This window comes from Capsicum annuum, chromosome 3 (assembly GCF_002878395.1).
Source record: "Capsicum annuum cultivar UCD-10X-F1 chromosome 3, UCD10Xv1.1, whole genome shotgun sequence".
Taxonomy (NCBI): domain Eukaryota; kingdom Viridiplantae; phylum Streptophyta; class Magnoliopsida; order Solanales; family Solanaceae; genus Capsicum; species Capsicum annuum.
This window is the reverse complement of record NC_061113.1, coordinates 154,091,612-154,163,700: the sequence shown is the minus strand read 5'-3', so window position 1 is coordinate 154,163,700 and position 72,089 is coordinate 154,091,612. Positions and strand designations below refer to the sequence as shown.

Genomic DNA, 72,089 nt, shown 5'->3' with positions numbered 1-72,089 from the left:
CAACGTAGGTTGAGACATCAACCTGCCAGTTGAGGGTTGATAAGGTAATCTACCTGTCAGTTGAGGGTACTACCATTCTCATTCAGAGCACCTTCTAGATGAGCTCTAGTTAAACTTTCCATCTAATATAAATTTCTTTTCCATTTATAGAATATATCTCTAAAAAGGACTAAAGAAAGAGGAACGGGAGACCAGCCAGAATCCCAACCCGTCCAGCTAGATTCTCTGGACGAAGACGTCTCTCACACTGAATTCAGAGCAACTTTCGCCACCCTATATCATTCTATGGAAGCCCAGAATAAATGTCCAGCTATTGTTTTAACCAATCCAGTAGTCAATACTATTTCTACCAAGATTTGGGATTTCACCCGAATTAACTCTCCATCTTTTACTAGGTCTAAGTCAGATGAGGACCCTCAGGTGTTTCTCGATTAGGTGTAAAAATTTACTGATAATAAAGGGGTGAATACTATTGAGAGAACTAAGTTGGCTACATATCAGTTATAGGATGTGGCCTACTTATGGTTAAAATAGTGGAAAGTAGAAAGGGCTGCAGATGCAGGGCCTATAGAATGGGAGGAGTTTGCCACTGCTTTTTTTGGATAGGTTCTTCCCATTGGAGTTAAGGGAAGCAAAAGTTTTGGAGTTTATAAATTTAAAGTAGGGCAATATAACAGTACAAGAGAATTCTCTCAAGTTTACTCAGTTAGCCAGATATGCCCCGCATGAGTGGTCAAAGAGTGTAGGACCACGATGTTTATTAAGGAGATGGAAATATCTAGGCTCATGTCCATGATCAACAGATAGAGAAGGCTAAGAATAGAGAGAAGGATAGGGAGAACAAGAGAGCGAGAATAAGTAGTTTCAATTTTTCTTAGCCTAAGTTAGAGGGTGGGAATCGATCTCAATTCTTCCCAAAATCCTCAATTCCAGTTTCATCCTCATCCAAAGCTCCAGTGACAATTTAGAGATGGCAACAGAGATAGGGCACTAGACCCTAAACCCTAGGGTAGTATGAGAAGCGCCCGATCCAATCCCTTTTGTCAGAAATATGGTAGAAACCACTAGGGTGCCTGAAGAGTGGGCAACGATGTGTGTTTCAGGTGTGGAAATCCAGGACACATAGTCAAAGATTCTCCCCAATTAGGTTCTCAGGGTTAGTATAACCATCCCCCAACTCAGTCTAATCGCCTAAATCAGTAGGGTGTTGCTTTAGTGCCACCAGTGGGCAATGCCTAAATAGAATCGATGCTCTTCAGTCCCAATAGGATTAAGAAAGTTTTCCTAATGTGGTCACTGATACATTACAAGTTTTTCATTTACATGCTTATGCTTTGTTAGATCCAGGAGCTTCGTTGTCCTTTGTTACTCCATATATAATCGTTAATTTTGGAGTCAGTCCCAAAATTCTGACAGAGCCTTTCTCAATATCTACCCAAGTCGGAAAATCTATTATAGCTTAGTGGGTATACAGGAATTGTCCAGTTATTATATCTCAGAAAGTTACTTCAGCAGTCTTAGTCGAATTAAAGATAACTGATTTTGATGTCATTCTTGGAATGGATTAGCTTTATTCCATCTATACCTCAGCCGACTATAGAAACAAAATTGTCCAGTTTTAGTTTTCGAATGAATCCATCCTTAAGTGGAGGGGTAGTACTTCAGCACTTAGGGTTCAGCTTATTTCTTACTTTTGGGCAAGCAAAATGATATCTAAGGGATGTGTCTACTAACTCGTTTGATTCCAGGACTCTAGTTCAAAAACCCCTACTCTTAAATCAGTGTCAGTATCATGTGAATTCCCAAATATGTTACTCAAAGATCTTCCTAGAGTTCCTTCTGAAAGGGAAATCAAATTCAGAATAGACCTTCTCCCAGATACTCAACCTATATCTATTCCGCCATACAGAATGGCACCCTTAAAACTAAGAGAATTAAAAGAATAGTTAAAGAATCTCCTAGATAAGGGAATTATCAGACCCAATGTGTCCCCGTGGGGTGCACCAATTTTATTCGTGCATAAGAAAGATAGTTCTCTCAGAATGTGTATTGATTACCGTCATCTAAATAAAGTCATGGTAAAAAAAAGTACCCTCTTCCCATAATTGATAACTTGTTTGACCAACTTCAGAGTGCCAGTTACTTCTCCAAGATATACCTCAGATCAAGCTATACCAACGGACTTACCAATGCCCTAGCAGCCTTCATGGACTTGATGAACTACGTGTTCAAGCAGTACTTGGAAATTTTTGTCATAGTCTTCAAAGGTGACATTCTTGTCTACTCCCACAGTGAGCATGATCATGCAGACCATCTCAGAAACCATCAACTATTCACCAAATTCAGCTAGTGTGAATTTTGGCTAAGGTCAATAGACTTTCTTGGCCATATCTTTTCCATTTATGGCATTAGAGTTGATCCCTAAAAGACTAAAGTAGTGAGAAACTAGCCTATACCTATATGTCCATTAGATATCAGGAGTTTCTTGGACTTGGCATGCTATTATTGATGGTTTGTTGAGGGATTTTCATATATGCATCCCTTATGTCTAGATTGACTTAGAAGAAAGTTAAATTCCATTTGTCAGATTCTTGTGAGAAGAGTTTTCAGGAGTTGAAGACTCAACTCACTATAGCTTCTATTTTGACCCTACCAGATGGTTCAGATAGGTTTATTGTGTATTGTGATGTCTCCAGAGTTAGTTTGGGGTGTGTTTTGATGCAGAGAGTAAGATCATAACCTACACCTTTTGATAGCTTAAGCCCTATAAAAAAACAATCCTACTCATGATCTTGAATTAGCAACAATAGTTTTTGCCTTAAATAGTTGGAGGCACCATTTGTATGGTATGCACATTGATGTGTCCACAGAACTTAAGAGACCATAGTATATGTTCTCTTATACATATTTAAACCTCCATTAGAGAAGGTGGTTGGAGTTTTTGAAAGACTACGACATGAGTTTCCTGTATCATCCGGGTAAATCTAATGTATTGGCTGATGCTCTTAGTAGGATGTCTATGGGTAGTGTTGCTCATGTGGAGGATGGTAAGAAGAAGTTTGCTCAAGAAGTTCATCAGCTTGTCCGACTAGGTGTTCGCTTAGTCGATTCAGAAGAATGTAGTGTTTGGGTGCAGAGTAGTTCAAAATCATCCCTAGTTTCCAAGGTTAAGAAAAAGTAGGATAAAGATCCCTGTCTAATGATGTTGAAGGAATCAGTTAGAAATTAGAAGGTAAAGGTTTTATCCTAAAGGGTAGATGGTGTGTTGTGCTGTCAGGATTGGCTATGTGTGCCAGGTGTAGATAAATTGAGGCAGCGAATTCTTGTAAAAGCGCATGGTGCATGGTGCTCTATTCATCCAGGGGCTATTAAGATGTATCATGATTTACAGGAGATCTATTGGTGGAGTGGGATAAAGAGAGACATTGCAGAGTTTGTGGCTAAGTGCTCAACAAGTCATCAGGTTAAGATTGAGCATCAGAAGCCTAGTAGGTCTATGCAAGAGTTCAGCATTCCCTCTTGGAAATGGGAAGAAGTGAACATGGACTTTATGATGAGTTTGCCTCGTACTCATCTCCAGCATGATTTAGTTTGGGTCATTATAGATAGGATGACCACATCGGCTCATTTCCTACCAGTCCATACCTCTTATTCATTCAAGGATTATGCTAAACTCTATATAAGGGAGTTGATCAGATTGCACGGTGTTTCGTTGTCCATTATCTTAGATAGAGGTACCCAATTCACCTCTTATTTTTGGAAGGCATTCCAAAAAGGTCTTGGTACCCGTGTTCACCTTAGTATAACCTGTCATCCTCAGATAGATGGTCAAGTAGAAATGACCATTCAGACCTTAGAATATATGTTGTGAGCGTATGCAATAGAATTTAAAGGTGGTTGGGATGACCACTTGCCGTTGATTGAATTCACATATAACAATAGCTATCATTCCAGCATTTAGATGGCTCCATTTTAGGTACTTTATGGTAGGAGATGCAGGTCTCCCATTGGTTGGTTTAAAGTGGGTGAGGATGCAGTGGTAGGGACTGACTTAGTATTTGATACCATAGAGAAAGTTTAGTTGATCAGGGAAAGGCTTAAGAAAGCTCAGAGCCGATAGAAATCGTACGCAGATGTATGTAAAAAGGATCTCGAGTTTGATATTTGAGATTTTGTGTATTTGAAAATCTCTCTTATGAAATGAGTGAAGGTATTTACCAAGAAGGTAAAACTCAATCCCCGATATGTCGGTCTTTACTAAATTCTCAATCAGTTTGGAAAGGTAGCTTATGAGCTTGAGTTGCCTTTAGACTTAGCTTCAGTGCATCCAGTATTCCATGTCTCATTTCTTAAGAAATTCATAGGTGACCTAGAAGTTGTAGTCCCTATAGAGGTCATAGATGTTCAGAACAGACCTTCTTATGAAGAGATTCCAGTCAAAATCGTTGATTATCAGATTTGCCGACTGAGGAAGAAAAACGTCCCTCTAGTCAAAGTTCTTTGATAGAATCAGTCTGTTGAGGGAGATACTTGGGAAATGGAAGAAGACATACGGACCAAGTATCCTTACCTCTTCCCTACAAATTAAGATTCAGCCTAAGGTAACAGATTTTTTTTTTCTTTACTCAGTCACTTGTTCAGATATAGCTACCAACTTGGTATTAATTAGCATTACATACTCAGTCATGCATTCACAAATTAGTTCAGTCATTTACCCGTGCATCAAATATGCATGTTCAGTATATAAACTCAGCTTATCAGTAATCCTAGTCATGCATTAATGAATCATGCTCAACTATGTACTTATGTATCAGATATTCATGTTTAGTATGATAATATAGTATATTTGTAATTTCAGTCATGGAATCATGCTTTAGTTGTGCATTTCCAGTGTCTAAATTCAGTCTATCAGTAATCTCAATTTAATTAGTCTCATTCGAGGATGAATATTCCCAAGGGAAAGATATTGTAAGATCCTACAAAATCCTAAGCTTAACTCAGTCTTTTAAGCTTGCTAAGGGGTCCCAGACTTAGAAAATTTTAGCTGAGTATTTAAACTTAGAGTTATTTTGGTCTTTGTAAGTTGGGAACTCTATTTCACGACCTCTATGATCTTAAAATATCAGTCTTTAGGTTAATTCATGATCAGGAATGTCAGTAGGTGTTCCCAGATGAGTTTCATATTTTTTGGACTTCGTTTGAACCATGTTTGGGAATCTAAAATAGTGTATCGACACACAGCGCGGTGGCCATCGCATCGATCAATATTTTCTTTATCTCCCAATGGTAATTTTTAGTGAACCGGCGCAGACTCTACATAGCGCGTTGGCTATCGCATCAATGCCAACGACGCGATACGTCGGTCTACGCGTCGATGGTTCAATTTTCGTTCATTAAAAAGTCGCATCTTTGGGGGTAATTTCGTCTTTTTTACACATCTTTCAGCCCCCATAACACGAGATTTAGCCCTCAATTAGCAAACTATATTCATTCTTTCTCAAAACACTCAATAAAAAAATCCTAGGAGATTAAATTTCAAGATCCAAGACTAAAGGTTTCCACAATTATTCTTCAAGAATTCGCCAACTAAGGTATACGAAGTGTTCATCCAAGGGTTCCTTCCACCCTTGGAGTCCAAGAAACTCTTTAAAACTTCAAGTATTTAGAATTTATGACTTCCATGATTGGTATTAAAGTGTATTCATGATTACTATTTGAATTAGATTTCTATTTCATGATTTATTATACGTTTCATGTGGAATTGGTTATTATTTTTGTAGATTCATATGAATCCATGTTAAATCCCTTGAAATTATGAAATTTGAAGCGAATCATGATGCCCTCTTATTATGTACATATATTATGCTCACCAAGTGCTTGATGAATTGTTCATGTGAACTAATAAGGGAAAGAAATCATGTTATGCAAGTTATACCATGCAAGTGTTTGATAAAATGTCTCTATAGATATATTATGAACAAGTGTGCATTTTATGCTTTGCAAGATCATGCGATACTTTACTTTTCATGCTATCAAGTCCTGAGGGTATTTAATACCCAACAATTTAGCTGATTACCTGAGCCATGGTCAGTCTTAGGATAGTATCATTCATGTCATGATCAGTTGTACTGTCAGTTAGTTACAATACTTAGGAAGTAATCAGTAGACTCAATATAAGACCAGTCCAATTTAGTATTCAGTTCAGACCTCAGTTTAACAGAATTCAGTAGTATTCCATCAGTCTACGGAATTCAGTGAACTTAGTTTAGTTTATTTAAATTATATAATCAGTAACAGTTCAGTCCAACTTAGAACAATTTAGAAATAAGTCCAGGTTCTATTCAATTGGGAGTAGGATTCAACACTAAGTGAACCCAAGAATGGGGACTCACCTGCCAGTAGAGGGTATGAGCCTTAGAAGAAGTCCTTGTGTTCTACACCTACATAGATAGTGTAGGTTGAGACATCAACCTTCTAGTTGAGGGTTGATGAGGTGATTTACTTGCCAGTTGAGGGAACCATCGTTCTCATTCAAAGCACCTGCCCGATGAGGGTGACTCAGCTTGTCTTTACTAGTGGCATAGTACTGACACCCCTCCAACTGGGGTTACAGGTTGGACCCCAATCTATTTAGAAAGGGTCATGTTGTTTAGACAATTACCTCCCACAGTGTCAATTTCAGATTCAGTCTCAGTATAAAATTTAGTTTAGTTCTACAGATTTCGGACTATCACAGACGGTCACTCAGTTCAATATGAAACTTAGTATAGTTCCACAGAATTAAGATTGTCAGATACAATCATTCAATTATTAGTATACTTAGATATCAGTTAATCAATATTCAAACTCAGTATTCAGTGTTATCACGATCTCAATTACAGTAACGTATTCATGCATGTACTCTCATCCAGTTATAATCATGTCATTCAGTCAGCATTATTTATGCATATGAACCCATGTATTTCAGCCTACCTTACTTAGCATACCAGTACATTCAAAGTACTGACACATATTTTTCTCTTGTGCTATGATGTTTTATATCATAGGTTCAGATGCATGGGTTCCCAAGGACCCATAGAAATTCAGATCTTCAGCAGTTAGAGTTAGTGGTGAGTCCTTATAGTTTGAGGACATGATTATTATTTCAGCATTTCAGTTTAATTCAGTATTTGGAGTTAGTTGGGGACTTGTCTTATCAACTCCACATTTTAGACAATTTAGAGGCTTTTTAGACAGATGTTTCAGTTTCTGTATTATTATACCATATTCAGTTTTACTACAGTATTGAACCTTATGGCATGTTTTTTGCCTAATTTTTGCATATTACAGTATTATCATTTAGTTAATCCAATAGGTACCAATCATGGGTTAGCTTGTGATCCTTTGGGATTATGAGCACTGTGTAGCATCTGAGGTTTAGACTCGGGGTATTACACTATAGCCCATTAGTGCCTGGGTAGGTGGTCACTTTTAGCTTTTCATTTTGTTTTCTTTGGATTAGCTTCCAACACTTAGTTTTTTGCAAAATCACTCAAAAACACATCAAATTCAATAAAATAGCCTTAAGTACAAGCAAGTTTAAGCATCGTAAGTACAATCAAAACCATGGCACATCAACCACCACCACCCCTAATACCTATATCTATTATAGCATCACCACGAACCTCAGCATGAGGCTCAACAAGAACAAACTGACCTTTCCTAGCTTCTTCTCTTTGATGGCTCTTGCTCTAACCCATTATTTCTTTAGTAAGTCCATCTTTGGGTCTGGTTTTGTTTAAAAAATTTCTAGAATAAAAAAAGGCATCTCCAACTCTTGCTAAGTAGGTACAAGCCAGGGATGTAACCTATAAATAAAAATAGATATATTAAAATCAAATAATAATTTACAAAGCATTTCTAACAGATAAGTCATCTTTCCAATAGAATACCTATTTGTTTTAATAGATGACTCATCTGTAGCATTAGTTTGTAGTCGATTTGGGTAATATATTAACATAGAGAACCTATTGTAACATCCCATATTTTTGGACAAGAATTTAAACCGTTGTTCCTATGTTTATAAAACCAAACTAGATGATTTCTATGTCAATATAAGTTTGATGACCAATTCTATAGTGTGGTATCAACTTTGGAGATAAATTGATGTCATAAAATCATGTAATTTAAAGTATAGTTTAGAACATTTCTCTCGATTGAGTTTTAGAAGACGTTCATACTTGGGTCAACTTCTAATGTCTATTACTCCTAGAATATATAGAGTTAGGTGTCCTATTATATACCAAATGAAATATCTCTTAGCCTTCTTTCCAATGCATCTAATTTTCCTTAATTTGATATCGGAGTAGAAAATTATACTCATTTTAGCTAAATGTGTCTGTCTGCTAGAGGTTGACGATCGATTTAATGAGCCATCAACTAGTTGACAAGCTATCAACCCTGTTTAACCAGTGAAGAAAAAAAGTGGCTGGAGGTTGATGACCAAGTTGATAAGTCATCAATAAGTTGATGAGCCATCAATGAGTTGACAAGCTATCCACTCCATCATTAACTGAGAAATTCCTACAATCTTTTTTGATTTCTTTAGGGTATTTCTCTCTTTTCCTCACCTCAAACCCTACCCCTCGACTTAAATCACTCTTTAAACAAAACTAAGGTTTTTTTCTCAAAGTTCAAATTCCAAGGCTTTAAATTCAAGTTCTTCTCAAATTTCTTCCATAAAAATGGAATGTTGTACACTACCTACCTTATATATTACTATATTTTGTCGATTTACTTGATAATTATATATTCTTTATTGGTTGTTTGAAACTAGGGTTGGGGGTTTGTTGTAAAAGCTTTACATAGGTTTTCTCTTGATTTAATAGTTTTTCTATTCATGATTAAAGGGTTTTGAAACCTGAATTGGTTATATGAAAATAGTGAACTTTGCAATATGGATCACAACTTTTAGAGGATTTTGTGTGATGGAAATACGACCCTCAACCCCTTTCAAAACTTGATATTTCATGGAAATTATAAATTTTACTTTGTTTTTTTAATAATATGTGGTAATTATTGAAAAGATTTAAATTACTTTTGAAAGCCCTTGGGGGATGTGGTTATGCATTGGTAAATATAGAAAGTGGTTTACATTGGAATTTCAAATTAGAACTTGGAGTTTAAAAGATAAATGGATACCGTATGAGATAATATAAATGGCCTACAAGTTTTGGAATAATGGTAACAATAAGTTAATGACTTAATGAAAGGCACCATGGTTATCGATATGTGAAAACTATTTTAATTGGGCTTAAAGAAAATTGTATATCTCATCGAGAAGGTGTTATCCTGGGGGACCAACATTGGCAACCATAGTTGACGATGTTGGGGGTCTATGACCACTATGTCTACTTTACAAAATATATTTTTGGGAAGCTAGTTGACTATGGGTGACTTGAGCCTTATTTCTTTAGTCCAGGTAACTAATATAGACTGGGCCCTTTTGACTAGAGGATCCAAACCCATATAGCTCGTAGGTGACTTTAGGCCAGTATGATCTACACAGTTTAGGACTAGATTTTTAAATAGTAATGTCTCATGTTCCTCGACCCTATTCCTATATCCTATTACATATATAATTATTGTGCATGTGATTTATGTGTAACAACCTAAATTTGATGTTACATTTGAAATATGTGTTTTTGAATGATCTTACTATTTTACCCCTCTCATAATTTTATTGTGGTATTTATAGGGTGTGTGGGGTGATTAAAGTGGTTCCCAATGCATTTTGCTGCCTTTGATGTGATATTGTGGCTTTTAGAGGCTTTGAGGGACTTATTATGGACTTATGTGGTTATCTCTTGATCCATTGTAGGATGGCTAAACGAACTATGCCAGTAGACTCAAAACATCAATTTTATTATGGTAACATGTTTGTTGTGGTTTTATGGCTTTAAAATCTCATTTTGAACCTCTATTTGGAAAAACGTGATTTTGAGTTTCGAGGGTCAATTTTGTGAAAATGACATTGTTTCAAAAATCTAATGTAGCCATTAGGTCCAAAGCATTAAATTTACTTTGGTTACATAGTTCATTTATGTGTATCAGATTTTGAATAAATCCCGAGGCCTTGGCAGAAACTTAGAAGAATTTCCAAGTTCAGCTTGTTTCTGGTGCATTTATAATCGCACCACTTGAGTTCCGATCACACTAGTGTGTAGGGAGGATAGTGCTAATGAACTAAGGGTGTTGGTGATTTCCACACCTCATCCGGCTACCATGGTGTGCAATTGCACACCTAGGAGTACAATTGCAACATCTAATTACCTAGAAGGGGTACAAATAGATCCCTTAGGTCGCGAATCAACTCATTATTCACCTTACCTCTTATGAGAAAAACCTTAAAATAGTGTGAGATCCTAAAATTTAAGCTTTTGGGTTCATGGGAAGCTAGATTAACATTCCTTTCTTGATTCTCTTATGGATTTAAGGTAAGAATACACCCTTTTCTTAGTTGAACTTCTTGATTAATTTCTCAAAACCCCAAAAACCATAGGGCTTGATTTTAAACCCCAATTTCACTCCTTTTCACTTGAATAATGTTCCTAATCCTATAATTACTAGTTTTTCCTCAATTTAACCTTCATAACAACTTCAATTCTTTATTATAAAAAAGGTTTTAAAGGTTTTACATGGTAAAGTTTAAAAATACCTTTTCTTTAATTTGAACCTCATTTTTAACTTGATTTGACTTGGGTTTGTAACAACAGGTTCCTAAAGGTATGGGGAACATATTTTTTGTATAAAGTTATGATTTTGCCCTTATTTTTCAAAAAACCCATTTCGAGGGTCAGTTTTGACCCTGAACCAATAGTAGACAATATAGGTATATTTTGCTTTGTTTTGATAAGTTGATCCTATATTTCTTGGTTTTAGTTTATTTTGGGACCATCCATGAGAAGTAAGGTCATGGGTTCTAGTGTTGCAGATCATTTTTCGTACTTGAGGTAGGTTATGGCTAACTCTTTCAGACTGGGCTGTGTAGTTAAATTGTTTACAAAAAACATGTTAAGGGGATAGGAATTAATTATGAAATTGGGTATCTTAATGTGTTGTGCCCGTGTGGGGTCCTATATGTGGTATAATTATTGGTTTCGAGACATTATGTGGTATGTATGATTGTGTGGGGTCATGTATGATATTGAAGCCTAAAATACATGTGATAATTATACTTTATGGTTGAAATGACTATTATGCTACCATTGTTGAATTGTGTTTTATTCATACTTTATATGGCATATGAATCATGTGGAATTTTATGTATGGTGAAAATAATGAGTGGATATTAGCTCACATGGTTGTGGAATATATCATTGTGGATGGTTGTGGAAATATATTATTGTGGTTGTTTGTGGAAATACTAACTGTGATTAGTTATGAGCATTACATCCTCATATCATACTCATTCATGAAACATCAGTACTACCGTGGCAATATTTGAGAAACATTGGTAAAACCTTTTTAAAACCCTTTACAAGGGATGTGTTAGGAAGGAGATATTGTGACATCTCAGAAAACCATCCCCAAAAGATGTACCAAGGAGAATATATGATAGATATATTGCATATGGGTTTTTGAATCTCTCATGGGTCTTATATCGAGAGGCTTTTCTCCATAGGTGTATACAGAGGTTGTGCGGCAACTTTGTGCATCATCATCGTCATCATTATATTATACATTGCACTTACCTTATTATGTTTATGTTGTGTTTGAATTGCCATATTGACTTATTGTACCTTTATTTATGTTATCTTCCATTAATTGTACTTAACAATTATGTATATACATGTTTTTCCTTATTCCTTCTTGTACATGATACAATGATACGTGTGTTCTGTCTAGTTGTGTTGTTATAATATATGTGATATATATATTAGAATGGTTATTGAAAGTGGTGCGGGCTACAGTTGTGAGAAATTTTCTGATTACAGGTGACGTGCCCTTAGTATGTATTCTGTATGTCTTATTTTCTAGTTTACTCGCTCAGCCTAGATACCTACTGAGTACAACTGGATTGATCTCACTACAACTGTACCCTTTTTGTGTTGATTCGGGTTTACATGCGCCCCATGTTTCTTGACTTGGGTGATTATTTGTAATTCCCCAAGACTGCACCCTAGGCATCACACGGTGCTTACAATCTGAAAGACCACAAGCTAACTCATGATTGGTACCTGTTGTGAGCACTAAATAAAAATAATACTAAAAATATATATTGAATTTAGGCTAAAATTGCCATAAGGTTCACAAACTGAAAACAAATATAGAATATTGATAATATTACTGAAAAATGAATATCTGTCTGAAATAGTCTAGTTTGAAAGCCTCTAACTGTCTGAATCTGGAGTTGATAGGATAAGCCCTTAGCTAACTCCAACTACAGAACATACTGAACTACTGAAATACTAAAACAATAACTTTGTCCTCGAAAAATGAGGACTAACCACTATGACTATTGCTGATAACCTGAGCTGCTAAGTACGGTCAGGAGCCCATGCATTTGAACCTATGATATGAGACATCATAGAATAAAAGAAAAAGTATGCATCAGTACTTTGAATGTACTAGTATACTAAGTGAGGTAGGATGATATATATGGGTTCATATGCATGAGATTATAACTGACTGAATAAACATCATGAAATAACTGAATAAGAGTACATGCAAAACTGTAACTACTAATCATGCTGACTATGCAATACTGTGCAAATAACCCCTTTCTGAATTAGACTAAAACTGAAGTACTGAGTTCTGATGACTAAGTAACTGATAACTGATAACCATGGTTCTGTAGAACTATCTGAGTTCTCTACTGAGTTCTGAGACTAAATACTAATTACTGAGTACTAAATACTGAAACTATAATTATAGAAGTGTTTATCTAACCGACATACCCTGATTATAAATTGAGTTGGGGTCCAACCTATGACCCCAGTTGGAAGGGTGTTAGCACCGTTCCATGGGCACTAACAATGAATATGTGGATCTACTAAAAAATCACCCTCATCTCGCAGATGAGATATGTGTTACCCTCAACTAGCAGGTGAACACTTTATCAACCCTTAACTGGTGGTTGATATATTTAACCTGCGCTGGCTACGTTGTTTTAGAACTAAGGGAATGCTACTAAAGATCATACCCTCAACTGGCAGGTGAGCCCCCATCCCTAGATTCACTCAGTGCAGAATCCTACTCCCAAATAAATAGACACTAAATTGATCACTAAACTGTACTAGGCTTGACTGAACTGTTATTGCTCGTATTAACTGACTTAACTGGACTGAGTTTACTGAGTTCTGTAATTGACTAAGCACTAGTATTTATGATACTATTAAGACTATTCTGTAGCTACTGTAATCCTAGGTAAACAACTAGATTTTTGGGTATTGAATACCCCCAGGATTTTTGGGTATTGAATACCCCCAGGACTCGATAGCATCAATAGTAAAACATGGCAAAATCCTGAAAGCATTACATTAATTACCTATTCACCATGCCTTCATTTAGACATTTTGTCAAACACTTGAGAGGCATGAACTTGTACATGAATGGGACCACATAATAACATGTCATGAATTTAATACTCAATTAACATAGGCATTCTATCAAACACCTAGGGAGCATTATTAATGCACATGGAATTTATCAAGATATAAACATCATGGATACAACATTCAACTTACAATTCAAGGGTTTAACATGAGGATCACATAATTCTACATACTTGCTAATTGATTTACTTTAAACTAGTATGAATCTTGATTTGAAAACCATACAACAATACATACATGAACACAATCCAATTCAAACATGTAAATCATGAAATCAATAAACTTCTAGTTTTAAAACAAAGGGTTCTTGAACTCAATGGGTGGAAGGAAAATCTATGGATGAACACCTAACATACCTTGATTGTTGATTTCTTGAAGATTGTAGGGAATTTCTTAGAACTTAATCTTGAGTTTGATGGACTAGGGTTTGGTTCTTGAGAGGATTTTATGAATAATGAGTATAATTATCCCTTTTGAGAGTTTAATTTCGTGTTTTGGCTCAATTGGGTGAGGAGAAAATGATTTAATTACCCTTGGAAAGTTGGAATTAAATGAGAAAAAATATTCCTAATGATGCATTCGGTGATGCACCGACACGATGGCAAAAATGATGCATTGTGATCGTATTAGATCATTGAAAATTGCACTGAAGGATTTACTTTATCCCGTGATGCTGTACCCAAAGTGTCGCATTGATGGAGTCAACGCGATGGCCGGCACACTGCATCAATGGTGACGTGAGGATCGCTGGCCACTGGTGATGGTGAATGCGATGGATGATGCACCGCATTGAGTTCGTGTCGACCCACTATTTTGGACATCCAAATATGCTTCCAATGATGTCTAAAAAATTCAAAAGTCACCTAAGGAGACCTATTGGCATCTTTTATCATGAATCAATTTAAAAATTCACATTTTAAGGCCGTACGGATCGAAAATAAGATTGTCCAAATTACGTAGGTTAAAATTATTCTAAGTATTAACACTTCACTGAAATTTTTTTCCTAAGTCTAGGACCCCCTTATTACAAACTACATGGGACTGAATTGAGCTAGAATTTTATAGGGTCTTACATTATTGGAGCTTTCAAGGTAGTGGATGATATTTAAGCATCTGGATGCTTTCTACTATATTTCTCTACCATTAGACTATGTCTTTAATTATTTTTGGAGATAATGTTGTATATATTAGATTTCTTATATATTTTATTTGGAATCGAGTTGTACTCGGGTTTTATTCTTTCTCCATTTATTATTCTTATATAGTTCAGCTTTATTTTAGAAGCATTACCATTGGGGTATTTCTATCTTTTCCTCTTTGTGTATCAGTTGGGTGATAGGCTTGCTAATGTCCGTCACAATAAGTTCTATCATGACCCTTAAATTTTGGGTCTTGATAAAATGGTATCAGAGCATCTAGGTTCATTGGTCTCAATAGAGTAAGAATAGAATATCTAATAGAGTCTTACAAATCAACATGTATCTATCTTTTAGAGGCTATAGGATCTTCTTAGGAAACTTCCCTTATTTTATTCCTTATTGTGTGAATTCTTGTTACCTTGTGTTCTAAGTTGTGTTTCACTCTTTATTTATAGATGGTATTGATAATGAGGTCAGAGATTTAGTGCCTTCTTCCAGAGGGCAAGCCTTAAGTTTTGGATAGAATCAACGTTGTGTTCGAGCTCGTGGATCAGACCTATCTAGGATGAGTCTTAGCAGTCTCTCCCCTAAGACTAATTTTTAGCAGGTTGGGGTATAGGTTTAGCTCCAATTTCTTAAAGTTTATCTACCCTAATTTTAGGGGAGTTGTTGGTGTTTTTACTGACCCACTTAGTGGGTTATCCTTTTGTAATACTGGGTGTTCCTCTAGATCCTAGTATGGATCCTCTTGTGGCAACTACTTTTATTTTTGGTACTCCTCAGATACCAAGTATTATTCCTCTATCAGTGTCAACATTTGAGTTTATTGTGCTGAGATCAGGAGTTCAACCTTCATATATGTTACCTCTTTAGATAGGATCTCAACTTTCCAGATTCACTATGCTTCTTCTTTTTACAAGTACTGTTATATCATCTGAGGATCAAAAGAGGTTTGAGAGATTTACTCATTTGGGTCCTCCTAGATTTAGTGGTGTTATGGAAGAGGATTCTTACGAGTTCATGAATAATTATTGAGAGAAGTTGCATAATTTGGGTTTGCTCGAGTTGCATGAGGTTCCCTTTACTACCAATTAGTTAGGAGATTCAGCTAGAGATTGGTGGAGGTCACTATTGATTTTAGACTTCTTGATGCTTTTGAGATGACTTGGGATCAGTTTACTGATGCCTTTATGGAGAAATTTATGCCTTACAGTCTAAGAGATTAGATTCAAAATGAGTTTGATCACTTGAAGTTGGGATCCATGACTTAGTTGAGTATGAGGCACATTTTCATGCCTTGTATAGATATTCTTATACTAGTATTTCCACTGAATCTGAGAAGATTCAAAAGTTTATGAAGGGTTTGGATATTTTCCTTCAGTTGGCTATATCTCAAATAGTTGTATTTGAAGCATCCTTTTGGAATATAGTGGATCATGCTAAGATGACTGAGGGCATTCTGTGAGCATCTCAAGGAGTCTCCAAGAAGGTGTACCATTTTGTGAGTTTAGAAATTAAGATCCTCATTGTAGAGATTTTAAAGGTTCTTATGGATATCAGGGCAGGCCAGTATAGGCGGCCTTAAAGAGTTCAGGTGGTGGATCTTTTGATTTAGAAGTTTAGGGTGACTGTCTGAGCTTAATTGTATATTCTCCTATTTTGGACCACAGATCTTATTTTATGTGTCATGATATTGGCCAATTGGCCAAGGACTATCCTATCGTGTTATTAGAGCTACTTCTCTTTCAATTATGAAAGGTAGGGGTACTACTAGAGGTGCGAGAGTAGAGGTTGTGAAGCCCACAGTGGTAGTCGTAGAGCTACCCAACTAGTTAGTGGTCCTAGGGCTACCCAACCAATTTGTGGTTGTGGTTAGTATTATGTTATACCCACCAGGACAAAGGTGGAGGCTTCAAATACTTTGATCACAGGTATCGTCCCTATTTATTTTAGATATACATCTATATTATTTGATCCTGCATCATCTTTCACCTAGTTGTCTACATATTTTTCTTTGGGTTTTAATTCTTTTAGTAAGACTCTTTCATTCCTATTCGTGAATCTATATTTGTAGGAGATTCTTTAGAAGTGGATCGGGTGTACCGATCTTATGTTGTACTTTTTTTGGTTGTGGGACTTATGTAGATTTTCCTGTGTTAGATATGGTTGACTTAGATATTTTTTAGGCATGGATTGGTTGGCTTCTTATCATGGATTGTTATTCTTAGACCGTGACTTTAGCTTCACTGGATGTGCCAAGGATAGCTTGGGAATGTATGCTTTATTCGGGTCCTAAGAGGATCGTATCTTATGTTCAGGCTCATAAATTGGTTGAGAGGGAATGTTTATATTATTTTGATCATATTTGTGATACTAGTATTGTTTCAACTCTTTTTTGGATTTTGTTCACGTTGTTCGTGAGTTTATAGATGTGTTCCTTATGAATTTTCCAAGTATGCCTTCATATCATGATAATGATTTTACTATAAATGTTAAGTTAGGAACCAAGCCCATTTCTATTCCTCCTTATAGGATGGCCCCAACCGAGTTAGAAGAATTGAAAGATTAGTTGTAAGAATTGTTGAATAAGGGATTTACTCAGCCTAGTGTATCGCCTTAGGGTGCGCATGTCTTGTTTGTGAAGAAGAAGGATGATTCTATGTATATATGTATTAATTATCTGCAATTGAACAATGTGACAGTTAAGAATAAGTATCTTTTTCCTCGTATTAATGATTTATTTTATTAGCTTAAAGGTGTTATAGTGTTTTTAAAGATTTATTTGAGATTTAGTTATTACTAGTTGAGCATTAGAGCTTAGAATATTCGGAAGAAAATATTTCAGACTCATTATGGGCATTATGAGTTCTTAGTCAGGTCTTTTGGGTTAACCAATGCGCCTGCCACATTCATGGAATTGATGAATCGGGTGTTTTAATCGTATCTTGACTCCTTTATTATTATATTTATAGATGATATCTTGGTCTATTCCAAGAGTGAGGCTAAGCATGAGAAGAATTTATGGATTGTACTTTAGATGTTGAGGGATGAGAAATTGTATGCCAAGTTTTCCAAGTATGAGATTTTGTTGGAGCTGTTTCTTTCTTAGGTCATATGGTGACTAAGGAAGGTATTATAGTTGATCCAGCTAAGGTTGCAATGGTTCATGGTTGGGCTACACCCACTTTAACCACCAAGATTTAGAGTTTTGTTAGTTTGACATATTATTATCGATATTTTATCGAGGGTTTTTATATCTGTTGTAGCTTCATTGACAAAGTTGACTTTGAAAAATATTTCTTTACAGTGGTCCAATGCTTATGAGGTGAGCTTTCAAAATTTTAAGGGTTTGTTGACTTCAGCTCTAATATTGACTTTGCCCAAGGAGGGCATGGGTTTTACCATCTTTTGTGATGCTTTAGGTATTGGGTTAGGTTTTGTGTTTATGCAGGAGGGTAAGGTAATTGCCTATGCTTCTCATCAGTTGAAGCCCTATGAGAGAAATTACCCTACCTATGACTTGGAGTTGTATGTGGTTGTTGTTTCCTTAAAGTTATGGAGACACAACTTGAATGGAGTCCACTGTGAGATATTCTTGGATCATCGTAGTCTTCAGCACTTCTTCAGCCAGTGAGATCTTAATATAAGGTAGCTTCATTATCTTGAGTTACTTATGGATTATGACTTGACTATTCTCTATCATCTGGGCAAGGCTAATATGGTTGTAGATTCCTTGAGCTGGAAGTTGACTAGCATGGGTAGCTTGGTGCATCTTTTGATATAGCAGATGCCTTTGGCCTTAGAGGTTCAGACTTTAGCTAACCAGATGGTTAGGCTTGATATTTTTACACCTAGGTGTGTTTTGGCATTTGTGGAGGCTAGTTCTTCTTTGATGGAGCAAATTCAAGTTCATTAGTTTAATGATGTGGGATTGAGATAAATTTTAGATAAGGTACTGAGTGATGAGGCTAAGGAAGCCTCACTTGATTCCAATGGAGTTTTGACAATAGAAGGCCAAGTATGTATGCTGAAAGTGGGCGATTAGATTAGATTTTAAGGAGGCTTATTGTTCCAGATATTCTATCTATTTGGGGTGACTAAGGTGTATCATAATTTAAGGCAACACTACTCTATAGTGGTATGAGGAAGGATGTAGGATATTTTGTAGCTTATTGCCTTTGTTGCCAGTAGTTGAAAGTCAGGTATTTGAGGCCTGGTGAACTGCTTCAGCAATTACCCATTCCAGAGTAGAAGTAGGAATAGATCACTATAGATTTCGTGATCCAGTTGCCTTGCACTTCCTATGGATATGATAGTGTTTGGGTTATCATAGATCGATTGACCAAGTCTGTGAATTTCCTTTCAGTGTAGGTCTCCTTCAATGCTAAGAGGATGGCTCGTATCTATATTTATGAGATTGTACAACTTCATGGTGTGCCAGTGTCTATTATATCAAATCGAGGCTCTATGTTCACTTCTCAATTTTGGAAGACCTTTCAGAAGAAGCTGGGTACTCGGGTTAACCTTTACACAATATTTTACTCCAGATTGATAGTCAGTCTAAGCAGACTATCCATGTTTTAGATGATATACTCTGTGTGTGTGATAGATTTTGGTGGCCAGTAGGAGAAGCACTTAGCTTTAGTGTAGTTTACTTATAATAACAAATATCATTCCAATATCAATATGTCTCCTTTTAAGGCTTTATATTGTAGGGGTTCCCTCTCATTAGTAGGCTGGTTTGATGTTTCTAAGGTTAGACCTCAAGGTACAAACTTTCTTTGTGAGTCCTTATATAGAGTCCAGATTATTTAGGATAGGCTTCATGAAGCTCAAGGTATACAAAAGTGCTATGAGGGTAATAGACTTTATGCCTTAAGATTTGGTGTTGGTAATCGAGTTTTCCTTCGAGTGTCACCCATAAAGGGTGTAATGAGGTTTGAGAGAAGGGGCAATCTTAGCCCCACGTATATAGGTCCATTTGAGATTCTTCGAACTATTGCTATGTGGCTTATGAGTTAGCTTTGCCCCCAGTTTTATCAGTTGTTCATCTAGTTTTTCATGTTTCTATGCTTCGCTACTATATTTTGATAAGTCTCATATCATTTGTTAGGAGTCGGTTTAGTAAGATGTGTAGTTGTTTTTCATTGAGGAGCGAGTTTCTATTTTGGCTAGAGATGTTAGATGCTTGCATTCTAGAGTTACTCTTGTGGTTAAGATTTAGTGGCAACATCGACCTGCAGATGATGAAACTTGGGAGGTCGAGTATCATATGTGTAATTCTTATCCCAAATCTTTTTTGATTCGGGTATTTCTTTGCCTTAGTTAGAGGATGAACTAGATTTTTAGTGATGAATGATGTAACGACCTAAATTTTGATGTTATATGTGAAATATGTGTTTTTGTATGATCTGAATATTTTGCCCCTCTCATAGTTGCATTATGGTATTTTTGGGGTCTGGTGGTGAGTGGCATAGTTCCTAATACATTTCGATGCCTTTTATGCGATATTGTGGCTTTTGGAGGCTTCGAGGGCCTTATTATGGACTTTTGTCATTATCTTTTGATCCATGTAATGAATGTCTAAACAGACTGTGCTAGCAAATCCAGAACGTCAATTTTAGGGTGGTAGTATGTTTGGTGAGGTTTTATGGCTTTTAAATCAAAATTTGACCCTTGGTTTGAAAAATTATGATTTTGGATTATGGGGGTTAACTTTGTGAAAATGATGTCTATTCAAAAATATAATGTCTCCACTAAGTCCAGAGCATTGAATTTAGTGTGGTTACATAGTTCATTTGTGTATATTAGATTTTGAATGAATTTCGAGGCCTTGGCGGAAACGTGGAATAATTTCCAAGTTTCAGCTGGTTTATGGTGCATCTGCGATTGCACCACTTGAGTGGCTATCGCACCAGTGTGTGCAGGGAGGATAGTATGATTGCACTAAGGGTGTTGGTGATCGCCACACCTTATCTTGCTGCTTGGGTGTATGATTGCACACCTGGGTGAGCGATTGCAAGATCTGATTACTTGAAAGGAGTATAAAATAGACCCCTTAGGTCGCAAATTAGCTCATTATTCACCTTTCCTCTAAATAGTTAAACCCTAAAATAGTGTGAGATCTTAAAAGTCAAGCTTGTGGGTTCTTGGGAAGCTAAATTAACATCTATTTCTTGATTCTCTTATGGATTTAATTTAAGATTTAACTCTCTTCTTAGTTGAACTTCTTGATTAATTTCTCAAAGCCCCCAAAACTTTAGAGCTTTATTTTAAACCCAAATTTTAATTATTTTCACTTAAATAGCGTTCCTAATCCTATAATACTAGTTTTTCCTCAATTTAACCTTCAAAACAACTTTGTTTCTTGATTTTAAAATAGATTTCAAAGGTTTTACCTAGTAAAGTTTAAAAATGATTTTTTCTTAGATTTGAAGCTTGTTTTAAACTAGATTTCACTTGGGTTTTTAGCTGTAAGTTCTTAATGGTATGGGGAACACATTTTTGAAATAATGTTATGACTTTTCTCTACGTTTTCAAAAAATCCATTTCAGGGGTTCGTTTTGACGTCAAACCAATAGTAGGCAATATGAGTATCGTTGGCTTTGTTTTGATGTGTCGATTGTATATTTCTTGGTTTTAGTTGATTTAAGGATCATTCGTGAGCAGTAAAATCATAGGTTGAAGTGTTTCATACTGATTTTTGGCCTTGACGTAGGTTATGGCTTAAATCTTTCAGTTTGGGTTAGGTAATTAAATTTTATACAAAATGCATATTAAAGGGATGAGAAGTAATCATAAAATTGCTTTCTTAATATGTTATGCCTGTGTAGGAGCGTATATGTGGTATAATTGTTTATTTTGAGATATTATGTGATATGTGTGATCGTGTAGGGTCCTGTGTGATGTTGATTGCCAGAAATACATGTGAAATTGTATTGTGTAGTTGAAATATCTATTGTGGTACCACTGATGTATTATGTTATATTCATCCTTTATGTGGCAAATGAATCATATGGAATTTTGTGGATGGTGGAAATTATGAGTGGATATTGGATCACGTAGTTGTGGAATATATCATCGTAGATGGTTGTGGAAATATATTATTGTGATTGGTTGTGGAAATACTAACTATGATTCATTGTGAGCATTACATCCTCATATCATACTCATTCATGAAATATTGGTACCACCTCGGCAATATCTGAGAAATACTGGCAACACCTTTTTAAAACCCTTCTTGAAGAATATGCTGAGAAGAAGATATTGTGATATCTTATAAAGCCCTCCCAAAGGGATTTTCCCGGGAGGAGATATGATATATGAATTGTATATGGGTTGACGAACCCCCTGTGGGTCCTACATCAGGAGACTTTCCTTCGCAGGTGTGTATGGAGGTTCTGTGACAACCTTGTGCATCGTAGGTGTATATGAAGGTTCTTCGACAACTTTGTGCATCATCATCATCATCATCATCTTATACATTGCACTTACCTTATTGTGTTTATGTTGTTTTTGAATTTCCATATTTACTTATCATATCATTGTTGGTGCTATCTTTCGTTAATTATACTTGACAATCATGTATGTACATGTTCTTCCTTATTCCTAATTGTATGGGATATAATGTATACTTGTGTTCTACCTGGTTTTGTTGTTGCAATATATGTGATATGTATATTAGAACTGTTAGTGCAAAGAGTGTGGGCTACCATTGTGGGATATTTTCTGATTGCAGGTGACGTTCCCTTAGTGTACGTTTTGTATGTGTTGTTTTCTACTTTTCTCGATCGTCCTATAATACCTATTGATTACAAGTGGACCATAATCACTCCTAATTTACCCTTCTAGTGCAGATTAAGGTTTGAGTGTGCCCACGTTGCTCGACTCGGATGATTATTGGAGCTTTCAAGGTAGTGGATGATCTTCAGGTGTTCGAATGTCATCTACTATATTTCTTTATCATTAGACTATGTCTTTACTAGTTTTTGGAGACAGAGTTGTATCTATTGGATTTCTTATGTATTTCATCTGGATTCGAGTTGTCTCAGATACGCTCTTATACTGTTAACATCAGGTTTTAGAAGTTATGGCTGCATTTTTGTTTATATTCTTTCTGCATTTATTATACTTATATGGTTTGAGATCATTCTAGAAGCCTTACATTAGGGGTATTTTTGTCTTTTTCCCTTTTGTATATCAGTTGGGTGGTAGGCTTACATGTCAATGTACACCACGACAAGTTCCATCAAGACCCTTGAATTTTTGGTCGTGACATTATGGGTGGGTTTTGGTAAATGTATATTTTATCCCTTTCTTTGGGTTGCATGCCAGTACTCATCGTACTGACTGTCCCCGTCAGAGGCCTTTTCTTGTGACCCTGTGCAATACTAGGTGGTTTGTTTTCTTATCGAACAACTGGTGAGAATTGGTGAGCCCTCCATCACCCAAAGATGATTGTTCATTTTTCTGATGTTCCCGTTCTATCATTTTATAGTTTTTATAGAATATTCAGAGTAATGTCCCGACTTAAGAGCATTCTTAAAGTAACGGGCTTCATAGATGGTGTTGGGTAATTGGTTTGAATTTTGTTCTTAAGATATGTATATTACTTTATTTAAATGTTGAGTTCCTTTTCTTATGGGATTACTTCCTCGCTTTAATTTTGTCTGTGCTTATGATGTGTGGTTAAAGGGTCATCTCAGGCCTTGGTTAGCTTGGGGTGCCCATCATGGCCAAAGCCCTAGTTCGGATCATGACACCTATGCAACAGATAAACCATCTATTGCATAAGCTATAATAGATGGGTAATCTATTTAGATAAGTTAAAATAGATGAACCATATGTAGCAATCTATTAAATTGAGTGAAATTATTATATTTAAAAGAAGACTTACTACATCATCAAAAGGGATAAAGAGATCAAGGGGATTCATCTTTGAGTTATTCTTGGTAGACAACCACCTAAGGATCCTTGGATGAGAAAATTAATCCAAGTAGTCCTTGACCTATTGTTGGAGGTGAGAAATGGCTTCAAATGCCTCTGCCTAAAAATATAAACATCATACAAAAAAAGTTAGAATAATTATTCAATAGCATAAATAAACGAAAGACTAAAGAAATAGTGATAAAATTTAGTATGAAATCCCAAGAAAAGTCATATAAGCTCGTTGTCTTTGGAGATAACTTTGTCAACATTAGGTCCAGCAATGGCCAACAACTCATTTAATTTTTTGTTGCCTTTGTTAGTTTTGGTAGGTGGTGGCTTAGTTAATATCTTTACTTCCTTTTATTCTAGTTTGGAGTCTTGCTTGACTTTGACTTTTTCAAGGGTGTTACTCTAAGAAGAGGTTCAAATGGATGATGGCATATCATGCCAGTCACTATGGCAAACTCTTTCATGCCAAAACAAACCGCCATATCATAGCAGTTTACCTAGATTTCATCTATCTTCTTGTCACAATCCTTCAATTCTTCATCACCACCCTTATACTTGATCTTGTGCTTGATAAGACAATAAACCATAGTCATTTGAAAGTGTGCATTATTTCCTCTGGCAGACCAAGAAAGTTTCCAAAGCAACTGGATTTAAAATAATCCTCTAGTTTTTCATCCCTCAAAATCTTCCTAAATACATCAAAATTTTTATCCATGAGATATTTAACTACAAAATCACCAGTTAAATCTGTAGGGTTATCTATATGTATCGACACTTGGAACTTGTCAATACTAAAAGTTTTGACAAGATCATACTGGGTTTTTTTTTTAATCTAAGTTCACATTCAATCCATGATGTAACAAAATCATCATCAACATCTTTATCATCTTTTTCATTTTCTTTTTCATATCTATCTTCTTCTTCATCATCTCCTTCCGCACTTTATTTTTCCTCTTCTTCCTTGCCATCTCCTTCCTGACTTTCTTTTTCCCCTTTATCTTCACCTTCATCCTTATCTCCTTTATCTTCGTCATCTATATCCTTACTATCTCTATCTTCCTCATCATTTTTATTTTCATCTTCCCCCTCTACAAACTCATCTTTATCTCCCTCAACTTCCTATTTTGCATTATCGTCTTTAGTAGATTCAACAATATTTCTATCTCTTCCCACATCTTAATTCTCTACAGATGGTACTACGTTATTCATTTTTGAAAGAGCTTGTTCAACAGGTTCTTCTAATGGTATTTATAATTTAGCCTTTTTGGTTGCTTGGTCAGAAGTTGATCCACTTTCTTTTCTTTTGGGATATATCTTTTATCAACAAACAAGAGAAAAACAAAAAGATTACAATAGATTTGTGCATCATTAAAAATGAGGTAACAAAAAATTTAATAATTACAACACATTACAAAAATATTTCCAATAGATGACCCACCTGTTGCAGTAGATGAGTCATATGTTAGAAGAAATAAAAAAAAGTTTTGCTATTGGTTTAATTTCTCTAACAGATTACCCATCTTTTGCAATAGGTGGGTCATTTGTTGGAAAAGTTGGTTTGATTTATTCAAACAAATGATCCATCTATTAAAACATATGGGTCATCTGTTGGAAAAGTTGTTTTGATTTATTCCAACAAATGCTCCATCTATGACAATAGATGGGGCATCTATTAGAATAGCTCAAGCCAGTTAAACCAACAGATATATAGTTATTTCCAACATATTATACATCTGTTGGGCTGTATTATATATCAACAAGAGCAAAAATACCATCAACAACAACACCAAGCTGTTATATCACTACACACACACACACACACTTGAACAACACTGATGTTCTCGCTAATACACCACCACAAACAACCACAATACCAACACCATCACCAATGATACCAAAAATATCAAAAAAATAAACCATACCTAGAACACAAACAAAACAAACAAAACAAACAAATAAAACCAATAGCAGCAACAAATACCAAGTGAAGTGATTCAACAATTGATGGCCTATCTATTGCAATAGGTATGTCATTTTTTGGAAGACCTATTTTGATTTATTCCAACAGATGACAAATCTATTGCAATAAATTAGTCATTTGTTGGAAAAAATCAAACTAGTAGCAGGACTTGTTTTGATTTCTTCTAGTAGATAACCCATTTGTTGCAACAGATTGGTCATTTGTTGGAATAAATCAATCCAGCTAACCAATAGAATACATATCTGTTGGGAAATATACAAACATCAACACCACTAATACCAACAATATCAATAACCTCAACAACCTCAATAACATTAACAAAACAAAATATACCAGAACACAAATAACTCCAAAAAATAAAACAAACATACAAATCCAGCAATACCCACCAACAACACCAACATTTGCCAACAACACCAAAAAATAGCAAGTGAAGTAATTCAATGCAATAACACAAATAACAAATTAAAATTGTTAATCTCCAAAAAGGTTAAAGATCAAGTTTGTGCAATTTTTACAGCAATGTTCGAGAATAAAAACAACAACAATAACAAGAAATCATATTTTACTCAGAAAAGATACATCATTTACATTCAAACCACCATATTAAGAGAATTACTACCATAAACTAGGATTTTCTCTTATTCTTCTTACTTTTTTTAGCATTAAAACTCAAATTGTTAACCCATACTTGAAGATAATACAACTAATGTTCTTTTTTTTCTTCATTAACTAAAAATTCCTAATTTTATTTGATAAAACAATAAATATAAAACTCTCTCTTACCTTTAAAGAGAGAGAAAGTGATGGCTATAAGGAAGAAAGAAGTCAAAAATGACAACAAATCTGGTAAAAAATAGGAACAAAACCAATCTGTTATGAAGGGTTTGAGAAATTTATTAGAGCAAAGATTTGAGTATTGAGAGAGAAAAAGATGAAACATTTTGAAATTTTTGAAAATTTATGGAAAATGATTGGATCCTTGTAATTTTATTATACATTAATTAGAATTGTGTGTTGATTTATATTTTTAAAAAGATTAACAAGTTTTGAAAATGTTAATTTGAACACAATTATCGTAATTAATTTTTTAAATGGGATTTTGACCCTTTCCTTTGATCAATGTCACCAATACTCAAAACAATACTTAAAAGACACCTTTTATTTAATTTTACCAAGATACTACACTGTCTTACTTTATTTGCCAATTAATTTAAGTGCAATAAATGCTAAAAGCTGATTAAATACTTCTTGGGGTCATTTCATAGTATGAAAAAGGTAATGCCCTGAATTATTTGAAATGCATCAAAAATATCCCTCGTTAGTTTTTTAGCTCAAAAATACCTCTTTGATAAATATTTGGCTCGAAAATGCCCTTTTCCCTAATAGAATTCCACCAAGCATGCCACCTGAGTAAAAATGATCACGTGGTCATGCCATGTCATTCTCCATATGTAAAATTTCCTCTTTAATTTTATCAGGCCATTTATAATCTGACCCAACACAAAAGAAAAAAACCTAATCTAAGGTCAAATAAAAAAAGGGTAAAACATGAGCCAAGAGGTAAGGATAATAATATCTATCAACACCCTTATTTTAACGCAATATATCCCAAGAAAAAAGGATTACCTTTTTGTGCTAAAAGTCGAAAGAAAATCCAATCGATCACCGAACACAACATCCCATAGTAGCTAAGGTGGGAAGTTAAGTTTAGTCTAAAATAACAGATTAATTTTTTCAAATTTCTCAATTTTTCTTTTCCTAAATACCAGTTCTTTGGTTTCTCCTTCTCCATCAGTGTTTTATGCTTAATTGATGCATTAGGGTTCTTCTAAAAAAATAATCTAGTGTTCATTTTTGAGTGGTGGTCACCTAAAATTGATGTCTTCTCTTACTTTTTAGATCCCTAACTTAAAATTTCTTTGTTTTCCTATTTCTTAAAAAATCTTTCTTTCCTCCTAAATTTTGGAGAAATTTCTGAAGGTTCAATCAATTCACTTGAAACTCATAATTCAAAAAGATGCCATTGTGGACTCAATACCTTAAATTTGATTTTAGATCCTTTTTTATTTTGGATCGATTCCGATGATAACTGGTATGATGAAATTAAAAAGGGAGTTTTACATATGGAGAATGCTGTGGCATAGCCACATGGACCTCTTTAACTAGGTGGCATGCTTGGTCAAATTATGTTAGGGGGTATTTTTGAGCTAAATATATAACGAAAAGGTATTTTTGACCCAAAAAACTAATGAGAGATATTTTTGATCCATTTCAGATAGTTCAGGGATATTTTTTATCCTATTTAGTTCATAGTACTTAAATTGTTTGATCGTTAGTTTTAAGTTTACTAAAATATAGTACGTACTATAGTTCTTGTCTCTCCAGTCATTCTTCTCACCCATATCTTTCTTAAGCTCTTAAATTAGTTCTCAATCTCTAAGTTTGTGATACACGATCATCATTATTTCTAAGTATTATATCAATACACTTGTAATTTACATGCAACCATTGCCTTTACAAGCTCCATATTCTCATGAAGTTTTTTTTTTAAAAAAAAAAAACTCCATTCTTGAGAAATCTACATGATAGAGTTCTTATTCTTTAATTATATTTTTATTAGGTTTTTAAGAGGTGTGGATAGAAATGAATATATGTTTCTTCTGAAAAGACACCAAGAGAAATGATGCGACTTGAATAGACACTTTTTTAGTTTGGATTGTCATGACCTTTTGATTGGGTTGTGAATTTTTAGAAGAGTTACACTTTGAAAGAGTTGCACCTTTATGAATAAGTTCCCCTTTTATGAACCATTCATTCTCTTCATGAAGCAACACCTTGATGGCTATAAATACCTGACCTTTTCCTCAGGTACTTACATACAATTTTGATGAAAAATACTCCTCTATCTTAACAACTCTAGTGTGATTTGCTATCATTAAACATGTTCGTAGTTTGATAAAATTTAAGGTACTGCTATTATATTGAAGTGATTCATTTTATCTTAGGAGGATATATTCCATAAACTTGGGTACTTGAGCTTAAACACCATGGAATTTGGCCCATGAAAATTTCATGATCTTTGAGCTAACTGCCCCAGGTACACCTGGAGCCCATTAGTCATAGGGTGTCTTTATGAGTCATTAGAATGAGCTGTAACCAAACCAGTAAGTTTTTGGTTTGATTTTGGTCTGAGTACGAATGACTCACAAAGACCATAATAAGATGTTATGAGTCGTTAGGTGTAATCTTACAGTATCTAGTGTATGTCTCAATTTATGTTCTATGTTGACTACCACTAGACCCTACGAGTCATAAGGTCCTATTACAATTAGTGTCATTAAGTCGTAAGGAAAATAGTATAGGATACCTTTGTGGTATTTCATTGGTTACGACTTATGATGATGAGTTGTAAGGAGGGGTTACGATTCAAGGGGTTGAGTCATAATCAAAGATGGCACTTTTCAGTTTTTTAAGTTGAGGGCATTCTAGACATTTCCACTCTTAACTAAATTGAAATCCATGAATTATAACCTTTCTTAGGGTGTCATTATCTCTCTGAAATATCTAAGTAAATCCTTAAATACTTCTAAATCCTCTAGGTCAAGAACACTTAGGGTTTTCAAAAGGATGATTATCTAGGGCTCTTAAGGGTGATTTCTCTTCGTACATCTTACTATTATAGGCATTTTACTCTTCCCTCATTGTTAATTTTGTAAAAGCATGTGATTTAAAGTATTGTTCATGAGATTATTGTGATGGATTTGAAACAAACGTTTGAAGTTTTAGAATGTTTATGAATTGAACAAAGTTTCTCATGATTTATTTATGATTTTCATGCTTTAAATATGGTTTTGAACTTATGGGTTCATCGTTATGGTGAATAAAGTAGGGAATTGTGATTTTCCCAAACTTATGGCTTCTGAAGTGGTTATAACCCAAACTCCATAATGTGAAATTAGTTTTAGTTATGATAACTGTGGGAATTTGTAAAAATTAAACTAGTCTTGAATTATTGCATGATACAAAAAGGTATTTAAAATACAATGGTATGATTAATGAACAAAGGGAGTTGTTATCCCCGAGTTAATGAGAATTGTTTTGACATGTTGTTGTTATATAACAAGTATAGTTGGTACGATGATACCACCATTTTATGCCTTAATATGAAATATGGTTAAATTAATGAGAATGTGTGATACCTGTTTTAATTTTTCTATAATAAGGGTTGTGTAGCTAAATTGTAAAAGTGGAGGTTCAAGTGACCGATAATGGAAATCGTATTTGCCTATGCGGTGGTCAAAGTGACCAGGGAGATTCGAGTATTCTTATTTTTTTTTACAATTAGGGAGGTTTGAGTTCCTCGTAAATCATTATATGATCGGGTTCTTAAGTCACCTTGGTATATGTTGGAGGGTTAAAGTCCCCCATGTGCATATATTTGAGATTATCCTCTGGTTTGTGTGACAACATGCACTGGGGACTGACCGGGGGTGAGAGTTGCGGTTCATATAGCCCATGGGTACTATTATATGACTTTTGAGCTACACAATCCAGACTAAGGTTTTGAAAAGCATGCTAAGCCTTGTTCCATATCCCAACATATGGTTTATACATATATAAATATGTTTATGCATTTGCTTATGTTCATAGATTTTGAATAATTTTAAATTATTGTTCATATCATTATTTTATCCTTATCCTCGAGTTTCATCTTAGTATTCACGTTGCTAACCATCTTTGGATGTTGTATCCCTATGTGATGCAGGAACTAGTCATACTTCTACTCCTCCTTCTTAGTGACTTGGATTTGAGATCAGTTAGCGAGTCAGATTGAAGTGGTGAGCTTTCATACTTTGGAAGACCCTATTTCATGATTATGGTTTCCTTTATATTTTGACTATCTCTTTGGATTTGGTTTTTGGCTATTGTCAGGAGCATGTCCCAACACTTTATTAATATTTATTTTTGGATCATAGTTTAGAAGAATTTATTTGGACTACTGTGGCAATTGGGTGGTATCAATCATTTAGTTGGTCGATCATTAGTGATTGGTTTTGTTAAGTACAAGGGGTGATCTCTGGTCCACATGGGACTTGAGATACCCTTCACGACCAGGCCCTGGTTTGGATCATAAAAAAGATGGTATCAAAGCCTAGGTTAAGTGTCACTGGATGTCAAACAAATCTGTGTCGAGTTAGGTGTCATTTATGGGTGTGTAGTGGGCCACACTTATAAGGGACAAACTAGGAGACATTTTGGAATGTTTCCCTTTCTTGTTGTTTTGTTTCAAGCTATAGAGTATAAGGTCTTGAGTCTCTCTAATTCCCATTTGTTCACTTTTCAGATCATGCCTCATAGATGATCTGAAGCTCATGGAAACTCCTCTATCCCACTTGAGGACAATGCTGATTAGACGTACCCTATTTATGGGGTACAGACTCGATCTAGGGGTCCAGTTCCTTATTAGCCTTCTGGAGTTCCACCAGTCCCCTCCAGTCCTCATCGAGCTCCTCAAGCTGATATGTCGAATGTAAAATTTCGTCAGTCTATTCATATGTTAGCTCAGTTGGTTGCTTCTCAATCTGAGCATGTAGCTTCTATTACTCCATTTTCTAAGGCCTCAAAGGTTATCCAATTTATGAGGTTGAGTCCTCCTATGTTCACCAATGTTAAGGTTGAGGAGGATCCTTAAGCTTTTATCGGTGAGATGGAGAAGATATTCCAGGTTATGCATTCTAATAATGCAAAAGGTGTAAAATTCATGAACTACCAATTGAAGGGTGTAGCATACCAATGGTATAAGGTATGGGAATAGCCTGGAGGACATGATGCCAAATTCATGCCGTGGGATAATTTCTCTAGTGCTTTTCTGGATCACTTTTTTCTCTGAAGATGAGGGAGGTAAAAGTGGAAGAGTTTGCTAATCTGAGGCAAGGCAGGATGACAGGTAAGGAGTATGCATTGAAATTCCATCCGTTATTACAATATACGCCTGAGTTTTTATCTATCATAAGGGCTAGAATGAAGAAATTTTCTTCTGGGTTATCCCGTATTTGATTCTAAAAATTAAGTTTACCTTCTTGAATAAGGATATAGAGATCTCCAAATAGGTTGTGTATTTATAATAGGTTGAGGAAAAGAAGAAAAAGCAGGCAAAGTTAAGGAAAGGCAGAATATGAAGTTTAGATTTTCTGATCAGGGTGGAGGTTAACAAAAGAGTGGTAGAGATGGTGGAAAGTGGTCTAAGAAGAAGTGAGGGAGTGTTGGTTCCTACTATATGGCTAGTGCACCTTATCTGAAGCCATCTGGTGATCATCATTATCAGCATGATAATGGGTTTAGGGCATAGGGTGCCAATATCAAGGCTAGTAGGGCTTAGTTCGCTCCATCATATCCTCCTTGTAGATTCTACAGGCAGGTACATCGTAGTTTTATGAAGAAAAGAGGAACAAAAGTTTTAGATATGGTTAGATTGGTCACTTGTAGAGGGATTGTCCTTCTAAGGTTTGTTCAGGGGCAAATAAGATTCCTTTTGCCACTTTATCAGCTCTTATGCCAAAGGGTTCTGTATTTACTTCTAGTACCAGCACCGGTCGAAATCACTTGTATGCCCTTGTTACCTACTAGGACTCAGAGGCACCCCCTGATGTCGTCACTGGTATGTTATGACTATTTTCTTATTCTTTGTATTGTTTGCTTGATCCAGGGTGTACTCTTTCTTATGTAACCTCATCTATGGCTGTGTATTTTGGTTTTGACCCTTAGTTTATCCCCGATCCCTTTTTTATTTCAATCCTATTGGGTGACTTTATGGTTGCTAGAAGAGTCTATAAGGGTTTTGTGTTAACTATTGGTGGTAAAGAAACTCCTATAGATTTGATAGAGTTAGACAAGGTTGATTTTGAGGTCATATTAGGGATGGATTAGTTGTATTCGTGTTATACCTCCTTAGATTGTAAAACCTATAAGGTTATGTTTAATTTCCATAATGAGCCTATCATTGAGTGGGAAGGGGGTTCTCTGGATCCTAAGGGAAGATTCTTATCATATGTTAGATCTCAGAAGTTAATTTCCAAGGGATGTCTTTATCATTTGGTTCGAGTTTAGGATTCTAACTCAGAGGGTACTTCATTGACATCTATTCCCATGGTTAATAAATACCTTGAGGTTTTTCCTGATGATCTTTCTAGTGTTCCTCCTGATACGGTGATTGATTTTGGGATTGACCTTATTCTTGAAAGAGATTAAGAAAAAGTTGAAAGAACTCCTTGATAAGGGTTTTATCCATCCTTGTGTGTCACCATAGGGTGGTTCTATTTTGTCCATATGTAATAAGGATGTTTCTCTAAGATTGATCTCAGGTCGGGTTATCATTAACTAAAGATTAGGTAGGTAGATATCCCTTAGTCGCCTTCTGAACCTGGTATGGTCATTATGAATTCTTAGTTATGTCTTTTGTTTTGACTAATGCTCGAGTGGCATTCATGGACTTGATGAATAGGTCTTTTATCATTTTTTCGATTTGTTTGTTATTGTGTTTATAGATGATATTCTAGTGTATTCCAAGAGTGAGGAAGATCATGAATATCACCTCCGCATAGCGTTGCAAACCTTGAAAGATCAGCACTTATATGCTAAGTTTTTGAAGTGCGAATTTTGGTTGAAGGCTGTTACTTTTCTGGGTCATGTCATTTCTAGTGAAGGGATACTAGTGGGTCCATAGAAAGTTGCAGTGGTTAATAAGTGACCTACCAATTCATATTCAGAGCTTCTTGGGTTTAGCAAAATACTATAGAAGATTTATGGAGAGCTTATCGCCTATAGATGCCCGTTCAGTAAGTTGACCTAGAAAAAGGTGAAGTTCTTATGGTCTAATGCTTGTGAGGGTAGTATTGAGAAGTTAAAATATTAGTTGACTTCGGCTTCGGTTTTGACTCTGCCCAAGGGTGCTAATGGGTTTTTTGTCTTTTATAATGCATCCCATATGGGACTTAGCTGTGTTTTGATGTAGAATGGTAGGGTGGTGGACTATGCTTCTAGGAAGTTGAAAGTTCATGAGAAAAATTATCCAACTCATGACATGGAGTTGTTAGATGTGGTGTTCACATTGAAGATTTGGCATTATTATTTGTATGGAGTCCATGTAGATATCTTTTATGATTATAGAAGTCTGTAATATCTGTTCACTAAGAAAGAGTTGAATCTCAGGAAGGAGTGGTGGCTTGAGTTGCTGAAAGATTATGACATGAGTCTTGAATACCACCCAGGTAAAGCTAATATGCTTGTTGATTTTCTTAGCAGGTTATCCGAAGGGAATATAGCTCATATGGATAAGGATAAGTGGGAGATGGTGAAAGATATTCACCATTTGGCTAACCTTTGAATTTGTCTCTTGGACTCTGAGGATGGTAGTATTTTTGTGCAAGAGGTAGCACAGGCATCCTTTGTTGCTGAAATAAAAGAGAAGCATGTACTGGATCCTATCTTAATGAAGATTTAAGGGAGATGTTGTTCAATAAAAAGTTGAAGCTTTTGAGATCAGTGTTGATGGTATCTTGAGGTACCAAGGCAGATTATGTATTCTTGATTATGTGCATTAAGTTGTGCTCTCTAGGTGTTTGATAAACTGTCCATGTGAAATAATTAATGAAAATCATGGCATGTTAGTATATGTATAAACTTATGCTCTACAAGTGTTTGAGAAAATGTATCTATGAATGATTATGATTTTCAAGAGTATATTATGCTTTATTTATTCATGCTATCGAATCCTGGGTGTATTTAACACCCCAAATTTAGCTATGTGCCTAGAGCCATTGTCAGTTACAAAACCTAAGTCATGTCACAATTAGTAGTACTCTCAGTCAATTACATAACTCAGTAGAACTCATTCAGTTACCAAACTCAGTAAAACTCAGTAAGCTCAGTATCAGTTCAGTACAGTTAGTATACTCAGTTCAGTGTCTTTCAGTTAGAAGTAGGATTCGGCATCGAGTAAACCCAAAGATGAGGACTCACCTACTAGTAGAGGGTGTGATCTCTAGAAGCAATACTTTCATTCTAGAACTACGTATCCAGTGTAGGTTAAGATATCAAACCTTCCAGATGAGGGTTGATGAGGTGTTTTGACCTGACAGATAAGGGTTCCACAATTCTCATTAGAGTACCTACCAGATGAGGGTAACTCTTCAGTGTCTTTACCCATGGCACGGTACTGACACTCTTCCGATTGAGATCACTAGTTGGACCCCAACTCAGTTATCTTATCTTATTTAGGGCATGTCAGTTAGATGATTACCTCCCACAGTCTCAGTCCCAGTCTTTAGAATAAAACTCAGTTCAATTTTACAGAATTAGGACTGTCAGATACAGTCAATCAGTAACTCAGTTATCTTATTTGGGGTATGTTGGTTAGATGATTACCTCTCATAGTCTCAGTTTTAGTTCTCAGAATAGAACTCAGTTTAGTTCTATAGAATCAAGACTGTCAGATACAGTCAAGCTAGTATCAGTAAATAAGTTTTTAGTAACTTCAGATATCAGTTATTCAGTATCCAAATTCAGGACTTAGCTTCAGACAAGCTTAGTCATTGTATTTATTTATATGCACATTAGTGCACACTCAATATTTACAATAGTATCAGTTATATATGTACTCTTATGTTCAGTTACTTTATATCATACAGTTAGTTATTGTTCATGTATATGAACCTTTGCATTCAGCCTTACCCCATCTAGCATACCAGTATATTCCACGTATTGACGCATACTATTTATTGCGCTATGATGTCTTATATCATAGGTACGGACACTCAGGCTCCTGACAGCGATAGATAGATTCAGATTCAGCCAGTAGTAGTTAATTAGTAGTGATTCCTCATTATTTGAGGATATTCTTTTATTTCATTATTTCAGTAGAATCAGCATTTCAGTAGATGGAGTTAGTTGGGGGATTGTCCCATCAACACCACATTCAGAAAGTTCAATATAGAGGTTTTTCAGACAATATTCAGTTTTACTGATTTTTATTACAATTTACTATTTTTTATAGTATTTTAGGTATATAAACCTTATGGCATTTCAACCTATTTTTCAAATTTATTTTAGTATATTATTCAGTGCTTATAGCTGATATCATTCATGGGTTAGATTGTGGCCCTTCGAGGTCATAAGCACCGTGTACTATCTGTGGCACAGAATCGAGGCATTACAAACTTGGAATCAGAGCCTAAGGTTCAATAGTGTCCTAGGAAGTCTGAAAGACGCATCTAGTTGAGTCTTGTGCATGGGTATGTAGCGTGCCACACTTATGGAAATAAGGCTATGAGATATTTTAGGAAATAATTTCCCTTCTTTTAGTATTCATGTCGTGTGAGTGAGCATGAGCTCAATTTAAACTCTCAGTCTAATACATTTCCTCCTTTTCATTTACAAAACATGCCTCTTAAAAATACTAACAAAAGGAGAACCAGAAATCAATCAGCACTCAGCCCGTTCAGGCAGATCCACTGGACGAGCATGCCTCCCATGCAGAATTCAGAACTGCATTCACTATTCTAGCCAATTTTGTTGCTACACAGAATGAATGGGCACCTGCTGTTCAAGCTAACCCAGTGGAAAATACTGTTGTAGCCAGGATTTGGGTCTTCACCCGAATGAATCCTTCCCTATTCTCAGGATATAATTCAGAAGAGCATCAACAGGAGTTCCTCGATCAGGTTCAGAAAGTGACAGACATTATAGGAGTGACTTCTAGACTCAGCAGTTGAATAAATCCTCTCTGTCAGATATGTGGAAAAAACCATAAGGTGTGCGCAGAGCTAGCAGTGATATTTTTTCAGGTGTGGCAAGTTAGGCCACAGAGTCAGAGATTGTGCTTAATTAGGTTCTCAGGGTCAGTATAATCATCCTTTAGCTCATTCAGGTCACTTGAATCAACAGGGTGCCGCTTCTAGTACCACCAGTGGGCAACGCCCAAACAGGCTTTATGCACTTCATCCAGACAAGATCAAAAAAATTCTCCTGATATGGTCACTGATACATTATAGGTCTTCCATTTATAAGTTTATGCCTCATTAGATCCAGGAGCTTCTCTATCTTTTGTAACTCCTTACATGGCAGTCAACTTTAAGTTAGACTAAAAAATCTTAACAGGACCTTTCTTAATGCTTACCTCAGTAGATAAATCCGTTCCAGCCATACGAGTATACAGAAATTGCTCAGTTATAGTATTTTAGAAAAGCCCCTCATCTAATTCCAATAATAGACTCGTTTTATTGCAGTTTCCTCATGGACCAAGCATTGAATGAAGGGTTAGTATCTCATTTTCAATTGATCTATGTTTAAATCTCTAGATTGAACTAGTAGAAAGAGAAGTTGAGAATCCTAAGTTAGTTAGTGTTGAGGTTGCTATATGATGATTTTTGGGACAACAAAAAGCTAGGAATCATTTATCAAAAGGAAGTATTAGTAGTGGACCTTACATCATCATGAGTAGTCCTTTAGAATATGTTTAGTCTTAAAAAGTATTTTCATATCTCAAACTCTAGAGTAAAGTAGTTTCAGTTCGATTTAGAGTTTATTAAGTGTCTCACAATCTTAGAATAACAACTTTAAGCTATGGACAAATAGTAGCACAGGTAACCAAGTGAGGCATTCAGATTTTAGTAGTAATGTTAGTATGTGTAGAAAAGTAGAGGGAGAGATTGATACCCAACCCGTCCTTACCTCAGTGCAAAGTTTTCCACTTCAGCTATAATGATATAGATATCTACTCACACAGTACATGTCAGCACTATGATCCAAGCCCATATTTGTGGACATCAACGAATATCATGTATGCTTATAGTTCCTATTATAAGGAGTTCCATTTCACTCAGTATTTTGAATCATGTTCTGTAAAAATAGAAACTCCAAACTTAGGTCATGCAGCTCATGACTCATGTACTCATACTTTACAGTGTGTCCAGTTCGACATTCAATTCTAGACTTAGTCCAGTTTCAATTTTTCTTGACTAATGCGTATAGTAATTAGTTAATCAGTTGTCAGTATCTCAGTATTTCAGAATCATGTCATGCTCTTAGTCTTGCATTCCTAGATAATACCATTTCCATGAATTCATGCTCAATTACTTCATGTTCTTCAGTCAGTCCTTACCTCAGATGCATAGTGCTCTATAGTTTCATTCCAGTTATTCAAGATAAGTATAGTTTAATCTTACATGACCAGCATCTAGCTATCAGTCATCCAGTTAATCAAATAAGTTAGTATGTTTACGCATTCATTCTTAGTGACGATGTGAATATTTTTAGTAGCCACAAGTAACGTGCGGTGTTGAAGTAGAAATTACAATTTAGGAAATAGCTGAGAAATATGGCTACGATGGTAAGCTAGTAGTTCAGTGCATAAGGCATAGTAACTTTGTCTTAGATGACATTTCATAGGCCTCACCCTATATTACAGAATTATAGCCATGACGTGATTTGTTATCCAGATGTCATATTCAGACCATGCTACAGTTTTCTTTTTCCCTAAAGTCAGTAGAACTTTATGCAAGGAGTGTTACGAAATGTTCCAGTTGAGTATAAATTTTTAGCATGAGATAGTTCGTACAGCCAGCAATTCAGTTTAGGAGTCAGGCGGACAAGTTTGTGTGTTTTCCCATCTTTCCATCTAGTCATACAATCCGAAGTCTTATGAATGTAACCATTCCAAGATAGAGCAACCAGGTAATTGCATATTCAGCCCAGTTCATATATCATGCCTCAGTTTTAGATCATAGATATTCAGCCACAAATCGATTCATAAGCTCCCAGTGTATCGTCTTAGTTTTTCTTCAAAATCCCAGTCAAGTCAGCATTCTCTAGGGGACATGAAGTCCTAAGGAAGAGATGCACTATAAATCCCCAAGTTTTCATAACCTAAATATCCCATGTTATTTTTACATGATAAATCTAGTTTGGAGTAGTGGGTATTCCCAAGTTAACCCTTAAGTCCCAATCTCAACCGTAAACAATGTATTCAAGGGCCAGTTCAGGTCATGATATTCAGTTTATGCATCACATTTTAGGCTCTGTTCCATTCTCATGTTCCCATTCATGCATGTTCCATAAAGGATCTCGAGTTGAGATCGGTGATTTAGTATTCTTGAAAATCTCTCCCATGAAAAGAGTGAAGAGGTTCGACAATAAGGGAAAACTCATCCCCGATACATCGATCCTTACTGAATTCTCATTCATTTTAGAAAGGTATCTTACGAGCTTGAGTTGCCTACAGATCTAGCTTCAGTACACCTAGTATTCCACATCTTCTTGCTAAATAAATGCATTAGTGACCCAACAGTCATAGTTTCTTTAGGAGGATGTAAATATTTAAAATGATCTTTTTTTAGAAGAAGTTCCAGTTCAGATCCTCGATCATCAGATTTGCAGACTGAGGAATTAAAAATTTCACTTAGTCAAAGTTCTTTCGTGGAATCAATTAATTAAGGGAGCTACTTGGGAAACACAAGCAGATATGCAGACCATGTATCCTTACCTCTTCTCCGCAACCTCAGATCCAGCTTAAGGTAACAGTCTTCCTTAACTTTACCTAGTTCCATGTTTAGCTATAATTATAACTTGGACTCTATTATCGTTGCATGTTCAGTCATGCATTCATGAATCAGTTCAGTCATGTACTCATGCAATAGATATGCATGTTCAGTATGAAAACCCAGCTTATCAGTAGCTTCAATCATGTATTCCATGCATCTGATATGCATATTCAGTATAAGAGCTTAGTTTATCGGTAGTACAGCCATGTATTAGATATACATGTTCAGTGTGTAAACTCAGTCTATAAGTGTCTTAGCTTAATCAGTCTCATTCGAGAAGAATGTTCCTAAGGGAGAGATATTATAATACCCCATATTTCCTTAGCTTAAGATTAACTCTCAGTTCATGAGTTATCCAATATAAAATTTTTGAAACGCTCACTATTTTTCAGTTTTGAGCCTTCCATTCATAGGAAATTGAATTAGCTTCCCAATGATATATAATTTGCCTAAATTTAATAATCGGGTAAGAAGTTATGTCTATTTTAAGTTTAGATCATTAAACACTGCCATTAAGGCCAGTAGCCCGTCGTGGAGTATGTCAAAATAACAACTGTCAGTTTCCATTGAGGTACCGTGATATCAGTGAGTCACGCCCTAGCTTATTTTAATAATTGTCCATTTTCAGTGTACCAACGTGATCCCACTGCATCGTGGTGAACTTCCAGGTCCCAACAAAAGTGGCAATGTGATACCACCACATCGCGCTACCATGCATTTTCCTAATTGGAAATTTCAAGAGACATGGCGTGATAGCGCTGCATCATGCCAGGTGCCTATTTTGGAAAATTTTGATGGAAATAAAAAGTGTCGTCCAGGGTTAAATTAGTCTTTTCCCATTAGTTTAATACGTCTAGGTATGGGATTTAATCCTCAAAAAAATTTTAAAGTCATTATTCACTTGATTTCCCCCTCCCCAAATCCAAGCATTCTCTCTCAAGGAAACAACCTAACTTCAAGAAACCAAGAGCAATCTCAAGAATTTCATCTATGGGTCCCTTTCACCCACAGAGTCTACGAATCCACTTTTAAAACTTCAAAATCTACGATTCATGATTTACATGCTTGAAATTTGATTGTATTAGTGTTCTTGATATTAAATGAGTTCTAAATTCATGATTAATTGTAGATTCCATGAAGTTTGAATAGCATGTACATTGAATGTGTAATTCCAATGTCATAATCCATGAATTTGCAAGTTAGGACATTGTAATTTCCATACTTATGTGTTAACCATGATTATGTGCATTAAGTTGTGCTCTCTAATTGTTTGATAGACTAACTATGTAAATGAATTAATGAAAATCATGGCATGTTAGTATATGTATAAGCTTATTCCCTATAAGTATTTGAGAAAATGTCTCTATGAATGATTATGATTTTCAAGAGTACATTATGCTTCGTTTTTTCATGTTATTGAGTCCTGGGGGTATCTAATACTCGATAATTTAGCTGTGTGCCTAGAGCCAGTGTCAGTTACAAAACCTCAATCATGTCACGATCAGTAGTACTCTCAGTCAGTTATAAAACTCAGTCAGTTACCGAACTCAGGAAAAAATCAGTAAGCTCAGTATCCGTTTAGTCCAGTTCAGTATACTCAGTTCAGTGTCTTTCAGTTGGGAGTAGGATTCAGCACTGGGTGAACCCAAGGATGGGGGCTCACCTACTAGTAGAGGGTATGATCTCTAGAAGCAATCCCTGCATTCCAGATCTACGTAGCCAGCAAAGGTTGAGACATCAAACCTGTCATATGAGGGTTGATAAGTTGTTTTAACCTAACAGATGAGGGTTCCACCATTCTCATCAGAGTACCTACCATATCAGGGTAAATCTTCAGTGTCTTTACCCGTGGCAGGTTACTGACACCCTTCCAACTGAGGTCACAGGTTGGACCCCAAATAAGTTATCTTATCTTATTTGGGGCATATCGGTTATATAATTACCTACAACAGTCTCAGTCTTAGTCTTCAGAATAGAACTCAGTTCAGTTCCATAAAATCACGACTGCCAGATACAGTCAATTAGTATTAGTAATTTAGTTATCTTATTTAGGGTATGTCAGTCAGATGATTACCTCCCACAGTCTCAGTTTCAGTCCTCAGAATAGAACTTAGTTCAGTTCTATAGAATCAATACTATCAGATACAGTCAACCTAGTATCAGTAAATCAGTTATCAATAACTTAAGATATCAGTTACTTGGTATCAGAATTTAGGACTAAGCTTCAGACAAACTTAGTCACAGTATTTATTTATATACATATTAGTGCACACTCAGTATTTACAGTAGTATCAGTTATCCATGTACTCTTATGTTCAGTTACTTTATATTATACAGTCTGTTATTTTTCAAGCATATGAACCCTTACATTCATCCTTACCTCATCTAGCATACCCGTACATTCCCTGTACTGATGCATACTCTTTCTTTGCACTATGATATCTTATATCAAAGGTTCAGATGCTCAGGTTCCCAACCGCACATAGATAGATTTAGATTTATCCAGCAACGGTAGATTAGCAGTGAGTCCTCATTATTCGAGGATACTCTTCATAACGCTCAACTTACATGTCAATTAAGTGAAAGGAGGTCTTCATCAATATACTTACCCCACTTTGGAGTTGGGGTCGAATTCACAAGGAACAATAAGAGTGGCGATTAAACTAGTATGAATCTAAAGCTACAAGTTAAATTCAAATAAATGATACAAAAAGCTAAAATGGGGCTTTTCAATGATCAAACAAATGTTAAAGTTTAATTTGCTTCAAAGATCTAATCTTAAAATGCAATATTTCAAATCGATGATATAGAGAAACTAGAGTTGTGATCACCTTGATTAGTAATCCTCTATTGAATAACAGTTGTAGTATTGGATTCTCGTGACTTATGAGAAACACCAAATTATCAATTTCGACAGTCCATCTAAGTGTTTCTCAACCTACCTAGGCGTTGAACTCCCTAATTCTCTCGAACGTAGGAAAGCATTCTATTCACACTGATTTTATCTCGAGTTGATCAATCTTGTCACAGCATTAATCATTAGATGATAACTTAACCTTCCCAAATCCTCATTGATAATTCACAGGGTTTATTTCTTATCTCAAGAAAATCAACAGTAAGCAAGGCCTATTGTTTGAAACCAACAGAAAATAATTAATACAAAAGAATTATCAAGATTTTCCCACAATCACTCGAACCCTAACCAAATATTAAATCCATGCAGGAATAATCATAGATCCCATAACCCTAGTTGTGGGTTTTAATTCTACATGAGAAAGACAGAGATAGCAATAATTATATTCATCATTCAATGTAATTAAACTTACAAAAGATGAAGTCTGAAGTTGATTCTCTTCCAAGTTCAAGAGAAAAATCTCAAAAACCAGTCAAAGAGTTGAATATTGAATTCTAATTTAAGAGCCCCAAAAAGAAAAGTAAACTCCCTTGGAATAAGTTGCAGAATGTCGAGTACCAGCCCCCAAGAAAACCCTAAACAATACTTTAAATAGTTCACCCTAATTATGGAACTAAAATCACAGAGCTCAGTAATTTCTCGGATAGGTGACGACATTTTATGACACCTTATTAGGAGTCTGATGACTTATCACAGATGTCGTTAGCTCCTCTTCGCTTTTGACACTCGTTGCCTTAAGGTTGATGATGAAACCTGATGACTTATTAGGAAATATCATCACAACTTTCAATTGAGGTCTATTCTCTGTCTAAGGCTAACAGTATCTCTGATAACTTATCACATAACTGACGACTTATTAGGAATGTCGTCAAACACACTTCTCTTCTATTTGCTTCAGATTTCAACTCTTTTGTTTCCATCCTTGTTGGTTCTCTTGCATCTTGGCTTCTACTACAAAATCACACATAAAACAATCCAAAACGACAAAAGTTGCTTAAGAATTTGCAATTATTCTCAGTTAAAAGCCTCAAATGTGTTAGCATCTACTCACACATCAACACCCTCAACTTAAAACAATTGGTTGTCCTTAAGCAACTAAAACACAATTAAGAGAATACAAAGTACATTCGGCAGTCAACCATCCATATTATCTCAAAAATCTTCACCATCTCCAAGGTCAATTAATTTAAAAACAACAACTGTGCATATTACTGAAGAACAACAATACGACACAGAGGAATCAAGATATGGCATCAATTCAGCAACAACACCCATGCATGTACCAAGATTACACTATCCAAACAAGTTAGCAACTAGTAACGTAACCAGTGTGCCCTCACTACAAAGAAGTCCCACTTTACTTATATCAGATATTACATATGTAACCATGGGGACAATCACTAGACACTCACTCTCAGAATGAAGTTCCAATCAATGTATGCCAATTACCATAGGCTGGCCCTTATTTTCATTACCAAGACTTTCAGACAAGTCAGCTAGGACACTATAGGTCTTCTCTTTGGCTTATAATGTAGGCTATGGGCTGGTATGATACTCAATGATATTTAAAGTGACTAAGCCTCCTTGACACTATGCTAGCTTTTGGGGTTTCACTCATTAGCCTTTTTCTATTCTTCTCCTTTCTTGATTACATTTATTTAGGATGGGTGAGGTTCTTTTCTACAATCACTTCTTTTTTCCACAACTTTTCTTTTCTTGCTCTTTTCCACCGCACCTAGCTTTTAATTCTTTTCTTTTACTCTACCTTTCTTCATACCTATTTTACATTACGCACCCCTATGATAGCTACCCTCAACTTAGTCTATTTGCTTAAGTCAAGGTGCACATTTTCCAAGGAGGACCAGGGGTAAAACAGGTTCATTATGATATAAAAATAGGACAGTGATAGATATCATAAAAAGAAATAGGCTATTCAGGCTTAAAATAGGGATCAATGGATATTATGCATACAAGGAAGGTCATTTAGGCTAAAGTAGGCTAATATCAAAACGACCTATGATCCTTTTCTTCAACCTAGGTAAGACTAACTGGGCAAGTTCTAAATCTAACATACAAAGGGAACTAAGTAAAATCTCACACGCACATGGCACACAAGTATATCACAAGTTACTACGTATCCTCTTCATGCAATTGTTTAGAAATGGTTATCAAGTTAGTAGAACTAATACCATACAAAGATGAACAGGTGGTCACAATTAGATGCACATCACACAGTTACAAAGTAGACAATTGGAAAGGTATTCAAAAATTAACAAAAACATTTCAACTGCCTAAGGTACTTGTATTTCTCCTAGTCAACTACAACATTTTACAACAAATTACAATACGTCTAAACATGTCGGCTCTACTAGGAACAAGACTCCGGAGAAAAGAGGCACGGTAACAAAAACCCCAAGAGGACATCAACACCCATAAGTAGCCCCACCCTCAACTTAAAATCATACAATGTCCCCAATGTGTCAAACCAAAACAAAAGAGTTAGAAACATACCTATGGCACCATGGGTGAGAAGATCTGATGTCAATCACATAATACGAATACAAACAACAAAATACCTTGGGTTGCCTCCCAAGCAGCACCTGATTTAATGTCGTGGCATGACTAGGTTATCTTGACTACTCAGAATTCATGAAGATACCTTAAAAGTGCTTTATCCTTTATCCCTCCACTTAGATGATTTAAATCGTTGTCCCATCTTTTGATATCTACATCTTTTAGGTGCATTGGGAAAATGTGAGAGCATGATAAGAAAATTTTTATCACGATACTTCAAAGACTTAAACTGCTTGCCAAATTTTACACCAAAATTTCGTGTGGGCTCTTTTGGCAACGATGAGAATCTTAAAAATCCATTAAATGAACATCTGTCTTTAAGCATCTTGGCCTTCAAGATTGGTGTTGTATTATACCCTTTCGAAAAGACAAACTCCAAAAGGTAGGAATTTTCCTCCTCATTTCCAAAACTCATCATTTGCTTGGGTGATTCGACTTTCATCACATCCACCAAGAATAATGTTGAAAAGTGATTCGAGTGAGGTCTTATCCCTAATTTTGGAGTTTCATCCTTCTCGACCTCTTCACCTCAAATTGGGATAGAGTCTTTATAAGAGATTGGCTTGGTTTCTTCTTTTGCCTCTAGCACCATTTCCTCATTCTTAGCATCATCTCTCATAGTTGGTTCGATTGGTTGGGAAATCACTGAGGGTTGCTCAACATCAATATAGGGTTCTTGCTCCTCATCTTCACACTCTTTTATTATTTTAAATGATTCCACAGGCAAGATATTATCTAAACATAATATAGAAGAATGCTTTGAATGATTGACCTCTATATCCATCTCCTTGTGAATGATTGGCTTCATGTCTTGATGCATATCACATAAGATATCATATGTGTCTTTCTGGAGATCTAACATTCGTTGAAACATAGCTTCAATGCCACTCTTACCGGTGCTTCGTTCTTCCTTTTCTTGACCATAAAACTTATCAAACTTATAAGAAGAACTAGAATTTGGGTCAGCACAATAGGGGGATGGGGCATTTGGGAAATCACTCCAATGTCCATCTTGACCACCACATAAAGAACAATGATACTCCTGGTAGGATGGAGATGGTGCACACATCTCTCTCCGAGGAGCATATCTACAATCTTGCCAAAAGTGAGGTCCATCACAATATGGACATGGATCATCAAGATAAGATTTCCAACCACCAAGCTCATGCTCATTCCACGATTCCATAGTAATAAGTAAACTAAAATAAAAATCTACATAACACAAGAAATAAAAGAAAACTAAAAACAAATATTTACAAGTTTGAATTCAACCAAGTAGGCTAAAATTCCAAACCAACTCAATACGCCAAATTGTTCCCCGACAACGGCGCCATTTTTTATAATGCTCAACTTGCACATCAATTAAGTGCAAGGCGGTCGTCGTCAATATATTTACCCAACCTTTGGAGTCGGGGTTGAATCCACAGAAAAGAATGTGAGTGGCGATTAAACTAGTTTGAAACTAAAGCTACAAGTTAAATTCAAATAAATGATATGAAAAGCTAAAATGAGGGTTTCAATGATCAGACAAATATTAAAGTTTAATTTGCTTCAGAGATCAAATTTTAAACTACAATATTTCAAGTCGATGATATAAAGAAACTAAAGTTGATGATACTAGAACAGTTCTAGTATTGGATTCTCGTCGCTTATGGGAAACACTAAATTATCAGTTTTGATAGTCCATCTAAGTATTTCTCAACCTACCTAGATGTTGAACTCCCTAATTCTCTTGAACTTAGGAAAGTATTCTATTCACAGTGATTTTATCTCGAGTTTATCAATTTTATTACATTATTAATCATTAGATGAGAACTTAACCTTCCCAAATCCTCATTGATAATTCACTTCTTACTACGGTTGATTTGTTATCTCAAGCAAATCAACAGTAAGCAAGGCCTATTGTTTGCAACAAACAGAAAATAATTAATACAAAAGAATTATCATGATGTTCCCACAATCACTTGAACCCTAACAAAATATTAAATTCATGGAGGAATAATCATAGATCCCATAAGCCTAGTTGTGGATTTTAGTTCTACATGAGAAAGAAAGAGATAGCAACAATTATATTCATTATTCAAAGTAATTAAACTTATAAAAGATGAAGTCTAAAGTTTATTCTCTTCCAAGATCAAGAGCAAAATCTCAAAACCCAATCAAAGAGTTGAATATTGAATTCTAAGTAAAGAGCCCCCAAAAAAAGTAAAATCCCTTGGAATAAGTTCCAGAATGTGGTGTACCAACCCCCAAGAAAACCCTAAATAATACTTTGAATAGTTCATCCTAATTATGGAAACAAAATCACAGAGTTCAGTAATTTCTTGGACAGGTAACGACATTTTATGACACCTTATCAGGATTCTGACGACTTATCACAGATGTCGCTAGCTCTTCTTTGCATTTGACACTCACTGCCTTAACATTAACGATGAAACCTGATGACTTATCAACTCTTTGATGACTTATCAGGAAATGTCATCACAACTTTTTGCTGATGTCCATTCTCTGTCTAAGGCTGATGGTATCTCTGATAACTTATGACATGGCTCATAACTTATCAGGAATGTCATCAGACACACTTCTCTTCTATTTGCTTCAGATTTAAACTCTTTTGTTTCCATCCTTGTTGGTTCTTTTTCATCTTGGCGCCTATTATAAAATTAAAGATAAAACAATAAAAAACGACAAAATTTTCTTATGACTTTGAAATTATTCTTAGTTAAAAGCCTCAAATGTGTTAGCATCTGCTACTATATCAATTTTTTTATTTCATTATTTTAGTAGACTTAACATTTCAGTAGATGGAGTTAGTTGGGGGATTGTCCCATCAACTCCATATTCAGACAGTTCAGTTTAGAGGCTTTTCAAACTAATTTCAGATAGTATTTAGTTGTACAGATTATCCTTATAGTTTGATATTTTCGATAGTATTTTAGATGTTTGAACCTTATGGCATTTCAACCAATTTTTCGCATTTATTTTAGTATATTATTTAGTGCTCACCGTTGATATTAGTCATGAGTTAGTTTGTGGTCTTTTGGGGTCGTAAGCATCGTGTAGCATCTGGGGAATAGACTCGGGGCGTTACACCTTTGTACTCCACAAGGAAGCTTAATTAACCATAACCATGACCACTAAACCATTCCATTTAATGATTCCAAACTGTTTAAACCATTTATACCATTTAGGGTTCCATTACCAAACCATACCATGCAATTGTTCCATAAAAAGTCTAATAGTATAGTAAAAGCATTATCATAGGCATTTTATCAAATATGTTGGGGCATAGTGTTTCCAAAACCAATTCCAATTACCAATTAACTATTCCCATGAAACCAATTGTCCAAACCACCATTAAAGCATGTAAAAACATACTTAAAACATGGGAAAACCATACCAAACATTCACTTTGAAAACTTCAACATATACTTGAAAACCTTAATACCATACAATAATCATACCGTGAAAACATTCCTTTAGTTGGAACTAACAATGAGGGAGAAGTAACTTTCCTTAGTTTATGAAGATGATGGAGAGAAATCACCCAAACAAACCCCAAATAGCTCTTCTAGATAAAACCCTAGGCTTTGTTTACCCAAGAGCCTTGGAGAGAATTAAAGAGTGTTTCTAAATGTTTTAGATTTGAATAATAGGGAAAATAAACTCCCAAGTATGCTATTAGTCGTGGGGTTATAATGGGTTAAGAGGGGAAATATCCAGATTATCCCCAACTTAATTATATAAAATCCTCGTAGGTGGGTACGACTAAACCATATCGGTTGTACCCTCCAATATGAAAGGTACCTGCTATTCTTACCAAAGCCCCCTCTTAGACCCCTACACTGGTCAACATACTAACATGCAATACAAACTTTATCCAAATGTATGACTAGTACCCTTAACCCGTACCCATGACAGAACTAACAAAAGTTGACATTATCAACCATACAAGTTGGATAATATGACTCATACCCTATATCACAACCCACGGTGAGCCACTCATATTCAGATCCAAGTTACTTTACTAAGTCTCAGATTAAGTGAAGGAAAAAACAAACCATACGACCCGTACCCTCCAAGTCATACCCATTTTAGAACTCAATCCTACCCACCAACAAACACTAGTTACTGTACGTCAAAGCCTTACCAACCGTACCCCAATATATGACATATACCCCCAAGTCGTATCTTGTCAAAAAACCAAAAATCTGAGAAATCATCTAGTGTTCCAAAACCCAGGGTGTTTCAGTCTCTCTCACTAGGATTATTCGTCCTTGAATAATAAAAATGGTAGGTCAAACACATGCACGATTCATTTGAATTATCAAATATCAATCCAACCAGTAACCAAGTTAGAAAAAAAAGACACAAGGATCTATCTAACCCTTAACAAAGTTAGAAAATAAAGATGTTATCAAGAACACATACCTTCCGCATAAACATCCGTAGTAGAAAATAAATGCGGATATTTGAATTTAATATTTGCTTCTATTTCCCATGTAGCCTCTCCATCTTATGGTTTCGCCATAGAACCTTAATCGAAGCCACATCTTTGGTCCTTAACCGATGAACCTGCTAATCCAATATGTCAATCGGGACCTCTTCATAAGATAAAGAATCTGAGATATCCAATCCTTCCAAGGGAACCACCGAAGAAGGATCACCATGACACTTTCACAACATAGAGACATGAAATATCGGATGAATAGAGCTCAAACTAGAAGGCAACTCCAATTCATACGCCACATTACCAACCCTCCGTAAAACTACATAAGGACCAACATATCGGGGACTGAGCTTTTCCTTTTTACTAAACCATATTACCCCCTTTATGGGAGACACTTTTAGGAATACCTTATCCCTAATCTTGAATTCCAAGTCTCTACGCCGTACATCTGTATAGAACTTTTGGCAACTTTGGGCAGCCTTAAGCCTATCCCGAATCTCCTTTACCCTTTCCATAGCCTGATAAACCAAATTCGGACCAAACATATTTGCCTCACCAAGTACAAACCACCCAATCAAAGATCTACACCTCTTACCATACAATGCCTTAAAAGGGGATATCCTAATGCTAAAATGATAGCTATTGTTGTAAGGAAACTCTACCAAAGGTAGATGCTCAACCCAATTTCCACCATAATCAATCACATATGCTCAACCCAATTTCCACCATAACCAATTTCCCAACCATTTTTGAAAAGACCGCCAGAAATAAGATAAAAATGGTGTACCATGGTCAGAGATAATCGAAAAAGGTACCCTATACAACTTTACAATCATATAAAGATACAACCGTGCGTAGTTCTCAGCAAAAAAGTTTGTCCTCACAGGTAGGGGCGGCAAATAGGTAGATCGAATTGGATTTGGATTGATTAAATATGGATTGAGCTTAAATAGATGGGATGCAATCCACCCATATAATATATGGGTAAATATGGATTTGGTCAAATATAAATTGGGTAAAAATGGTTGCTACCCACTTTAACTCTTAAAGATAAAAACTTAGAACTTTTATATGCATATCAACTTGACTTTTTTATCTACTACCCCACCCCCACCCCCTGCAGCCCTCCTCCCCGTACCAATTTTTATTTTTCTCTCTTTTATCTCTAGTCTCTCCTTTTTTTTTTCCTTTTTAGTTTCCTTTTTTTTTTTTTGCATTTTTTTATTTATTTTTGTTTTTACTTTTTTTCTTTCTCATTTCATTTTTATTTTCTAATGGTATTTCATATTTTATATTTTTTATATTTTTGAAGAACATGACTAAGTCGAGTACAAATCATGGATGATGACGGAAATATCATAATCACTCATTGTATTTGTATTCCCCATCATTTTTTTATTTTTTATTTTCTCATTTTTCTTTCTTTTTTTTCTTTTTGATTTTCTTTGTATTTTTATTTTCTTTTTTATTCAATTCTTTCTTTATGCTTTTTTTCTCTCTTCTATCTGTAACTTCTAGTTCTCTTTCTTTTTTTCTTTTTTTTTTCTATTTTTATTTTTCTTCTTTTTTATTTTTAAACTTTTAATGATAACGAAAATATCGCATATGATTTATGTTCGACCAACATTTATAATATTGTATTCGTTAATACAATTGTATTTGTACTTGTTTTTTATACTTCAAACTTGTATTTGTATTTTATTGTTTGTACCATCATATATATTTTATATAATTCGCACTTGTATTTTAAAGAACTGTTTTGTAGTTGTAATTTATTGTTGACTGCGCTTTATATTTGTATTTTGTGGTTTTATTTTGCTTGTATTTGTATTTGTATTCTATTTTCATTGATGAACTTTTATTTTTAAAGAACTATTTTATATTTTTTTCATAAGTTGATCGTATATTGTATTTGCAGTTATAATTGCATTTGTTTGTTTTTGCATTCGTAAGTTACAATATCATTTGTATTTTTGAACAATTAACAAAGAATAGTTATTTTTCTTTATACGAAGACTTGTATTTATATATATATATATATATATATATATATATATATATTGATACAAACTATATTTTGTTGATATAAATTGAATAATAAAATAAAAATGATGAATTATGCAAATACAATTGCTAAATTATACAAATACGAAAGTTACATTTGTATCAAATAATACATATTTATACAACTTGAACCGTAGGAATACAATTGATACTTTTTTATATATAAATATAAATGATAAATTTAATATACAAATGCTAACGATACATTTGCATTGAATGATACATTGTATATTTATATATTTTAGTCTCAAACAAATACGATTAATTCATATACGTGTTTGTATATAAATACACATGATAAATTATACATATTCACGACTAAACTATTCAAATAAACATAATAAATATATTTGAAGTATATAGTATGACACCAATAAATATAAAGTATAAAAAATATATAAAATATAAAATCCAATGACAACAAAAACATGAGAAAAAATACAAAAATAAGAAAAATGATAAAAATGATGAAACAAGAAGAAAAACGGGGAAACGAAAATACGAAAAAAAATAATGCAATGGTAAAAGAAATAAAACGAAAAAGAAAAAGATAGATTAAAAAATGAGAAAGAAAAAAGGAGAAAATATAATAAATGAGTTAAAAAAATAAAAAGAAAAAACCAAAAACAAAAAAAAAATGAAAAAGAAAAAAAAAGTAAATTAAAGGAAAAGAGAAAAAAACAAAAAAAAAAAGAAAGAAAAGAGAAATAAAAGATAGAAAAAGAGAGAAAATAAAGGAGAGAGACTATGAATTGTATTTAATTTGTAAGAGATGCTATGAATTGTAGTTAATTGAAACTTATGTTAAATGGGATAATTAGAAGCTTATGTTTGCTAACCTATGTAGGTCTCAAGCAAATATAATTAATTCATATACTTTTTTTGTATATAAATATAAGTGATAAGCTGTAGACATTATATAATATGATACAAATAAATATAAAGTATAAAAAATATATATAAAATATAAAACACAATGACAACAAAAAAGATAAGAAAAAATACACACACGAAAAAAGAAAAATGACAAAAATGATGAAACAAGAATATAAAGGGATAGAACGAAAAAAAAAAAAAAGAGAATGCAATGAAAAAAGAAATAAAAACAAAAAAAGGAAAAAATAGATGGAAAAAATGAGAAAGAAAAAAAATATAAGAGATGTGTAAATAATATAAAGGAAAAAAAATGAACAATAAGAAAATTAAAATAAAAAAATAAAGAAAAAAAAGAAAAGCAAAAATATGGAAAAGAAAAAAAACTGAAATTTAAGCATAGGTGGGTGATCTTTGTGTTAAAATGGAAACCAATATTTTAACTATTTCGTCCATATTTTAATGAGCTTTTAAAATGAGTTGATATCCATATTTACCCATTTGAAATATGAGTGATCCAACATAATAAATATGGATTAAATGAGCTTCTTTCATAAATAAGGGTTGAAATTGATACCCCTACTCACCGACAAGAAGTGAATAAACTTGGTCATCCTATTATAACACACCAAATTTGGTACTCGGAATGCTACACGGTGCTCATGACCCCGAAGGACTATAAGCTAACCCATGACTGATATATGTACCAGTACACTGCATAATATACGGTATATATGTATACATACACTTTAAATGCAGAAAAAACTGTAAGTCCATAAGATTCAAAACTGAATAAAACATTTAATAAAATAATGTCTGAAAAATGGTACAATTAAAACCAAAAAAAATCTGAAGTAACTGTCTGACATGCTATAGTCTGAAAGCCTCGAAGTTGTCTGAATAATGAGTTAATGGGACATGTCCCCAACTAACTTCATCTACTGAAATAGATCAGTACTGAAAAATGACATAATAAAATAATATCATCCTTAAATGATGAGGACTCACTGCTAACTTTTTCTGTTGAAATCTGGAATGCTACTGATGCTCTAGATCTTACACTCCTAAGCCTATGGCGTAAAATAAAACACAATAGGGAAAATACGTCAGTACATTGAAATGTACTGGTATGCAAGTGAGGTAGGTTGAATGCAAATGGTTCATATGCATGAACAATACTAACTGACTGAATGATATGAACGTGAGAATACTTGTATGAAGACGTAAGTGAAACTAAGATCTTGATGGAGATGAATACTAAGTTCTGACTACTGAGTCTACTGATAACATGGATACCCTAACGTCTAAGATTACAAATACTGGGATACTAAATAACTAAGTTTACTGATCCTAATATCTGAGTCACTGATAATTGAGGAACTGATACTATATTGTTGAGTACTGAAGGACTGAAACTAAATTACTACTACATGAATGACCGTTTCTGACAGTTTTGATTATGAAGAACTGGTCTGGTTGACTGTATCTGATAGTCCTGAAGCTGAATACTGATAATATGAGGTCTGATAACTGATATAACTGATAACATAAGTGACTGTATCTGATAGTCTTGAATCTGACGGAACTAACTGAGTTCCGTACTATATCTGAGTTGACTATATCTGAAAGTCTATATTTTGATAAACTATCTGAGTTCTACTACTGAGACTGAAACTAAAACTGAGACTGTGGGAGGTAGTCATCTACCAACATACCCTAAAACTGAACTGGTGGGGTCCAACCTATAACCCCAGCAGAAAAGGTATCAGTATCGTGCCACGGGTAAAAATAAGCTGTGAATATACCCTCACTACAGGGAGTTCTTCTGTCAACCCCTCCTGATATGAAACTCAAATAAGATATATAAATCCCTAAATGCGTAGGGTGCATCTCTACCTACGTTGGCTATGTAGTTTTTGAACACAGGAATTGCTACTGAGGATCGCACCCTCTACTGGTTGACAGTGTGTATCCTCATCACTGGGTTCACTCAGTGCTGAATCCTATTCCAAACTTAATAGGCACAAAACTAATTTACTGGACAGAGTTGATAATAATGGTATGGTTGAGCTAAACTGAGTTTACTGAGTTCCATTTATCGATGGAATACTACTGAGATCTGAGGACTGAAGTTAATGACATTACTAAGAATACTGAAGTTTTCAAGATTACTGAGTCCTGAGATAATGGGATTACTAAACTACTAGGATTACTGAGATTTCTGAGATTTCTGGGTTGCTGAGCTTTCTTGAGTCACATGACTTACTGAGTTCTATAGATTATGTCTTGACTGAGGATATCGTGAAAACATGACACTGGCTCTAGGCACACAGTTATAGTTTTTGGGTACAAGCACCCCAGGACTCAATAGAAGAAAGCTGACACAACATGACTTAACTCTTCTTGAACACATAACCAATATTCATAATTCATAATAACATAAGTTGGGGGATTTTATACTGCACATAGTTCTTAAAATCCTATACATGGAAGAGAATGCATAGAACAACATGCCATAAGTCCATCAATCTAGTTTCAGGAACATTCCATCAAAAATCATAATGTACAAAAATATCATAGAAGTCATTGTTTTCATAAGGGTGTATCATAACTAGGTTGAGGATATGGATTTTTTCTTATAAACATGAGAAAGGGACTAACTAAGTAACATAAGATAGCTAAGCGTGAATTCATAAAATACTGAATTACCTGAGGACGCAAGGCCAGGCAGATTACATGGTCCAAAAATATTCTGTAAGCTGAGGTACTGAAACACTGATGACATGAAGGATTGATAACTACATGCTTTGGTCAAGCCATACCTGAAGTTAGATTGTGGTACTGATCTGACTTCTGAGCTAAGGCTAAGACTGATACTTTATCTAAGACTGTAGTAGAAACTGTAACTTAGTCTGTAATTGGGAATCATACAGTAAATGAACGTTGGTTTCTGATAAATAAGGTTTAGATTGATATTGAAGTACTGAGACTGAATACTGATAACTACTTGGAGAAGATTGACATATATAAGGATCCGATGCTCAAACAAATACTATATCAAACTCAACACTCGACTAAGGCCTGAGGAATGGAATACCAACATTATGGATTTATCAAGAGATTTAAACTGAGGGTATACATGATTTAATCTGAGCTTGACTTATCACTAGGAGTAGAGCATGAGTCATGTGGACTGAACATATGGTAAGACATGACATGAGTGCCTGAGTCATGAGTTCCATGACCTAAGTCTGAAATTTTTTAGTTCATGGAACATGACTCATACTACTAAGGTTATTGGAACTCATCATGCTAGGAATTCGACACGCACACGATCCTATAAGAGGAGTGTGAAATATGCATAGGTAAGGTGATGACAGAGGTACAAAACAATTACACTGAGATAAGAATAGGTCAGGAATCATCTTTCCTTAGTGATTTTCTACACATACTTGAGATATAACTAGGATCTGAAGGCCTTACTTCCTGACCTTAAAGTTTAACTGCTATGCAAGGCTACAACAGTAAAGAAACCCATGAATGTATTGAGACAAGAGAAAACAAATATTTAAATGGGAGGTCTGTAACATACCAGTGACTGCATCAGGAGGAATTTCATGATCCTGTTGGGACTGAAGGGCATGAAGTCTATTTGGGCATTGCTCACTGATAGAACTTGAAGTGGCACCCTGCTGATTCATACGACCGAACTGAGCTGAGGAGCGGAGATGAATCTGATAACTTGACTAGGGCAATCTATGACTCTGTGGCCTGGCTTACCACAACCAAAACAGACATTACTGTTGGCTCTACACACACCCTTATGATGCTTACCACACACTTCACAAAGCGGATGAGTAAAAATCCTGCTCTCACTACTCTGGGCCTTGGAGCCTGATGCCCTATTCCTATGCACATTTCTGAACTTTGGTATTGGTACACTAGCTAAAGAGTGAACTGGGATGAACATTTCTGACACAACTGAGAACGGCTATCACCCTGTGACCCATGCTGAGCAAAACTATAACTTCTTATTCTGGCTCTCTTGTTTTCTCTCTCCTTTTTCTTAAGCTTCTGTTCTTTGATCTGCTGGGCATAGACCATAATCCTAGATATGTCCATGTAACCAATCAACATCGCAGTCCTGTACTTCTTAACCACTCTACCTGATACCCCTGACACAAACTTACTCATTCTGGATCTACTGTCTACTACTACATGGGAAGCGTACCTGGATAACAGAATGAACTTAAGGGAGTATTCTTTTATGCTCATGGAACCTTGTCTGAGATTGATTAACTCTAACACTTTGGCTTCTTTCTGCTCTAAGGGAAAGAATCTATCTAAAAAGGTTGTAGCAAACTCTTCCTACTTTATGGGCTCTGTCTCTAATCCCTTGTCTACCTTCCACTGTTTATACCACGTATAGGATACATCTTATAGCTAATACGTGGCTAACTCTATGCTCTTACTGGAAGTCACTCCCACGTTGTCTATGACTTTTTGAACCCGATCGAGGAACTCCTATGGATCCTCTTCGGGCTTAGAACCGGTGAATAGAGAAGGAGTTATTCGTGTGAAGTCCCGATTGTTGACTGCAACATCATTGGCCACTGGGTTGGATGGAACAACAGCTGGTCGTTTATTCTAAGCTGCGACTGAACTGGCTAGAGTAGTAAATGCAGTCCTGAATTCTGCATGAGAGACATGCTCATCCAGAGAATCTGGCTGGACGGTCTGAGGCACTGACTGATTTTCAGTTTCCCTTTTATTAGTCCTTTTGGAAGGCATGTTTTGTAAATAAAAGGAAGAAGCTGATTATAATGAGAGTTTAACTGGAGCTTATGCTCACTGGTATGACATGAATACTGAAAGAAAGGAAACTGTTCCTAAAACATCTCATAGCCTCCTGCATATAAGCATGGTGCTCAACACACCCATGTACAAAACTCTACTAGATGCAACTTTCAGACTTCCTAGGACACTATTGAACCTTAGGCTTTGATACCAAGTATGTAACGCCCCAAATTTGGTACCCTAAATGCTACACAGTGCTCGTGACCCCAAAGGACCACAAGCTAACCCATGACTGATAATTGTACCTAGACACTGCATAATATTGACATATATGTATACATACACTATTAAATGCAGAATGAAAGCTGTAAGGCCATAAGGTTAAAAACTGAATAAAATATCTAATAAAATAATATCTGAAAAATGGTATAATCAATACCCAAACAAATCTGAAGTAACTATTTGATATGCTGTAGTCTGAAAGCCTCTAAGCTGTCTTAATAAGGAGTTGATGAGACATGTCCCCAACTAACTCCATCTACTAAAATAGATAAGTACTGAAAGAATGACATAATAAAATAATATCATCCTCAAATGATGAGAACTCACTACTAACTCTACCTGCTGAAATCTGGAATGCTACTGACACTCTGGATCTCGTGCTCCTAAACCTATGGTGTAAAATAAAACACCATAGTGGAAATACGTCAGTATGTTGGAATTTACAGTATGCAAGTGAGGTAGGCTGAATGAAAATGGTTCATATGCATGAATAATACTAACTGACTGAATGAAATGAATGTGAGAATACATGCATGAATACATAACTGAAACTAAGATCTTGATAGGGATGAATACTAGGTTTTGCTTACAGAGTCTACTGATAACATGGATACCCTAACATCTGAGATTACAAATACTAGGATACTGAATAACTAAGTTTACTGATCCTAATAACTGAGTCACTGATAAGTGAGGAACTGACACTGTATTACTGAGTACTGAAGAACTAAAACTATATTACTAATACATGAATAACAGTTTTTGATAGTTTTGATTATGAAAAACTGGTCTGGTTGACTGTATCTGACAGTCCTGAAGCTGAATACTGATGAGGTATGATAACTAATATAACTTATAACATAAGTGACTGTATCTGATAGTCCTGAATCTGATGCAATAAACTGAGTCCCATACTATATCTAAGTTAACTGTATCTGACAATCTATATTCTAATGAACTATCTGAGTTGTACTACTGAGACTGAGATTGATACTGAAACTGAGACTGTGGGAGGTAGTCATCTAACTGATATGCCCTAGAACTGAATTAGTTTGGTCCAGCCTGTAACCCCAGCTGGAAGGATGTCAATACCGTGCCATGGGTAAAGATAAGCTATGAGTATCCCCTCACTACAGGGAGTTCTTTCGTCAACCCCTCTTGATATGAAACTCAAATGAGATTTATAAATCCCTAAATGCATAGGGTACATCTCTACCTATGTTGCCTACATAGTTCTGGAATGCAGGGATTGCTACTAAGGATTTCTCCTTCTACTGGATGACAGTGTGTATCCTCATCCCTGGATTCACTCGATGCTGAATCCTATTCCCAACTAAAGAGACACTAAACTGATTTACCGGACGGAGCTGATACTGATGGTATGGTTTAGTTGAGCTAAACTAATTTTACTGACTTTTGTTGATCGATGCAATACTACTGATATTTGAGGACTCGCTGAGAGTACTGAAGTTACTGAGATTACTGAGAATACTGAAGTTTCTGATATTACTGAGTACTGAGATCATTGGGATTACTGAACTACTGAGATTACTGAGATTTCTGGGTTGTGGAGCTTTCCCGAGTCACATGACTTACTGAGTTCTATGAATTATGGCTTGACTGAGGATATCGTGAAAACATGACACTGGCTCTAGGCATATAACTATATTTTTTGGGTACAAGTACCTCTAGGACTCGATTGAAGGAAACTAAGACAACACTTCTTGACTCTTCTTGAACACATGACCATTATTCATAATTCATAATAACATAAGTAGGGGGATTTTATACTGCACATGGTTCTCAAAGTCTTATACATGGAAGGGAATGCATATAACAACATGCCATAAGTCCATCAATCTAGTTTCATGAACATTCCATCAAAAATCATAATGCATAACAATATCATAGAAGTCATTATTTTCATAAAGGTGTATCATGCATTTGTCATTTAGGTCACAATTTAACTATAATACATGATTTCTAGTCTTTTAGGTATTTTATCAAACACCTTACATGCACAACTTAGGCATAGGTGTAATCAACAAATTATTCATCATGAACAACCAAATTTACATGTTTTCAACTCATATGCTATCATAGATTCATAAAAACACATAAAGATTCCAACTTGGGAATCATTCAACATCAATAACATGAACAAAATCCATTCACCACATAAATATCATGATATAGAATTTAAAAGAGGGTTCTTGGGCTTCATGGATGAAAGAAATCCATGAGTAAACACTATGCATACCTTAGCTTGTGATAATTCTATGAAGATTGACGGAAAGATTCTTGAAATTTGACGGTGAATTTCCTTAGAATTGAACCTTCTATGAAAACTCTAAGGCTTGTTCTTGAGAGTTTTTGAGAGAAATTGAGTATAAGTTGCTGAATTATGGTCAAATCTCGTATTATTAGGCTTATATACGGTGGGGAAATTTACCAAATTTCCCTTAAGACACGGAAGTGTAATGCTGAAAAATTGGGTACAAAGGGTATACAAAGGGCGACGTCTTTGGTAGAGCCTTTTGTACCTGGGCGGGGCCTTTGGTAGCGCCCTGTGGAACCTGGATAGCTCATTTGGTGTTGAGTTTCCCACAAAGGCTATACCATGGGCGGTGCCCATTCATAGCCTTTGGCTACTGGTTTGAAATCTAAATGAGCCCTAAACGGATTCCGAAAATTCCAAAACTCACCCGGAATGTACTCTTGCCTTGGCCCATCGCAATGAAACTTGAAAATCATAAAATGGATGTCGGAAATGTCATCAAATAATTTCCGAAGTTTGGAGGCTTAAAATGAGACTAAGTGTTGAACACTTTTCAAAATTTTATAAGTGTTGGATCTTTTAATGAACTTCAAGGAACTTAACGAGCTGAATTTAACCGCAAGATCTTGCGAGGTCTTACACCTATCCACGCAGACCCAAATCTAATCAAATTGATTCAAAGACCGAGGATGTCCTGTAACAAAATCAATATTGATTACCTCTTATTTCAATTCCGAAAACTTTATTTCCCAATACAACCCACTAGGCCTCATGAGCTCAATATTGACTTGTTGGTACACCATGCATTTGGCCACAAAATCCACCATATCCCTCTTCATACCACTCCACAAATATATCTCTTTGAGATCATGATACATTTTTATTAAATTAGGATGAACAACATAGCGTGATTCATGTGCCTCCGCCAAAACCCTCTGTTGCAGACCATCGACATCAGTAACATATAACCGCTCTTGGTACCTCAAGGTACCATCACCACTCATCTTGAATACCATCACTTTTTCCCACCAACATCACTCTTGATTTTTATCTAGATAGGATCTAAGATTTGTTTTTCCTTGATCTCTGCACTAAGAGACGACTGAACTATTTCCTATACCATCACTCCACCATCATTAGAGTCCAAGAGATAAACTCCAAGATTAGCCATGCGGTGAATCCTTCACCAATTCCTGATTCTCCTTTTCCCCATGAGCCAAACTCCCCATGGATAACCTATTAAGAGCATCAACAACCACAATGGCTTTACCTGGGAGTAGTGAAGACTCATATCATAGTCCTTGAAAAGATCCAATCATCTTCTCTGCCTAAGATATAGCACATTCTATGTTAACACATACTATAGACTCTTATGATCAGAAAAGATGTCCACGTGCACTCCATATAACTAATGCCACCAGATTTTCAAAGCAAAAACCACCACTAAAAGTTCTAAATCATGAGTAGGATAATTCCTCTCATGCACTTTCAACTGCCTGAAACCATAGGCTATCACCTTCCCATGTTGTATTAAAACACAACCAAGTCCTATCCAGGACGCATCATAATAAACCACAAAACCCTCATTACTTCATGCAATGTAAAAATTAAAGTCGAAGATAGCTTATTCTTTTGATTCTTGAAACTCCCCTCACAAGTATCCGACCAAGAAAACTTTATCTTCTTCTTAGTCAACTTAGTCAATGGGGTAACTATCATAAAAAACTTTCCATGAATTGCCATGATACCTATAAAAAAAAACCTAGAAGCTCCAAATATCGATTGGAGTCATGGGTCTAGGCTATCTCTTAACCACAACCACCTTTTGTGGATCTACCATGATCCCCTCACTAGAAATAATATGACCCAAAAAAGTAACAGTGTTCAACCAAAACTCACACTTTGAGAATTTGGCATACTGCTGCTACACTTTCAAGGTCTGCAACACCGCATGGAGGTGATTAGCATGATCCACCTCACTCTTAGAATACACCAATCTGTCATCAATGAACACAATGAAAAAAAGATCTAGAAACTGCCTGAAAACCCTGTTTATCAAATCTATAACTATCGTCGGGGCATTAGTCAAACTGAATGACATCACCAGGAACTCAAAGTGCCCATACTAAGTATGAAAAGTCAACTTAGGGATATCTTCCTTCCTAATCTTAAACTGATGATACCCATACCAAAGATCTATCTTAGAAAAGAATTTGGCACCTTACAATTGATAAAACAAGTCATCTATCCTTGGGAGAGGATACCTATTCTTAATGGTCACCTTATTTAATTACCAATAGTAAATGCCTTCCTTATTGCACATGAATAAAATCAGTACAGTCCACGAGAACATGCTAGACAAATAAAAACCTTATCCAAAAGATCCTTAAGTTGCTCTTTGTGTTCCTGCAACTCAGTCGAAGCCATTATATAAGAAGGGATAAATATTGGATGAGTGTCTGAAACCAAATCAATACCAAACTCGATCTCCCTATCCAGAGGAACACCAGGAAGATCATCTGAAAATACTTTAAGAAACTCATTTACCATTGGAATCGAATGCAAAGAAGGACTTTTTCAGTTAAAATCTTCAACCTGGGCTAGATGATAGAGACACCCTTTAGAGATTAACCTCTGAGCTCTAAGAAAAGAAATAAACCTCCCGCTAGGAGCTAGGGAACTACCATCCTACTCATTAATCGGTTGACTATAGAACCTAAAGAAAACCTTACGGGTCCAACAATCTAAGGATGCATAACAAGAGTGTAACTAATCCATCCCTTGATAGCTTCAACATCAACCACATAAAGTTCAAGCAAATCTACCAAAGTCTGCCTACTACAAATAGATACCACACACCCCATATAGACTTTTTATTAACCATAGAGTCTCCTACCGGGGTAGAAATAGAAAAAGCATTTGCAAAAACCTCAGGACCACAACAACAACAACAACAAACCCAGTGTATTCCCACCTAGTGGGGTCTGGGGGGGTAAGATGTACGCAGTCCATACCTCTACCTCTGATGAAGTAGAAAGGTTGTTTCCGATAGACCCCCGGAAAGCACAGAAGCAGATTACATAACATAAATACGGCAACCATAAGTAATATAAAACAGAGGAAAGCAAAGAAAAGCACACAGATTCGTAATAAAACATGGAACACGGAAGACGGAATCATAACAGGAATAAAAACCCCTCCAAGTAATTCCCTACACTAGCGACCCATACTGGCCCTAATCCTCTGCCGAAATTCGCGCCCTCCAGACCTTCCTATCTAGGGTCATGTCCTCGGTGAGCTGTAACTGTTCCATGTCCCGCCTAATCACCTCGCCCCAGTACTTCTTCGGCCTACCCCTACCCCGCCCAAAACCATCCAACGCTAGCCTCTCGCACCTACGGACCGGGGCATCCATGCCCCTCCTCTTCACGTGTCCGAACCATCTCAATCGTGCTTCCCGCATCTTGCACTCCACTGAAGTCACACCAACCTTCTCCCGAATAGTCTCATTCCGAACTCTATCCCCTCTAGTCAGTCCACACATCCAGCGGAACATCCGCATTTCTGCCACCTTCATTTTCTGGATGTGGGAGTTCTTAACTGGCCAACACTCCACTCCATACAACAAGGCCGGACGGACTACCACCCTATAGAATTTGCCTTTAAGCTTGGGCGGCACCTTCTTATCACACAGCACCCCCGACGTGAGTTTCCACTTCATCTATCTCGCCCCAATACGATGCGAGACATCCTCGTCAATCTCACCGTTACTCTGGATCACGGACCCAAGATACTTGAACTTATCCCTCTTACATACCTCCTGTGCTTCCAGCTTCACTACTACCTCATTCTCCCGCCTCACGTCATTAAACTTGCATTCCACATACTCTGTCTTGCTTCTGCTCACCTTGAACCCTTTAGACTCAAGAGTTTGCCTCCACACCTCTAATTTGTCATTCACACCCTCTCGTGTGTCATCTATCAGCACTACATCGTCTGCAAAAAGAATACACCACGGCACCTCCTCTTGAATGCACCGCATCAACACATCCATCACCAACGCAAACAAAAAGGGACTAAGAGTAGATCCCTGGTGCAATCCTGTCAGGACAGTGAAATGCTCTGAGTCTCCTCCCACCGTCCTCACCTGGGTTTTCGCTCCATCATACATATCCTTAATTACTCTGGTATATGCCAGTGGTATCCACTCACCTCCAAGCATCTCCAAAGCACCTCCCTGGGGACTTTGTCGTATGCCTTCTCCAGATCGATAAACACCATGTGTAGATCCTTCTTCCGCTCCCTATACTGCTCCACCAACCTCCGCACTAGGTGGATTGCCTCCGTCGTTGAGCGGCCGGGCATAAATCCGAACTGATTTTCCGAAATAGACACTATCCGTCTCAGCCTCACCTCGACCACTCTCTCCCAGATCTTCATAGAGTGACTCAATAACTTAATCCCCCTATAGTTATTGCAACTCTGAATGTCCCCCTTATTCTTATAGAGAGGGACCATGGTACTCCACCTCCACGCCTCGGGCATCTTTGCCATCCTGAAGATTTCATTAAACAATCCAGTCAACCACCTTACACCAGCCTCTCCAACGAACTTCCAAAACTCCACTGATATCTCATCTGGCCCCGTCGCCCTACCCCTTCACATCCTGTGGACAGCTTGTCTAACCTCTTGTACCTTAAAACGTCTACAATAGCTAAAATCCCGACACTCCTCTGAGTGCTCCAGTTCCCCTAACACAATAGCTCTATCCCCTTCGTCATTCAAGAGCCTATGAAAATACGACTGCCATCTCTTCTTAATGTGGCCGTCCTCCACCAACACTCTACCGTCCTTCCCCTTAATGCACCTCACCTGATCGAGGTCACGACCCTTCCTCTCCCTAGCCTTAGAGAGTCTAAACAACTTTTTCTCCCCTCCTTTCTCCTGTAACCCTGCATACAAACTCTCAAAAGCGACTGTCTTAGCTGCCGTAACTGCTGACTTCGCTTCCTTCCTCGCTAGCTTGTACTCTTTCCTATTTACCCGCTTCTCCTCTTCGTCCTTACTTTCCACCAACTTAGCATACGCCCCTTTCTTGGTCCCCACTTTCTTCTCCACCTCTTCATTCCACCACCAATCCCCCCGACGGTGCCTGGCCCGGCCCCTAGAAACACCCAACACCTCACTTGCATTCTCCCTGATGCACCTTGCCGCCTTGTCCCACATACTATCCACGTCCCCCCTACACTCCCACACCCCCATTCCTGCCAACCTCTTCTCTATCTCCCACGCATTCATTAGCATAAGGCCGCCTCACTTAATTCTCGGTCTACACTCCTTAGTCCTCCTCTTTCTATTCTTCTTTATACCCAAATCCATAACTAAGAGCCTATGCTGGGTCGAAAGATTCTCACTCGGGATGACTTTACAGTCTTTACACAACGCCCTATCCCCTTTCCTAAGCAACAAAAAGTCAATTTGAGTCCTGGCTACCGCGCTTTGAAAGGTGATCAGGTGCTCGTCCTTCTTCGGGAAGCCCGAGTTCTCCACCGCCAGCCCAAAGGCCCTCGCAAACTCCAGTAGGGTCGCCCCCTCGTCATTTCTCTCCCCAAAACCAAAACCCCCATGCACGTCACCAAAGCCTCCTGGTAGCGCCCCGATGTGCCCGTTGAAATCCCCTGCTACAACAATCTTCTCCGAACTAGGCACGCCTCTCACCACCTCTTCCAAAGCCTCCAAAAACCGCATCTTATCCTCCCCCTCCGATCCCACTTGCGGCGCATAAGCACTACACACGTTCAGGGTAAACCCCCGAACAACCAACTTAATAGTCATCAACCTATCGTTGATCCTCTTCACCTCCACTCCCTGACCTCTAAGCTCTTCATCTACTAAGATGCCCACTCCATTCCTACGCCTGTCGCTCCCAGAGTACCACAGCTTGTAACCATCCACATCCCTCGCCTTAGACCCTACCCACTTGGTCTCTTGGACACACGCAATGTTGATCCTCCTCTTTCTAAGAATCTTCGCAAGCTCTATGGACTTACCCTGAAGGGTCCCTATATTCCACGACCCAACCCTCAGCCTACCGTCCCGCCCTCCACTACCCCCACCCCCCGCGGCCAAACCTTGGCCCCCATCCCACTCCCGCCCTCTCCTCATCCCCCGCCCCCACCACGGCCTCACTCCCCAACCCCCTCGGACATGACCCTATCCACCCATTACCGCCCACAGCCAGCACTACACGAAAGTATAGGAAAATATATAGATATACACGGTGGTAGTATCAAATCAGCAGCAAGGAAATACAAGGCTCACACAAATTCAAAGGAATACTCCCAAAACAAAACTATACTCAATTAGGGGGCAAACACCACCGGACTCAACACCCACCGCCCCAAATACAGTTTCCCAGCCAATAACCCAATCCAAAGCAGTGTAAGAAACGACCACAGCGACAGCAACAACAGACAACAGACAATGTCCACAAATTCCACCCAAGTCAAGGTACAGGGGCTACTACTAGCATAATACTAAGAATGGAATATGAAATAACGAAAATAACAAAGGTTAGAAGTCACCGGATTACGCTTAGAGCTGCGGCTGCTAGAGACGGAGCGGCGGGTGGCGGCTGGAGATCGGGCGGCGGCTGGCTGGTTGAAGGTCGAGGTGGGGGAGGACTGGTGTACCCTGCGGGGGGCGGGGGGTACGGGCAGGACAGGTAAGGGTGGGGGGTGGGGGGGCCGGCGGTCGGGTCGGCGGTCGGGGCTGGCGGTTGGGTCGGTGGTCGGGGCCGGCAGTCGGGTCGGGTCGGCACCGAAGGTCAGCGACGGCGCCGGGGACCGGGGACCGGTGCGAGAGGGAGGGAGAAAGGGAAGGGAGAAAGAGAGAGATCGGGCTGGAGGTCGGCGCCGGGGGCCGGCGGTCGGGTTCGGAGATCGGGCTGGGTCGGCGCCGATGGTAGGCGCGGGGGGCTCGAAGATCGGGCCGAAGGTCAGCACCGGGACTCGAAGATCGGGCCGGAGGTCGGCACCGGGGGCCGGATCGGCGCCGATGGTCGAATCAAGTTAAACAGTACCTTCAGAGAGAGAGAGAGAGTATATTGTTGACAACGGTCGAATATCAGCCAAAATACAAATCTAAAAATGGGGTAACATAAGAAAGAGTGGACCTCAGATTAAGTAAGAAATACACGTCATGAGAAAAGAGTTGTAATGTACCAGTCATAACATTAGGTGATTCCTCAGATTTCTGTCGAGTAGTAAGAGCATATAACCTATTACGACCTGAGCTAGTACAAAAGTAGATATAGATGTAAAAGCAGCACCCTTTGGTGTAAGAGTACAAGATACAGAAATTGGAGCCTTACTCGCTTGCAAAGCACCATTACTAACCAAATAATTTCTAAGGATATGGCTTGGCTGGACACACTTGAAACACTTGTCCCCCTCATCACAAAAACCCCTATGCAACCTACTACAAAATCGATAAGAAGGACATGATGAGGCCAATTGAGCCCCACTTGCCTGATATTGGGCATTCTATGCCAGAAATTATTGCCACCCTCTTGATGCCTATAATCCAAAGGCTTCGGGTAAGAAGTACTAGCTGTAGAAAGGAACCAGAACTCCCCCCTATTTCTTCTTTTACCACTTACCGTCATCTAGACCACCATGTTGTTGCCCACCACCTTGTTTAGAAAACCTAAACTTCTTACCCTGCCTTTCCCCAAATTCAGCCTTCTTCGTCTTTTCTTCCTCCACTTGTTGTATATGAACTACCAACCTAGACATATCCATATCTTTGATCAGTAATGCATTCTTACTTTTAAGGATCAACTCCTAAAACAGTCCAAAAGAGAACTTTCTCATTTTTGCCCATATATCATAAACTAATTCTAGAGCGTACCTTGATAGCTGATGGAATTTCAAGGCATATTCCTTATCTGACATCTTCCCCCTGCTTCAAATTGACAAATTCCTCCACCTTTGCTTCCCTCAACTCTAGAGGATTAAAGCGGTCTAGAAAAGTATTAGAGAAAGTCTCCCACAAAGTCGTCTTCTCAACATTACCTCTCACTCTATCCTAGTCCTCATACAGTTGGTATACCATATCCTTAAATTGGTAAGTAGCAAAATTCATCCCTTCCATATTCGCGGTTTAAATTACCTTAAAATTTTCTCCATTTGATCCAAGAAACCCTGAGGATGCTCCTCATCCACCTTCATACCAGTAAAAGTAGGAGGATTCATCTTCATGAACTGGCTAACCTATATGGCCTCAGCAAATAAAATACCAGATGTATCTCGCTTGGGCTGACCAACAACCAATTGAGCAATAATATAAATCAATTAATGAAATTCCGCATTCATCACCTCACCCTGAGGAGGACTTGTAGCAACGGGTAGAACTCTAAATATATCAGGGACTGGACCCCTAGATCGAGTATAGATCCCATTTGGCCCTTTCACATTGTCCCCATTTGGGACAGAAGAGTTATCTTATATTTCAGATCATCAATGCTTAATCTAAAAAGAGAACAAACCAGGATTAGGGAAGATAATAAACCAGTATTAGAGAAGATACCAGGACATAGACTCTACATGAGTGTGGCGCGCTACACACACTTAAAAAGACTCTACTTTACATGGCTTTATGGACTCCCAATTGACCATAAACCTAAATATCTAATACCAACATAACCTAATGCAACCAAGGGCCTTGTCGTAATGGGCATTTGAAGTTTAACAAGGATCAGAGACCACCCTCGATACCTAATCCAACCATCCAGCATATACCCGAACTCGGATAAATTATGAACATATAACATGATTACGTGTATTTGTGAAAATCCAAAGTCTGGATAGGTCTATGATCACGACCGACCTAAATAATCCTAACCATCCTAAACCTAATTGATAACCATAGCCAAACCAAAACCATAAGCCAAAATAGAAACAATAACCAAGTTCCTATCCATAACATAATATAAAATGATAGAATAGTGAGAAACATAGTCAACTGATATCAGCCCCTATGCCAATGCCAATACTAAGGCTGGCACCACTACCGATCCCACCCATACCAACCTATAGTAGTTCTATAAAAAGCCTCTAACAAAAAGAAAGCTAATATATGGTGGGAATATGTCCCCAACCATAGCCAAAACTAATATCCATAAAGTATCTAAAATAAATAAACATGTCTATGACATGAAATGGAGCCTTCTAAAATATGAAATCTTACTACTTCAATCCAACCGAGCTGATCCTGAAATTCGATCACAAAAAAGAAGGAGTAAAACGCCCAGTTCTTGCATTGCATGGGGATATATCTGCCCAAGGATAAATTAGCAAGCGAATGCTAGCAAGTTCAAGATAACAATAAAATAATGTTATCCTATAAAACTAAGTAAAACAACCATATGGATACAAATCATACATGGATATATAACCATGTTGGGAAAGAGAATTGGGTTTAGCATACCTTTAAACCACTAACTTGGGATTTGTAGCTTAACTATCCTAGATCCACCCATGGGCTTTATAAGTCTAGTGTAACCACCAAAATGGGCCCCGAAGTCTGTATCCGCATGAATTAGAGATACCATAAGAGTAGGGGATTCTTAACTATGCTTTGCTCTTTATGATACAAATGTATAGTGTACTTAGAGGATTCCTATGTACCTTATAGTATCATATATGGTCTCTATGACCAACCCCTCATGTCAGAAAATATGAGTTTCTAGTGTCTGCTCATTAGACTCGCACCATCATGGTTAGCAATCACACCCCTCCATTATTGCCTAATTAAAACCATTACCATCCAACCAAACTATTATTCCATTATTATTAACCAAGGCTATCAGTAGTGGTATTTTCATACCAACTATAGCTTGTAAGAAACATCCTTAGCCAACCTTTTTATGTATAGAGATCCCCACATAGCCATAGATTACGTTATCAAGTTAACTTAAAGGATTCCCATGTACCCTAAAAGTGTTCCATTATTAAGTTTGCTTAAGGAAATCCCATGTACCCCACAAGTTGTTCATTAACATGTTTACTTAAGGGATTCCCTTGTACCCCAAAAGGAAGTTTAACTAACTATAACCATGACCACCATACAATTCCAAACCGTTTAAAACATTTATTCCATTTAGGGTTCCATTACCAAACCATACCATGCAATAGTTCCATAAAAAGTACAATAGTATAGTAAAAGCATTATCATAGGCATTTTATCAAATATGTTGGGGGCTTAGTATTTCCAAAACCAATTCCAATTACCAATTTACCATTCTCATGCAACCAATTGTCCAACCCACTATTAAAGCAAGCAAAAACATAGTTAAAACATGGAAAAACCATAACCAAACATTTAATACCAAAACCCCAACATATATTTGAAAATCCCAAAACCATACAATAATGATGCCATGAAAAAATTGTATAAAACATGCCTTTAGTTGGAACTAGTAATGAGAAAGGAGTAACTTGCCTTGGTTTACAAAGATAATGGAGAGAAATCACCCATACAATCCCCAAATTGCTCTTCTAGATAAAACCCTAGACTTTTTTTACCCATGAGCCTTAGAGTGAATTAAAGAGTGTTTCTAAGTGTTTTAGATTAGAATAATAGGGCAAATAACCTCTCAAGTGTGATATAAGTCATGGGTTCATAATTGGTTAAGAGGGAAAATGTCAAGATTACCCCCAACATAACTGTATAAAATCCCCGTAGGTGGGTACGACTCAATCATACTGATCGTACCCTCCACTAAAAGTAGTACCCGCTAGTCTTACCCTGGACCCCCTTATACCCCCATACTGGTCACCATACGAACATGTAATACAAACTATATCTAAGGGTATGACTAGTACCCTCAACCCATACCTATGACAGAACCAAGAGAAAATGACACTGTCCAACATAAGAGTTGGACAATATGACTTATTCCGTATATCACAAACCATAGTGAGCCACTCGTACACAGATCCAAGTTAAATTACTAACAGATTAAGTAAAGGAAAAATCCAACTAGATGACCCATACCCTCCAAGTCATTCCCATTCAAGAACCCAATCCAACCCATCAACTAACACTAGTTAGTGTACAACTAAGCGTTACCAATTGTACCCCAACATATGACCTATACCCCCAAGTCGTATCTTGTCCAGAAACTAGAAATCCATGAAATTTTATAAGGTTCAAAAACCCAGGGTGTTTCAATGAGCTATACACCTTGTTGATTCGAATTGCACAAGGAAATACTGAATGGCATTTAGATTAGTTTATTGCCATATCCGCTCAGATTATTCTACTACAAAATTAATTAACTAAGCTTAAAAATATAAAATTGGGGGTTACACAACCTACAACAATAGTTAATGCAATTCATCAGATGATTACTTGGTGTGAGGTTTGTTGAAACGGTGATCAATCTACAGCATGTATGGGGCAAATCCTTAGTTAGTAATACTTATGCAAAATTCTCAAAGGACAAATCATAGGAATTCTTATAATCAAAAGTGGCAGACTCAACCACCAATTTCATTATGGAATAACCAACAACAGAAGTTTTAGTAGCAACAGGTTCAAGGGAATCAGGCCACGACCCAGACTAACAATATGGAAGAATGCTGAAACAAATTTTATCTTCTTAAGCACAGTTGGCAGTAGATATGAAGAGCCAGTAGATAGCTACAAAGAAATTAGTGATATAGGTAGGGCAAATATTGTAGGCATAAAATGCCAGACATCAAGGTGGTTTGATAAGTAATACTGAATCTCCTAAACAAGTAATAGCAATAACTTTAAGGAGTCATAAAGAGCTTAATAAAGAACCTCCAAAGGTAACTAAGGAGGTAGATACAAAATAAGTTCCTCAACAGGTAGATAACAAAGTTGTGAAAAATTCGAGAAAGTCTGAGTACTCGAAAACCAAGGTTGTTGAAAATGTGAAGAAGAGACCACCACTAAATTTCCCACATAGGCTTAGAAAAATGAAAGAGGATGTGTGCTTCAAGAAGTTATTTGACACATTCAGAGAGATTCACATTAATCTTCCTCTTCTACATATTTTGAAGGAAATGCCTAAGTACGCTTAGTACTTGAAGGATGTGGTCACTAACGAAGTTAAGGTGCGGGATACTGAGACACTAGCACTAGCTGAAGAGTGTAGTTTCGTTGTGATGCAGAAGATGCCCAAAAATCTCAATAACCTTGGTAGTTTCACTCTCCCTATTCAAATTAGTAATAGTGAGGTAGGCTATGCACTTAATGATTCTGGGGAAAGTATCAACTTGATGCCCCTCTCCTTGTTCAATATTCTAGGCATGGGAAAGCCAAGACCGAGGTCTGTGTTACTTCAATTAGCAGACCAAACCATAGCCCATCCTAAATAAATCATAGAGAATGTTCTAAAAAAGGTTGGTAAGTTTATTATTCCTGCTTATTTTATTATTTTTTTTCAAATAGACTAAAGAGTGGAGTCATTTAGATACATTTATTCTTAGTAGCAGGAGGAGCATTAATAGATATGAGATAGGGCACGCTCACAATTAGGTTGGATGATAAAGAGGTGGTTTTATAGGGTACAAAC

The 72,089-nt window shown here is 36.5% G+C and overlaps 1 protein-coding gene across 1 annotated transcript; it reads right to left on the bottom strand.

The window, feature by feature from the left end:
• Nucleotides 1-24,613: 24,613 nt before the first annotated feature.
• LOC124896743 lies at nucleotides 24,614-67,737 on the bottom strand. Its single transcript, XM_047408517.1, has 5 exons — nucleotides 67,655-67,737; nucleotides 67,143-67,270; nucleotides 66,706-66,771; nucleotides 66,075-66,175; nucleotides 24,614-24,790 (listed from the first exon to the last, which is right to left on the bottom strand). The coding sequence occupies exons 1-5, from the start codon at nucleotides 67,735-67,737 to the stop codon at nucleotides 24,614-24,616; spliced, it is 555 nt and encodes a 184-aa protein (XP_047264473.1).
• Between the last annotated feature and the right edge of the window lie 4,352 nt (nucleotides 67,738-72,089).

Bases quoted from the DNA above. Each gene is read 5' to 3' on its own strand.
- LOC124896743 (XM_047408517.1), bottom strand. From the start codon at position 67,737: ATGAATCCTCCTACTTTTACTGGTATGAAGGTGGATGAGGAGCATCCT. The intron at 66,176-66,705 runs GTACATTACAAC...CGCCCCCCGCAG, and splicing joins ATCACCTAATGTTATGACTG to GGTACACCAGTCCTCCCCCA. The intron at 24,791-66,074 runs GTAATCCGGTGA...AATGCAAAATAG, and splicing joins TAGCAGCCGCAGCTCTAAGC to GAAGTTGAGGGAGATAAAGA.